We start from the raw sequence: 72,089 nt of genomic DNA, 5'->3' as shown, positions 1-72,089 counted from the left end.
ATTTCGACGATTTTCGTGTGCTATAGAACACCATTTTTTGGGTGATCCGGATTCCTACGTCAAACATGCCAAATTTTTTCGGGTCGTCCAACATGACCTTGTCTGTTCATACGGTTGGCCATCACGGCTTGTCCAACCTATTTGGAGGGTCAAACGAGCCCTGAAGCGAGCATACGCCTCATTTCGACGATTTTCGTGTACTATAGCACACCATGTTTTGGGTGATCCGGATTCCGACGTCAAAAATGCCTAATATTTTTGTGGACGTCCGTCAATACCTTGTCTATGCATACGGTTGGCCATCACGGCTTGTCCGACCCATTTGGAGGGCCAAACGAGCCCCGAAGCGAGCATACGCCTCATTTCGACGATTTTTGTGTGCTATAGCACACCATTTTTTGGGTGATCCAGATTCCAAGGTCAAAAATTCCAAATTTTTTGTGGACGTCCGTCAAGACCTTGTCTATGCATACAGTTGGCCATCACGGCTTGTCCGACCCATTTGGAGGGCCAAACGAGCCCCGAAGCGAGCATACGCCTCATTTCGACGATTTTCATTTGCTATAGCACACCATTTTTTGGGTGATCCGGATTCCTACGTCAAAAATGCCAAATAATTTTCTGGACGTTCGTCAATACCTTGTCTATGAATACAGTTGGCCATCACGGCTTGTCCGACCCATTTGGAGGGTCAAACAAGCCCCGAAGCGAGCATACGCCTCATTTCGACGATTTTTGTGTGCTATAGCACACCATTTTTTGGGTGATCCGGATTCCGATGTCAAAAATGCCAAAAATCTTTGGTCACTTTCATTGTCAAATAGGCTTTTCCTTCGTATACCTTACTTACCTCGACCTAGCGAAGCACAAGACCTTGTCTATGCATACTGTTGGCCATCACTGCTTGTCCGACCCATTTTGAGGGTCAAACGAGCCCCGGAGCGAGCATACGTCTCATTTCGATGATTTTCGTGTGCTATAGAACACCATTTTTTGGGTGATCCGGATTCCTACGTCAAAAATGCCAAATGTTTTCGGGGACGTCCAAAAAGACCTTGTCTATGCATACGGTTGGCCATCACGGCTTGTCCGACCCATTTGGAGGGTCAAACGAGCCTCGAAGCGAGCATACGTCTCATTTCGACGATTTTCGTGTGCTATAGCACACCATTTTTTGGGTTATCCGGATTCCGACGTCAAAAATGCCAAATTTTTTGTGGACATCCGTCAAGACCTTGTCTATGCATACGGTTGGCCATCACGGCTTGTCCAACCCATTTGGAGGGTCAAACGAGCCCCGAAGCGAGCATACGCCTCATTTCGACGATTTTCGTGTGCTATAGCACACCGGTTTTTGGGTGATCCGGATTCCGACGTTAAAAATGCCAAATTTTTTCGTGGACATTCGTCAGAACCTTGTCTATGCATACAGTTGCCCATCACGGCTTGTCCGACCCATTTGGAGGGTCAAACGAGCCCCGAAGCGAGCATACGCCTTATTTCGACGATTTTCGTGTGCTATAGCACACCATTTTTTGGGTGATTCGGATTCCGACGTCAAAAACGCCAAATTTTTTCATGGACTTCCGTAAAGACCTTGTCTATGCATACGGTTGGCCATCACGGCTTGTCCGACCTATTTGGAGGGTCAAACGAGCCCCGAAGCGAGCATACGCCTCATTTCAATGATTTTCGTGTGCTATAGCACACTGCATTTTGGGTGATCCGGAATTCGACGTCAAAAATGCAAAAAATTTTCGTGGATGTCCGTCAAGACCTTGTCTATGCATACGGTTGGCCGTCACGGCTTTTGCGACCCATTTGGAGGGTCAAACGAGCCCCGAAGCAAGCATACGCCTCATTTCGACATTAAAAGTGCCAAATTTTCTCATGGACGTCCGTCAAGACCTTGTCTATGCTTACGGTTAGCCATCATGGCTTGTCCAACCCATTTTGATGGTCAAACGAGCCCCAAAGCGAGCATACGCCTCATTTCGACGATTTACATGTGCTATAACACACCATTTTTTGGGTGATCCGGATTTCGACATCAAAAATGCCAAATTTTCTCGTGGACGTCCATCAAGACCTTGTCTATGCATACGGTTGGCCATCACGGCTTGTCCGACCCATTTGGAGGGTCAAACGAGCCTCGAAGCGAGCATACGCATCATTTCGATGATTTTTGTGTGCTATAGCACACCATTTTTTGGGTGATCCGGATTCCGACATCAAAAATGCCAAATTTTCTCTTGGACGTCCTTTAAGACCTTGTCTATGCATACGGTTGGCACTCACGGCTTGTCCGACCCATTTGGAGGGTCAAACGAGCACCTAAGCGAGCATACGCCTCATTTCGAAAATTTTCGTGTGCTATAGCACACCATTTTTTGGGTGATCCGGATTCCGACGTCAAAAATGCAAAAAATTTTCGTGGACTTCCGTAAAGACCTTGTCTATGCATACGGTTGGCCATCACGGGTTGTCCGACCTATTTGAAGGGTCAAACGAGCCATGAAGCGAGCATACGCCTCATTTCGACGATTTTCGTGTTCTATAGCACACCATTTTTTGGGTGATACGGATTCAGACATCAAAAATGCCAAGTTTTTTCGTGGTCATCCGTCAAGACCTTGTCTATGCATACGGTTGGCCATCATGGCTTGTCCGACCCATTTTGATGGTCAAACGAGCCCCAAAGCGAGCATACGCCTCATTTCGACGATTTTCATGTGCTATAGCATACCATTTTTTGGGTAATCCGGATTCCGATGTGAAAAATGCCAAATTTTTTCGTGGACGTCCGTCAAGACCTTGTTTATGCATATAGTTGGCCATCACGGCTTTTCCGACCTATTTGGAGGGTCAAGCGAGCCCCGAAGCGAGCATACGCCTCATTTCGACAATTTTTGTGTGCTATAGCACGATTTTTTGGGTGATCCGGATTCCGACGTCAAAAATGCCAAATTTTTTTGTGGATGTCCTTCAAGACCTTGTCTATGCATACGGTTGGCCATTACGGCTTGTCCAACCCATTTGGAGGGTCAAACGAGCCCCGAAGCGAGCATACGCCTCATTTCGACGATTTTCGTGTGCTATAGCACACCATTTTTTGGGTGATCCGGATTCCGATGTCAAAAATGCCAAATTTTTTCGTGGACGTCTGTCAAGACCTTGTCTAGGCATACGGTTGGCCATCACAGCTTCGCCGACCCATTTGGAGGGTCAAATGAGCCCCGAAGCGAGCATACGCCTCATTTCGACGATTTTCATGTGCTATAGCACACCATTTTTTGGGTGATCCGGATTCCAATGTCAAAAATGCCAAATTTTTTCGTGGACATCCGTCAAGACCTTGTTTATGCATACAGTTGGCCATCACGGCTTTTCCGACCTATTTGGAGGGTCAAGCGAGCCCCGAAGCGAGCATACGCCTCATTTCGACGATTTTCGTGTGCTATAGCACACGATTTTTTGGGTGATCCGGATTCCGACGTCAAAAATGCCAAATTTTTTTGTGGACGTCCGTCAAGACCTTGTCTATGCATACGGTTGGCCATTACGGCTTGTCCAACCCATTTGGAGGGTCAAACGAGCCCCGAAGCGAGCATACGCCTCATTTCAACGATTTTAATTTGCTATAGCACACCATTTTTTGGGTGATCCGGATTCCGACGTCAAAAATGCCAAATTTTTTTGTGGACGTCCGTCAAGACCTTGTCTATGCATACGGTTGGCCATCACGGCTTGTACGACCCATTTGGAGGGTCAAACGTGCCCCGAAGCGAGCATACGCCTCATTTCGACGATTTTCGTGTGCTATAGCACACCATTTTTTGGGTGATCCGAATTCCGACGTTAAAAATGCCAAATGTTTTCGTGGACGTCTGTCAAGACCTTGTCTATGCATACGGTTGGCCATCGCGGCTTGTCTGACCCATTTGGAGGATCAAACAAGCTCCGAAGCGAGCATACGCCTCATTTCGACGATTTTTGTGTGCTATAGCACACCATTTTTTGGGTCATCCGAATTCCGATTTCAAAAATTCCAAATGTTTTCGTGGACATCTGTCAAGACCTTGTCTATGCATACAGTTGGCCATCACGGCTTTTCCGACCCATTTGGAGGGTCAAACGAGCCCTGAAGCGAGCATATGCCTCATTTCGACGATTTTCGTGTACTATAGCACACCATTTTTTGGGTGATCCGGATTCTGACGTCAAAAATGCCAAATTTTTTTGTGGACGTCCGTCAAGACCTTTTTTATGCTTACGGTTGGCCATCACGGCTTGTACGACCCATTTGGAGGGTCAAACGAGCTCTGAAGCGAGCATACGCCTCATTTCGACGATTTTCGTGTGCTATAGCACACCATTTTTTGGGTGATCCGGACTCCGACATCAAAAATGCCAAATGTTTTCGTGGACGTCTGTCAAGACCTTGTCTATGCATACGGTTGGCCATCGCGTCTTGTCTGACCCATTTGGAGGATCAAACAAGCCCCGAAGCGAGCATACGCCTCATTTCGACGATTTTCGAGTGAAATAGCACACCATTTTTTGGAAGATCCAGATTCCGATGTCAAAAATGCCAAATGTTTTCGTGGACATCCGTAAAGACCTTGTCTATGTATACGGTTGGCCATCACGGCTTTTCCGACCCATTTGGAGGGTCTAACGAGCCCTGAAACGAGCATACGCCTCATTTCGATGATTTTCGTGTGCTATAGCACACCAGTTTTTGGGTGATCCGGATTCCGACGTCAAAAATGCCAAATGTTTTCGTGGATGTCCGTCAAGACCTTGTCTAGACATACGGTTGGCAATCACGGCTTGTCCGACCCATTTGGGGGGTCAAACGAGCCCGAAGCGTGCATACGCCTCATTTCGACGATTTTCGTGTGCTATAGCACACCATTTTTTGGGTGATCCGAATTCCGACGTTAAAAATGCCAAATGTTTTCGTGGACGTCTGTCAAGACCTTGTCTATGCATACGGTTGGCCATCGCGGCTTGTCTGACCCATTTGGAGGATCAAACAAGCTCCGAAGCGAGCATACGCCTCATTTCGACGATTTTTGTGTGCTATAGCACACCATTTTTTGGGTCATCCGAATTCCGATTTCAAAAATTCCAAATGTTTTCGTGGACATCCGTCAAGACCTTGTCTATGCATACAGTTGGCCATCACGGCTTTTCCGACCCATTTGGAGGGTCAAACGAGCCCCGAAGCGAGCATACGCCTTATTTCGACGATTTTCGTGTGCTATAGCACACCATTTTATGGGTGATCCGGATTCCGACGTCAAAAATGCCAAATTTTTTCGTGGACGTCCGTCAAGACGTTGTCTATGCATACGGTTGGCCATAACGGCTTTTCCGACCCATTTGGAGGATCAAACGAGCCCCGAAGCGAGCGTACGCCTCATTTCGACGATTTTCATGTGCTATAGCACACCATTTTTTGGGTGATCCGGATTCCGACATCAAAAATGCAAAAAATTTTCGTGGACGTCCCTCAAGACCTTGTGTATACATACGGTTGGCACTCACGGCTTGTCCGACCAATTTGGAGGGTCAAACGATTCCTAAAGCGAGCATACGCCTCATTTCGATGATTTTCGTGTGCTATAGCACACCATTTTTTGGGTGATCCAGATTCCGACGTCAAAAATGCCAAATTTTTTCGTAAACGTCCATCAAGACTTTTTCTATGCATACGGTTGGCCATCACGGTTTGTCCGACCCATTTGGAGGGTCAAACGAGCCCCGAAGCGAGCATACGCCTCATTTCGATGATTTTCGTGTGCTATAGCACATCATTTTTTGGGTGATCCGGATACCGACGTCAAAAATGCCAAATGTTTTCGTGGACGTCTGTCAAGGCCTTGTCTATGCATACGGTTTGCCATCATGGCTTGTACAACCCATTTGGAGGGTCAAACGATCCCCGAAGCGAGCATACGCCTCATTTAGATGATTTTCGTGTGCTATAGCACACCATTTTTTGGGTGATCCGGATACCGACGTCAAAAATGCCAAATTTTTTCGTGGACGTCCATCAAGACCTTGTCTATGCATACGATTTGACATCACGGCTTGTCCGACCCATTTGGAGGGTAAAACTAGCCCCGAAGCGAGCATACGCCTCATTTCAACGATTTTCGTGTGCTATAGCACACCATTTTTTGGGTGATCTGGATTCCGACGTCAAAAATGCCAAATTTTTTCGTGGACGTCCTTCAAAACCTTGACTATGCATATCGTTGGCCATCATGGCTTGTCCGACTCATTTGGAGGGTCAAACGAGCCCCGAAGCGAGCATACACCTCATTTCGATGATTTTCGTGTGCTATAGCACACCATTTTTTGGTTGATCCGGATTCCGATGTCAAAAATGCCAAATTTTTTCGTGAACGTCTTTCAAGACCTTGTATATGTATACGGTTGGCCATCATATCTTGTCCGACCCATTTGGAGGGTCAAACGAGCCCCTTAGAAAGCATACGCCTCATTTCACCGATTTTTGTGTGCTATAGCACACCATTTTTTGGGTGATCCGGATTCTGACGTCAAAAATGCCAAATTTTTTCGTGGACGTCCGTCAAGACCTTTTCTATTCATACGGTTGGCCATCACAGCTTTTCCGACCCATTTACAGGGTCAAACGAGCCCCGAAGCGAGCATACGCCTCATTTCGATGATTTTCGTGTGCTATAGCACACCATTTTTTGGGTTATCCGGATTCCAACGTCAAAAATGCAAAATTTTTAAGTGGACGTCCGTCAAGACCTTGTCTATGCATACGGTTGGATATCACGGCTTGTCCGACCCATTTGGAAGGTCAAACGAGCCCCGAAGTGGGCATACCCCTCATTTCGACGATTTTCGTGTGCTATAGCACATCATTTTTTGGGTGATCTGGATTCCGACGTCAAAAATGCCAAATTTTTTCGTGGACGTCCGTCAAGACCTTGTTTATGCATACGGTTGGCCATCATGCCTTTTCCGTCCCATTTGTAAGGTCAAACGACCCCCGAAGCGAGCATACCCCTCATTTCGACGATTTTCGTGTGCTACAGCACACCATTATTTGGGTGATCGATATTCCGACGTCAAAAATTCCAAATTTTTTCGTGGAAATCCGTCAAGACCTTGTCTATGCATACGGTTGGCCATCATGGGTTGTCCGACCCATTTGGAGGGTCAAACAATCCTCGAAGCGAGCATACGCCTCATTTCGACGATTTTCTTGTGCTATAGCACACCATTTTTTGGGTGATCCGGATTCCGACGTCAAAAATGCCAAATTTTTTCGTGGACGTCCGTTATGACCTTGTCTATGCATACGGTTGGCCATCACGGCTTGTCCGACAAATTTGGAAGGTCAAACGAGCCCCGAACCGAGCATACCCCTCATTTTGACAATTTTCGTGTGCTATAGCACACCATTTTTTGGGTGATTTGGATTCCGTCGTCAAAAATGCAGAATTTTTTCGTGGACGTCCGTCAAGACCTTGTTTATGCATACGGTTGGCCATCATACCTTTTCCGTCCCATTTGGAAGGTCAAACGACCCCCGAAGCGAGCATACCCCTCATTTCGACGATTTTCGTGTGCTACAGCACACCATTATTTGAGTGATCCATATTCCGCCGTCAAAAATTCCAAATTTTTTCGTGGAAATCCGTCAAGACCTTGTCTATGCATACGGTTGGCCATCATGGGTTGTCCGACCCATTTGGAGGGTCAAACAATCCCCGAAGCGAGCATACGCCTCATTTCGACGATTTTCTTGTGCTATAGCACACCATTTTTTGGGTGATCCGGATTCCGACGTCAAAAATGCCAAATTTTTTCGTGGACGTCCGTTAAGACCTTGTCTATGCATACGGTTGGCCATCACGGCTTGTCCGACACATTTGGAAGGTCAAACGAACCCCGAACCGAGCATACCCCTCATTTTGACAATTTTCGTGTGCTATAGCACACCATTTTTTGGGTGATTTGGATTCCGTCGTCAAAAATGCCAAATTTTTTCGTGGACGTCCGTCAAGACCTTGTCTATGCATACGGTTGGCCATCACGGCTTGTCTATTCCATTTGGAAGGTCAAACGTGCCCCGAAGCGAGCATACCCCTAATTTCGACGATTTTCGTGTGCTATAGCACACCATTTTTTGGGGTGATCCTAATTCTGACGTCCAAATGCCAAATTTTTTCATGGACATCCGTCCAGACCTTGTCTATGCATACGGTTGGCTATCACGGCTTGTATGACCCATTTGGAAGGTCAAACGATCCCTAAAGCGAGCATACCCCTCATTTCGACGATTTTCGTGTGCTATAGCACACCATTCTTTGGGTGATCCGGATTCCGACGTCAAAAATGCCAAATTTTTTTGTGGACGTTCGTCAAGACCTTATCTATGCATACGGTTGGATATCACGGCTTGTCCTACCCATTTGGAAGGTCAAACGAGCCTCGACGCGGGCATACCCCTCATTTCGATGATTTTCGTGTGCTATAGCACACCATTTTTTGTGTGATCTGGATTCCGACGTCAAAAATGCCAAATTTTTTCGTGGACGTCTGTCAAGACCTTGTATATGCATACGGTTGGCCATCATGTCTTTTCCGACCCATTTGGACGGTCAAACGAGCCTCTTAGAAAGTATACGCCTCATTTCACCGATTTTTGTGTGCTATAGCACACCATTTTTTGGGTGATCCGGATTATGACGTCAAAAATGCCAAATTTTTTCGTGGACGTCCGTCAAGACCTTTTCTATTCATACGGTTTGCCATCACAGCTTGTCCGACCCATTTGGAGGGTCAAACGAGCCCTGAAGCGAGCATACGCCTCATTTCGACGATTTTCGTGTGCTATAGCACACCATTTTTTGGGTTATCCGGATTCCAACGTCAAAAATGCAAAATTTTTAAGTGGACGTCCGTCAAGACCTTGTCTATGCATACGGTTGGCCATCATGGGTTGTCCGACCCATTTAAAGGGTCAAACAATCCCCGAAGCGAGCATACGCCTCATTTCGACGATTTTCTTGTTTTAGAGCACACCATTTTTTGGGTGATCCGGATTCCGACGTCAAAAATGCCAAATTTTTTCGTGGACATCCGTTAAGACCTTGTCTATGCATACGGTTGTAAAGCACGGCTTGTCTGACCCATTTGGAAGGTCAAACGAGCCCCGAAGCGAGCATACCCTTCATTTCGACGATTTTGCGTGTGCTATAGCACACCATTTTTTGGGTGATCCGGATTTCGACGTCAAAAATGCCAAATTTTTTTGTGGATGTCCCTCAAGACTTTTTCTATGCATACGGTTGGCCATCACGGCTTGTTTGACCCATTTGGAAGGTCAAGTGAGCCCTAAAGCGAGCATACCCCTCATTTCGATGATTTCGTGTGCTATAGCACACCATTTTTTGGGTGATTTGGATTCCATCGTCAAAAATGCCAAATTTTTTCGTGGACGTCCGTCAAGACCATGTATATGCATACGGTTGGCCATCACGGCTTGTATGTTCCAATTGGAAGGTCAAACGTGCCCCGAAGCGAGCATACCCCTAATTTCGACGATTTTCGTTTGCTATAGCACACTATTTTTTGGGGTGATCCTAATTCTAACGTCAAAAATGCCAAATTTTTTCGTGGACGTCCGTCCAGACCTTGTCTGTGCATACGAGTGGCTATCACGGCTTGTCCGACCCATTTGGAAGGTCAAACGATCCCTCAAGCGAGCATACCCCGCATTTCGATGATTTTCATGTGCTATAGCACACCATTTTTTGGGTGATCCGGATTCCGACGTCAAAAATGCCAAATTTTATGGTGAACGTCCGTCAAGACCTTGTTTATGCATACGGTTGGCCATCCACCTTTTTCGTCCCATTTGGAAGGTCAAACGAGCCCCGAACCGAGCATACCCCTCATTTCGACGATTTTCATGTGCTATAGCACACCATTTTTTGGGTGATTCGGATTTCGTTGTCAAAAATGCCAAATTTTTTCGTGGACATCCGTCAATACCTTGTCTATGCATATGGTTGGCCATCACGGCTTGTCTGCTCAATTTGGAAGGTCAAACGTGCCCTGAAGCGAGCATACCCCTAATTTCGACGATTTTCGTGTGCTATAGCACACCATTTTTTGGGGTGATCCTAATTCTGACGACAAAATGCCAAATTTTTTCGTGGACGTCCGTCTAGACCTTGTCTATGCATACGGTTGGCTATCACGGCTTGTCTGACCCATTTGGAAGGTCAAACGATCCCTGAAGCGAGCATACCCCTCATTTCGACGATTTTTGTGTGCTATAGCACACCATTCTTTGGGTGATCCGGATTCCGACGTCAAAAATGCCAAATTTTTTCGTGGACGTTCGTCAAGACCTTGTCTATTCATACGGTTGGCAAGCACGGCTTGTCTGACCCATTTGGAAGGTAGAACGAGCCCCGAAGCGAGCATACCCTTCATTTCGACGATTTTCATGTGCTATAGCACACCATTTTTTGGGTGATCCGGATTTCGACGTCAAAAATGCCAAATTTTTTTGTGGACGTCCCTCAAGAATTTTTGTATGCATACGGTTGGCCATCACGGCTTGTTCGACCCATTTGGAAGGTCAAGTGAGCCCTGAAGCGAGCATACCCCTCATTTCGACGATTTTCGTGTGCTATAGCACACCATTTTTTGGGTGATCCGGATTTTGACGTCAAAAATGCCAAATTTTTTCGTGGACGTCCGTTAAGACCTTATCTATGCATACAGTTGGCCATCACGGCTTGTCCGACACATTTGGAAGGTCAAACGAGCCCCAAAGCGAGCATACCCCTCATTTCGACGATTTTCGTGTGCTATAGCACACCATTTTTTGGGTGATTCAGATTTCGTCGTTAAAAATGCCAAATTTTTTCATGGACGTCCGTCAAGACCTTGTCTATGCATACGGTTGGCCATCACGGCTTGTCTGTTCCATTTGGAAGGTCAAACGTGCCCCAAAGCGAGCATACCCCTAAATTTGACGATTTTCGTGTGCTATAACACACCATTTTTTGGGGTGATCCTAATTCTGACGTCAAAAATGCCAAAAATTTTCGTGGACGTCCGTCCAGACCTTGTCTGTTCATACGGTTGGCTATCACGGCTTGTCCGACCCATTTGGAAGGTCAAACGATCCCTGAAGCGAGCATACCTCTCATTTCGACGATTTTCATGTGCTATAGCACACCATTTTTTGGGTGATCCGGATTTCGACGTCAAAAATGCCAAATTTTTTTGTGGAAGTCCGTCAAGACCTTGTCTATGCATACAGTTGGATATCACGGCTTGTCCGACCCATTTGGAAGGTCGAACGAGCCCCGACGTGGGCATACCCCTCATTTCGATGATTTTCGTGTGCTATAGCACACCATTTTTTGGGTGATCTGGATTCCGACGTCAAAAATGCCAAAATTTTTCGTGGACGTCTTTCAAGACCTTGTATATGCATACGGTTGGCCATTATGTCTTGTCCGACCCATTTGGAGGGTCAAACGAGCCCCTTAGAAAGTATACGCCTCATTTCACCGATTTTTGTGTGCTATAGCACACCATTTTTTGGGTGATCCGGATTCTGACGTCAAAAATTCCAAATTTTTTCGTGGACGTCCGTCAAGACCTTTTCTATTCATACGGTTGGCCATCACAGCTTGTCCGACCCATTTGGAGGGTCAAACGACCCCCGAAGCGAGCATACCCCTCATTTCGACGATTTTCGTGTGCTACAGCACACCATTTTTTGGGTGATTTGGATTCCATCGTCAAAAATGCCAAATTTTTTCGTGGACGTCTGTCAAGACCATGTATATGCATACGGTTGGCCATCACGGCTTATATGTTCCAATTGGAAGGTTAAACGTGCCCCGAAGCGAGCATACCCCTCATTTCGACGATTTTCGTTTGCTATAGCACACTATTTTTTGGGGTGATCCTAATTCTGACGTCAAAAATGCCAAATTTTTCGTGGACATCCGTCCAGACCTTGTCTGTGCATACGAGTGGCTATCACGGCTTGTCCGACCCATTTGGAAGGTCAAACGATCCCTCAAGCGAGCATACCCCGCATTTCGACGATTTTCATGTGCTATAGCACACCATTTTTTGGGTGATCCGGATTCCGACGTCAAAAATGCCAAATTTTGTTGTGAACATCCGTCAAGACCTTGTTTATGCATACGGTTGGCCATCACGCCTTTTTCGTCCCATTTGGAAGGTCAAACGAGCCCCGAAGCTAGCATACCCCTCATTTCGACGATTTTCGTGTGCTATAGCACACCATTTTTGGGTGATCCGGATTCCGACGTCAAAAATGCCAAATTTTTTTGTGGACGTCCATCAAGACCTTGTCTATGCATGCGGTTGGCCATCACGGCTTATCCGACCTATTTGGAAGGTCAAACGAGCCCCGAAGTGAGCATACCTCTCATTTCGATGATTTTCGTGTGCTATAACAGACCATTTTTTGGGTGATCAGGATTCTGACGTCAATAATGCCAAATTTTTTCGTAGACGTCCGTCAAGACCTTGTTTATGCATACGGTTGGACATCACAGCTTGTCCGACCCATTTGGAAGGTCTAACGAGCCCCGAAGCGAGTGTACCCCTCATTTCGACGATTTTCGTGTGCTATAGCACACCATTTTTTGGGTGATATTGATTCCGACGTCAAAAATGCCAAATTTTTTCGTGGACATCCATCAAGACCTTGTCTATGCATACGGTTGGACATCAGGGCTTCTCCGACCTATTTGGAAGTTCAAACGAGCCCCGAAACGAGCATACCCCTCATTTCGACGATTTTCGTGTGCTATAGCACACCATTTTTTGGGTGATCCAGATTCCGACGTCAAAAATGTCAACTTTTTTCGTGGATGTCCATCAAGACCATGTCTATGCATACGGTTGGCCATCACGGCTTGTCCAAGCCATTTAGAAGGTCAAACGAGCCCCGAAGCGAGCATACCCCTCATTTCGACGATTTTCGTGTGCGCACACCATTTTTTGGGTGATCCGGATTCTGACGTCAAAAATGCTAAATTTTATTGTGCACTTCCATCAAGACCTTGTCTATGCATTCGGTTGGCCATAACGGCCCGTCCGACCCATTTGGAAGGTAAAACGAGCCCCGAAGCGAGCATTCCCCTCATTTCGACGATTTTTGTGTGCTATAGCAAACCAGTTTTTGGGTGATCCGGATTCCAACGTCAAAAAATCCAAATTTTTTTGTGGACGTCTTTCAAGACCTTGTCTATGCATCCGGTTTGCCATCACGGCCCGTCCGACCCATTTGGAAGGTCAAACGAACCTCGGAGCGAGCATACCCCTCATTTCGACGATTTTCGTGTGCTATAGCAAACCATTTTTTGAGTGATCCGGATTCCGACGTCAAAAATGCCAAATGTTTTTGTGGACGTCCGTCAAGACCTTGTTATGCATTTGTTTTGCCATCACGGCCCGTCCTACCCATTATTTAGGTCAAGCGAGCCCCGAAGCGAGCATACCCCTCATTTCGACGATTTTCGTGTGCTATAGCAAACCATTTTTTGGGTGATCCAGATTACGACGTCAAAAATGCCAAATTTTTTTGTGGACGTCCGTCAAGGCCTTGTCAATGCATCCGGTTGGCCATCATGGCCCGGCCGACCAATTTGGAAGGTCAAACCAACCCTCGAAGCGAGCATACCCCTCATTTCGTCGATTTTCGTGTGCTATAGCAAACCATTTTTTGGGTGATCCAGATTCCGACGTCAAGAATGCCAAATTTTTTTGTGGACGTCCGTCAAGACCTTTTCTATGCATTCGATTGGCCATCACGTCCCGTCTGACCCATTTGGAAGGTCAAACGAGCCCCGATGAGAGCATACCCCTCATTTCGACGATTTTCGTGTGCTATAGCAAACCATTTTTTGGGTGATCTGGATTTCGATGAAAAAAATGCCAAATTTTTTCGTGGAGATCCGTCAAGACCTTTTCTATGCAGCCAGTTGGCCCTCACGGCCAGTCCAAACCATTTTGAAGGTCAAACCAACCCCGAAGCGAGCATACCAATCATTTCGACGATTTTCGTATGCTATACGAAACCATTTTTTCGGTGATCCGGATTCCGATGTCAAAAATGCAAAATTTCTTTGTGGACGTCCGTCAAGGCCTTGTCTATGCATCCAGTTGGCCCTCACGGCCAGTCCGACCCATTTTGAAGGTCAAACGAGCCCCAAAGCGATCATACCCCTCATCTCGACGATTTTTGTTTGCTATACCAAACCATTTTTTGGGCGATCCAGATTCCGACGTCAAAAATGCCAAATTTTTTCGTGGACGTCCGTCAAGACCTTGTTTATGCATACGGTTGGCCATCACGCCTTTTCCGTCCCATTTGGAAGGTCAAACGACCCCCGAAGCGAGCATACCCCTTATTTCGACGATTTTCGTGTGCTACAGCAAACCATTTTTTGGGTGATCCATATTCCGACGTCAAAAATTCCAAATTTTTTCGTGGACGTCCTTCAAGACCTTGTCTATGCATACGGTTGGTCATCATGGGTTGTCTGACCCATTTGAAGGGTCAAACAATCCCCGAAGCGAGCATACGCCTCATTTCGACGATTTTCGTGTGCTATAGCACACCATTTTTTGGGTGATCCGGATTCCGACGTCAAAAATGCCAAATTTTTTCGTGGACGTCCGTTAAGACCTTGTCTATGCATACGGTTGGCCATCACGGCTTGTCCGACACATTTGGAAGGTCAAACGAGCCCCGAACCGAGCATACCCCTCATTTCGACGATTTTCGTGTGCCATAGGATGATTCGGATTCCGTCGTCAAAAATGCCAAATTTTTTCGTGGACGTTCGTCAAGACCTTGTCTATGCATACGGTTGGCCATCACGGCTTGTCTATTCTATTTGGAAGGTCAAACGTGCCCCGAAGCGAGCATACCCCTAATTTCGACGATTTTCGTGTGCTATAGCACACCATTTTTTGGGGTGATCCTAATTCTGACGTCACAATGCCAAATTTTTTCGTGGATGTCCGTCCAGACCTTGTCTATGCATACGGTTGGCTATCACGGCTTGTCTGACCCATTTGGAAGGTCAAACGATCCCTGAAGCGAGCATACCCCTCATTTCGATGATTTTCGTGTGCTATAGCACACCATTCTTTGGGTGATCCGGATTCCGACGTCAAAAATGCAAAAAAATTTTGTGGACGTTCGTCAAGACCTTGTCTATTAATATGGTTGGCAATCACGGCTTGTCTGACCCATTTGGAAGGTCGAACGAGCCCCGAAGCGAGCATACCCCTCATTTCGACGATTTTCAAGTGCTATAGCACACCATTTTTTGGGTGATCCGGATTTCGACGTCAAAAATGCAAAATTTTTTTGTGGACGTCCGTCAAGACTTTTACTGTGCATACGGTTGGCCATAACGGCTTGTTCGACCCATTTGGAAGGTCAAGTGAGCCCCGAAGCGAGCATACCCCTCATTTCGACGATTTTTGTGTGCTATAGCACACCATTTTTTGGGTGATCCGGATTTTGAGGTCAAAAATGCCAAATTTTTTCGTGGACGCCCGTTAAGACCTTGTCTATGCATACGGTTGGCCATCACGGCTTGTCCGACACATTTGGAAGGTCAAACGAACCCCGAAGCGAGCATACCCCTCATTTCGATGATTTTCGTGTGCTATACCACACCATTTTTTGGGTGATTCGGATTTCGTCGTCAAAAATGCCAAATTTTTTCGTGGACGTCCGTCAAGACCTTGTCTATGCATACGGTTGGCCATCACAGCTTGTCTGTTCAAATTGGAAGGTCAAACGTGCCCCGAAGCGAGCATACCCCTAATTTCGACGATTTTTGTGTGCTATAGCACACCATTTTTTGGGGTGATCCTAATTCTGACGTCAAAAATGCCAAATTTTTTCGTGGACGTCCGTCCTGACCTTGTCTGTGCATACGGTTGGCTATCACGGCTTGTCCGACCCATTTGGAAGGTCAAACGATCCCTGAAGCGAGCATACCCCTCATTTCGACGATTTTCATGTGCTATAGCACACCATTTTTTGGGTGATCCGGATTCCGACGTCAAAAATGCCAAATTTTGTTGTGAACGTCCGTCAAGACCTTGTCTATGCATACGGTTGGCCATCACGCCTTTTTCGTCCCATTTGGAAGGTCAAACGAGCCCTGAAGCTAGCATAACCCTCATTTCGACGATTTTCGTGTGCTATAGCACACCATTTTTTGGGTGATCCGGATTCCGACGTCAAAAATGCCAAATTTTTTTGTGGACGTCCGTCAAGACCTTGTCTATGCATACGGTTGGCCATCACGGCTTATCCGACCCATTTGGAAGGTCAAACGAGCCCCGAAGTGAGCATACCTCTCATTTCGATGACTTTCGTGTGCTATAGCAGACCATTTTTTGGGTGATCAGGATTCTGACGTCAATAATGCCAAATTTTTTCGTGGACGTCCGTCAAGACCTTATTTATGCATACGGTTGGCCATCACAGCTTGTCCGACCCATTTGGAAGGTCTAACGAGCCCGGAAGCGAGTGTACCCCTCATTTCGACGATTTTCGTGTGCTATAGCACACCAATTTTTGGGTGATCTGGATTCCGACGTCAAAAATGCCAAATTTTTTCGTGGACATCCGTCAAGACCTTGTCTATGCATACGGTTGGACTTCAGGGCTTCTCTAACCTATTTGGAAGGTTAAACGAGCCTCAAAGCGAGCATACCCCTCATTTCGACGATTTTTGTGTGCTATAGCACACCATTTTTTGGGTGATCCGGATTCTGACGTCAAAAATGTCAAATTTTTTCGTGGATGTCCATCAAAACCATGTCTATGTATACGGTAGGCCATCACGGCTTTTCCGAGCCATTTGAAAGGTCAAACGAGCCCGAAGCGAGCATACCCCTCATTTCGACGATTTTCGTGTGCGCACACCATTTTTTGGGTGATCCGGATTCTGACGTCAAAAATGCCAAATTTTTTTGTGGACTTCCGTCAAGACCTTGTCTATGCATCCGGTTGGCCATCACGGCCCGTCCGACCCATTTGGAAGGTCAAACGAGCCCCGAAGCGAGCATTCCCCTCATTTCGGCGATTTTTGTGTGCTATAGCAAACCATTTTTTTGGTGATCCGGATTCCAACGTCGAAAAAGCCAAATTTTTTTGTGGACGTCTGTCAAGACCTTGTCTATGCATCCGGTTTGACATCACGGCCTGTCCGACCCATTTGGAAGGTCTAACGAGCCTCGAAGCGAGCATACCTCTCATTTCGACGATTTTCGTGTGCTATAGCAAACCATTTTTTGCGTGATCCGGATTCCGACGTCAAAAATGCCAAATGTTTTTGTGGACGTCCGTCAAGACCTTGTTATGCATTTGTTTTTCCATCACTCCCCGTCCTACCCATTATTTAGGTCAAGCGAGCCCCGAAGCGAGCATACCCCTCATTTCGACGATTTTCGTGTGCTATAGCAAACCATTTTTTGGGTGATCCGGATTACGACGTCAAAAATGCGAGATTTTTTTGTGGACGTTTGTCAAGACCTTGTATATGCAGCCAAATGGCCCTCACAGTCAGTCCGACCCATTTTGAAGGTCAAACGAGCCCAGAAGCGCGCATACCCCTCATTTCGACAATTTTCATGTGCTATAGCAAACCATTTTTTGGGTGATCCGGATTCCGACATCAAAAAGTCCAAATTTTTTTGTGGACGTCCGTCAAGACCTTATCTATGCAACTTGTTGGCCCTCACAGCCAGTCCGACCCATTTTGAAGGTCAAACGAGCCCCGAAGCGAGCATACCCCTCGTTTCGACGATTTTCGTGTGCTATAGCAATTCATTTTTTGAATGATCCAGATAAAGATGTTAAAAATTCCAAAAATTTTTGTTGACGTCCGTCAATACCTTGGCTATGCATCCAGTTGGCCATCATGGATAATACAACTCATTTTCAAGGTCAAACGAGCCCCGAAAAGAGCATACCCAAATTTAGATGATTTTCGTAAGCAATAGCAAACCATTTTTTAGGTGATTCGTATTCCGACGTCAAAGATGCCAAAAATTTTAGTGGACGTCCATCAGGACCTTGGCTATGCATCCATTTGTCAATCAAGGCCTGTCCAACCCATTTTAAAGGTCAAACGAGCCTCGAAACGCGCATACCCCCCATTTTGATGATTTTCGTGTGCTATACCTAACCATTTTTCGGGTGATCCGGATTCCGATGTCAAAAATGCCAATTTTTTTGTGGATGTCCGTCAAGACCTTATCTTTGCATCCGGTTGGCCCTCACGGCACGTCCTACCCATTTTGAATGTTAAACGATCCCCGAAGCGAGCATACCCCTCATTTCGACGATTTTCGTGTGCTATAGCAAACCATTTTTTGGGTTACCTGGATTCCGACGTCAAAAATAGAAAAAAAATTTGTGGACGTCCGTCAAGACATTGTCTATGCAGCCAGTTTTCCCTCATGGTCAGGCTGACCCATTTTGAAGGTCAAACAAGCCCCGAAGCGAGCATACCCCTCATTTCGACGATTTTCGTGTGCTATGGCAAACCATTTTTTGGGTGATCCGGATTCCAACGTCAAAAATGCCAATTTTTTTGTGGACATCCGTCAAGACCAAATCTATGAATCCAGTTGTCCCTCACGGCTAGTACGACCCATTTTGAAGATCAAACAAGCCCCGAAGCGAGCATACCCCTCATTTCGATGATTTTCGTGTGTTATAGCAAACCATTTTTTGGGTGATCCGGATTCCGACGTAAAAAATGCCATATTTTTAGTGGACGTCCGTGAAGACCTTGTCTATGCATCCGGTTGTCCCTCATGGACAAACCAACTAATTTTCAAGGTCAAACGAGCACCGAAGCGAGCATACCCCAATTCGACGATTTTAGTAAGCAATAGCAAACCATTTTTTAGGTGATTCGGATTCCAAAGTCAAAAATGCCAAAAATTTTAGTGGAAGTCCATCAAGACCTTGACTATGCAGCCAGTTGTCCATCACGGCCAGTCCGACCCATTTTAAAGGTCAAATGAGCCTCGAAGCGTGCATACCCCCCATTTCGACTTTTTTCGTGTGCTATCCCAAAACATTTTTTGGGTGATCTGGATTCCAACGTCAAAAATGCCAAATTTTTTTGTGGACGTCCTTCAAGACTTTTTCTATGCATCTAGTTGGCCCTCACGGCAAGTACGACCCATTTTGAAGGTCAAACGAGCCCCGAAGCGAGCATACCACTCATTTCGACAATTTTCGTGTGCTATAGCAAACCATTTTTTGGGTTATCCGAATTCTTACATCAAAAATGCCAAACTTTTTGTGGACGTCCGTCAAGTTCTTGTCTATGCAGCCAATTGGCCCTCACGACCAGTCCTACCAATTTTGAAGGTCAAACAAGCCCCGAAGCGAGCATACCCCTAATTTCGACTATTTTTGTGTACTATAGCAAACCATTTTTTGGGTAATACAGATTCTGACGTCAAAAATGCCAAATTTTTTTGTGGACATCCTTGAAGACCTTGTCTATGCATCCAGTTTGCCCTCACAGCTAGTCCGACCTATTTTGAAGGTCAGACGAGCCCCAAAGCGAGCATACCCCTCATTTCGATGATTTTTGTGTGCTATAGCAAACTATTTTTAGGTGATCCAGATTCCGACGTCAAAAATGCCAATTATTTTTGTGGACGTCCATCAAGACCTTGTCTATGCAGCCGGTTGTCCCTCACAGCACGTCAGACCCATTTTGAAGGTCAAACGAGCCCCAAAGCGAGCATACCCCTCATTTCGACGATTTTCGTGTGCTATAGCAAACCATTTTTTGGGTTATCAAGATTTCGACGTCAAAAATGCCAAATTTTTTTGTGGATATCCGTCAAGACCTTGTCTATGCAGTCGGTTGGCCCTCACGGCCAGTACGACCAATTTTGAAGGTCAAACATTCCCTGAAGCGAGCATACCCCTCATTTCGAAGATTTTCGTGTGCTTTAACAAACCATTTTTTAGTGATTTGGATAGACGTCAAAAATTCCAAAATATTTTGTTGACGTCCGTCAATACCTTGGATATGCAGCCAGTTGGACATCACGGCCAATCTAACTCATTTTCAAGGTCACACGAGTCTCGAAGCGAGCATACACCAATTTTGATGATTTTCATAAGCAATAGAAAACCAATTTTTAGGTGATCCGGATTCCGACGTCAAAAATGCCAAATTTTTTTGTGGACGTCCGTCAAGTCCTTGGCTATGCATCCAGTTGTCCATCACGTCCAGTCCAACTCATTTTCTAGTTTAAATGAGCCTCGAAGCGAGCATACCCCTCATTTCGACAATTTTCGTGTGCTATAGCAAACCAATTTTTAGGTTATCCGGATTCTGACGTCAATAATGCCAAATTTTTTTGTGGACGTCCTTCAAGACCTTGTCTATGCAGCTGGTTGTCCCTCACGGACAATCCGACCCATTTTGAAGGTCAAACGAGCCCTCGAAGCGAGCATACCCTTTATTTCGACGATTTTCGTGTGCCATAGTAAACCATTTTTTGGGTGATCCAGATTCCGACGTCAAAAATGCCAAATTTATTTGTGGACGTCCATCAAGACCTTGTCTATGCATCCAGGTTGCCATCACATCCAATCCAACTCATTTTCACGGTCAAACGATCTCCGAAGAGAGCATACCCAAATTTCGACGATTTTCGTAAGCAATAGCAAACCATTTTTTAGGTGATCCGGATTCCGACGTCAAAAATACCAAATTGTTTTTAGACGTATGTTTATACCTTCTCTATGCAGGCAGTTTGCTATCACAGCCAATCCAACTCATTTTCAAGGTCAAACGAGCCCCGAAGCGAGCATACCCCAATTTCGACGACTTTTTTAATCAATAGCAAACCATTTTTTAAATGATCCGAATTCCAACGTCAAAAATGCCAAAAAATTTTGTGGACGTCCTTCAAGACCTTGGCTATGGATCCTCGAAGCGTGCATACCTCTCACTTCAACGATTTTCATGTGCTATAGCTAACCATTTTTTGGGTTATCCGGATTCCGACGTCAAAAATGCAAAAAAAATTTGTGGACGTTTGTCAAGACCTTGTCTATGCATCCGGTTGGCCCTCACGGCACATCCGACCCATTTTGAAGGTCAAACGAGCCCCGAACCGAGCATACCTCTCATTTTGACGATTTTCATGTGCTATAGCAAACCATTTTTTGGGTGATCTGGATTCTGACGTCAAAAATGCCAAATGTTTTTTTGTGGACGTCCGTCAAGACCTTGTCTATGCATCAAGTTGGCCCTCACGGCCAGTCTGACCAATTTTGAAGGTCAAACGATCCTACCATTTAGACTATTTTCGTGTGCTATAGCAAACCATTTTTCGGGTGATCCGGATTCCGATGTCCAAATGCTAAAAACTTTTGTGGACCTCCGTCAAGACCTTGGATATGCATCTGGTTGGCCCTCACGGCCAATTCGACCCATTTTCAAGGTCATACGAGCCCCGAAGCGCGCATACCCTCCGTTTTCTATGCATCCGGTTTGACCTCATGGCTAGTTCGACCCATTTTCAAGGTCAAACGAGCTCCGAAGTGCATAGCAAACCATTTCAATGATTTTCGTGGTCTATAGCAAACCATTTTTTGTGTGATCCAAAATAAGATGTCATAAATTCAAAAGTTTTTTGTGGATATCCGACAAGTCCTTGTATATGCATCCGGTTGGACCTCAGGGTCAGTACAACCCATTTTCAAGGTCAAACGAGCCTCGAAAGGTGCATACCCCCCATTTTGACGAGTTTTGTGGGCTATAGAAAACTATTTTTTGGGTGATCCGGACTCCAACATGAAAAATGCCAAAAAATTTGTGGACGTCCGTCAATACCTTTGCTATGTATCCGGCTGTCCATCACGGCCAATCCGACTCATTTTCAAGGTCAAATGAGCCCCGAAGCGCGCGTACCCCCTATTTAGAAGATTTTCGTGTGCTATAGCAAACCATTTTTTGGGTGATCCGGATTCTGACGTCCAAAATGCCAAAAATTTTTGTATACGTCCGTCTAGACCTTTGCTATGCAGCCGGTTGGCCCTCACGGCCAGTCCGACCCAATTTCAAGGTCAAACGAGCTCCATAGCGCGCATACCCCCCATTTAGACGATTTTCGTGTGCTTTAGCAAATAATTTTTTGGGTGATCCGAATTCCGACGTCAAAAATGCCATAATTTTTTTAGATGATCGTTAAAAACTTTTCTACACATACGGTTGTCCCTCACGTCAAAACCGACCCATTTTCAAGGTCAAACGAGTCCTGAAGCGCACATACCCACAACATCGACAATTTTTGGGTGCTATGGAAAACCATTTTTGGGGTGATCTGGATTCCGAAGTCAAAATGCCAAAACAATTTGTGAACGTCCTTCAAGACCTTGGCTATGCAGCAGGTTGGCGCTCACGGCCAGTCCGACCCATTTTCAAGTTCAAACAAGCCCCGAAGTGCGCATACCCCCCATTTTGATGATTTTCGTGTGCTATAGCTAACCATTTTTTGAATGACCCGAAATTCGACGTCAAAAATGCCAATATTTTTGTGGACTCTGTTAAGACCTTGGCTATGCATCCGGTTGTCCTTCACGGTCAGTCCGGCCCATTTTCAAGGTAAAACGATCCTCGAAGCGCGCATACCCCCCATTTATACGATTTTCGTATGCTATAGCAAATAATTTTTTTGGTGATCCACACTCCAACATAAAAAATGCCAAAAAATTTTGTGGACGTCCGTTAAGACCTTGTCCATGTATCCGGTTGTCCCTCACGGCCAGTCCGACCCATTTTCAACGTCAAACGAGCCCCGAAGCATGCATACCTCCAATTTAGACTATTTTTTGTGTGGTATAGCAAACTATTTTTTGGGTGATCTGGATCCCGACGTCAAAAATTCCAACATTTTTTGTGGATGTCCTTCAAGACCATGGCTAGGCAGTCGGTTGTCTCTCACAGTAGTCTGACCCAATTTCAAGGTCAAACGAGCCCCGAAGCGCGAATACCCCCCATTCAGACAATTTTCATGTGAGCAAACCATTTTTTGGGTGATCCGGAATTCCGGCACCAAAAATGCCAAAAAATTTTGTGGACATCCGGTAAGACATTGGCTATGCATCCGGTTGGCCCTCATAGCCAGTCCAACCTTTTTTCAAGGTCAAGCGATCCCCGAAGCACGCATACAGCCCTTTTCCACGATTTTTGTGTGCTATAGCAAACCATTTTTTGGGTAATCCAGATTCAGACGTCAAAATTGCCAAATTTTCCATTTAGACTATTTTCGTATGCTATATAACAAACAATTTTTTGGGTGATCCACACTCCGAAGTCAAAGATGCCAAAAAAATTTGTGGACATCCGTCAAGACCTTGTCTATGCAGCCGGTTGACCCTCACAGCCAGTCCGATCCATTTTCAAAGTCAAACGAGCCCCATAGTGCGCATACCCCCCATTTCGATGATTTTCGTGAGCTATAGCAAACAATTTTTTGTTTGATCCAGATTCCAACGTCAAAAATGAAAATAATTTTTATGGACGTCCGTCAAGACCTTGGATATGCAGACGGTTGGCCCTAACGGCAATTCCGAACAATTTTCAAGGTCAAACGAGCCTTGAAGCGCGCATACCCCCCATTTAGACGATTTTCATGTGCTCTAGCAAACCATCTTTTGGGTGATCTGAATTCTGATGTCAAAAATGCAAAAACTTTTTGTGGAAGTCCTTCAAGACCTTGTATATGCAGCCGGTTATCTATCACGGCCAGTCCGACCCATTTTCAAGGTAAACGAGCCCTGAAGAGCACATACCCCCCCCCCTTTCGATGATTTTCGTGTGCTGTAGCAAAACATTCTATATGTGATCCGCATTCCGAAGTCAAAAATGCCAAAAAAAAATTTGGACGTCCGTTAAGACCTTGGATATGCAGCTGTTTGGTCCTCACAACTAGTACGACCCATTTTAAAGGTCAAACGATCCCCGAAGTGTGCATACTCCCCATTTAGACAATTTTCATGTGCTATAGCGAACTATTTTTTGGGTGATCCGAATTCCGATGTCATTAATGCCAAAAAAATTTTGTGAATGTCCGTCAATACCTATGTTATGCATCCGTTTGGACCTCACGGCCAGTATGACCCATTTTTAAGGTCAAACGAGCCCTGAAGCATGCATACCCCAAATTTTGACGATTTTTGTGTGCTATGGAAAACCATTTTTAGGGTGATCCAGATTCTGACGTCAAAATGCCAAAAAAAATTGTGAACGACCGTCAAGACCTTGGCAATGCAGCAAGTTGGCGCTCTTGGCCAGTACGACCCATTTTCAAGTTCAAACAAGCCCCGAAGCGCACATACCACCCATTTAGACAATTTTCATGTGCTATAGCAAACAATTTTTGGGGTGATCCGAACTCCGACAAGAAACATGCCAAAAAATTTTGTGGACGTCCGTTAAGACCTTGGATATGCAGCCGGTTAACCCACACGGCCAGTCCGGCCAATTTTTAAGGTCAAACGAGCCCCAAAGCGCGCATACACCCAATTTCGACGATTTTCGTGTGCTGTAGCAAACTATTTTTTAAGTGATCCAGATTCCGATGTCAAAAATGCCAAAAAAATTTGTGGAAGTCATTTATGACCTTGTCTATGCATCCGGTTGGACCTCACGGCCATTTCAACCCATTTTCAAGGTCAAACAAGCCCCGAAGCGCGCATACCCTCTCCCCCCCCCCATTTAGATAATTTTCGTGTGTTATAGCAAACCTTTTTTGGGTTATCCATACTCCGACGTCAAAAATGCCAAAAAAAATTATTGTCGTCCGTAAAGACCTTGTCTATGTAGCCGGTTGGACCTCACGGACACTCTGATCCATTTTCAAGGTCAAACAAGCTTTGAAGCGCGTATAACCCCCATTTAGACGATTTTCGTATGCTATAGCAAATCATTTTTTGGGTATCCGAAATCCGACATCAAAAAGGCCAAGAATTTTTGTGGATATCCTTCAATACCTTGTATATGTAGCCAATTGTCCCTCACGGCAAATACGACCCATTTTCAAGGTCAAACTAGCCACGAAGCGCATACCCTCCATCTAGACAGTTTTCGTGTGCTATAGCAAACTATTTTTTGAGTGATACGGATTCCGACTTACAAAATGCCAATAAATTTGTGGAAGACTACCACGACCTTCACTATGATGCCAATTGTTCCTCACCTCCAGTCCGACCCATTTTAAAAATCAAACGATCCCCGAAGTGCTCATACCCTCATTTTTGACAGTTTTCGTGTGCTATAGTGAACCATTTTTTGAGTGTCCAAATTCAGATGTCAAAAATGCCAAAAAAGATTCTAGGCATCCGTCATGACCTTGGCTATGCATTCGGTTGTCCCTCATGGAAAATACGACCCATTTTAAAGGTTAAACGATCCCCAAAGTGTGCATACCCCCCATTTAAACAATTTTTGTGTACTATAGCAAACCATTTTTTGGGTGATCCAGATTCCGACGTCAAAAATGCCAAAACTTTTTGAGGGCGTCCATCCAGACCTTGGATGTGCATCTGGTTGGCCTACACGGCCAATCATACCCATTTTCAAGGTCAAACGAGACACGAAGCGTGCATACACCCCATTTCGACGATTTTCATGTGTTATTCAAAACCATTTTTGGGTGATCCGGATTTCAACGTCAAAAATGCCAAAAAAATTTGTGGATGTTTGATAAGACCTTGGCTATGCAGCCGGTTGACCCTCACAGCCAGTCCGACATATTTTCAAGGTCAGACGAGCCCCGAAGCGCACATACCCACCATTTCAATGATTTCTGTGCGTTGTAACAAACTATTTTTTGGGTGATCCGGATTTCGATGTCAAAAATTTTTGTGGACATTTGGTAAGACCTTGGATATGCATACGGTTGACCCTCACGGCCAGTCCGACAGATTTTCAAGGTCAGACGAGCCCCGAAGCGCACATACCCCCCATTTCAACGATCTTCGTGTGTTGTAGCAAACCTTTTTTGGGTGATCTGGATACCGACGTAAAGTACCAACAAATTCTTTGGACGTCCGTTAAGGCCTTTTCTATGCATCCGGTTGGACCTTATGTCCAGTCAGACCCATTTTAAAGGTCAAACAAGCCCCGAAGCGCGCATACCCCCCCCTATTTAGACGATTTTGTGTGTAATAGCAAACCATTATTTGGGTTATCCGGACACCGACGTCAAAAATTCCAAAAAAATTCATTGACGTCCGTAAAGACCTTCACTTTGAAGTCGGTTGGCTTTCATGGTCAGTCCGACCCATTTTCAAGGTCAAACAAGCCTCAAAGCGCGCGTACCCCCCATTTAGACGATTTTCATGTGCTATAGCAAACCATTTTTGGGTGATCCAGATTCTGATGTAAAAATTGCCAAAAAAATTTGGGGACGTCGGTCAAGACCTTGTCTATGCAACGAGTTGTCCCTCACTGCAAATCCGACCCATTTTTAAGGTCAAATGAGCCCCGAAGCGCGCATACCCCTTATTACGATGATTTTTTGTGTGCCTTAGCAAACCATTCTTTGGGTAATCCGGATTTTGAAGTAAAAATTGCCAATATTTTTGGTGGACATCCTTCAAGACCTTGCCTATGCATCCAGTTGTCCCTCACAGCTATTCTGAACCATTTTCAAGGTCAAACGAGCCCCGAAGTGCGCATACCCCCTATTTAGACGATTTCGTGTGTTATAGCAAACCATTTTTTGAGTGATCTAGATTCCGACATCAAAAATATCAAAAATTTTTGTGGATATCCTTCAATACATGTATATGTAGCCGGTTGACCCTTACAGCCAGTACAATCCATTTTCAAGGTCAAACGATCCCTGAACCGCATACCTCTCATTTAGACAGTTTACGTGTGCTATAGCAAACCATTTTTTAAGTGATCCGGATTTCGACTTAAAAAAAGACAAAAAAATTTGTGGACGTCCACCACAACCTTGGCTCTGCTGAAGATTATCCCTCACGGCCTGTACGACCCATTTTCAAGGTTAACGAGCCCGAAGCGCTCATACCCTCCATTTTGAAAGTTTTCGTGTGCTATTGCAAACTATTTTTTCAGTGATCCAGATTCAGACGTCAAAAATGCCAAAAAAATTTTTGGACATCCGTCATGACCTTGGCTATGCATTCGGTTGTCCTTCATGGCCAATTCGACCCATTTTAAAGGTCAAATAAGCCCCGAAGCTTGCATACCCCCATTTCAACGATATTAGTGTACTATAGCAAATCATTTTTTGGGGATCCAGATTCCAACGTCAAAAATGCCAAAAGTTTTTGTGGGCATCCGTCAAGACCTTGGCTATGCATCCGCTTGGCCTACACGGCCAATAGTACCCATTTTCAAGGAAAAATAAGCCCCCGAAGCTTGCATACCTCCCATTTCGACAATTTTAGTGTGCTATGCCAAACAATTTTTTGGGTGATCCATATTTCGACGTCAAAAATGCCAAAAACTTTTTTGGACGTCCGTCAAGACCTTGGCTATGCAGCCAATTGTCCCTCACGGCCAATTCAACCCATTATAAAGGTCAAACGAGCCCAGAAGTGCGCATACCCCCCATTTTGATAATTTTCGTATGATATAGCAAACCATTTTTTTGGTGATCCGAATTCTGACATCAAAAATGCCAAATAATTTTGTTGACGTCTATCAAGACCTTTTCTATGCATTCTATTCGACCTCAAAGCCAGTACAACCCATTTTCAAGGTCAAACGAGCCCCAAAGTGCGCATACCCCCCATTTCAACAATTTTCGTGTGCTATGGCAAACCATTTTTTGGGTGATCCATATTTCAACGTCAAAAATACTATAATTTTTTGTGTACGTCCATCAAGAACCTTGGTTATGCATCTGGTTGGTCTTCACAGACAATCAGACCCATTTTCAAGGTCAAACGAGCCCCGAAGCGCGCATACCCCCCCCCCCATTTAGATGATTTTTGTGTGCTATAGCAAACCATTTTTTGGGTGATACGGATTTCGATGTAAAAATGCCAAAAAATTTTGGGGACGTTCGTCAAGACCTTGGATATGCAGTCGATTGTCCCTCACTGCAAATCCGACCCATTATTAAGGTCAAACGAGCCCTGAAATGCGCATACCCCTTATTTTGATGATTTTTCATGTGCTATAGCAAACCATTCTTTGGGTAATCTGGATTTTGAAGTCAAAATTGCCAAAATTTTTGGTGGAAGTCCTTCAATACCTTGCCTACGCATCCGGTTGGCCCTCACGGCCATTCTGATCCATTTTCAAGGTCAAACGAGCCCCGAAGCGCACATACCCCCATTTCAATGATTTTCGTGTGCTACAGCAAACAATTTTTTGGGTGATCCGCATTCCGATTTCAAAAATTCCAAAAAACTTTGTGGACGTCCACCTTACCTTGGCTATGCAGCTGGTTTTCCCACACAGCCATTCCAACCCATTTTCAAGGTTAAACAAGCCCCTAAGCGCGTATACCCTCCATTTCGACGATTTTCGTGTGCTATAGCAAACAAGCTTTTTAGTAGTCTGGATTCCAACATTAGAAATGCCAAAAAAATTTGTGGAAGTCCGTCAAGACTTTTGATATGTAGACAATTGGCCATCACGGTCAGTCCGACCCATTTTAAAGGTCAAACAAGCCCTGAAGCGCGCATACCCCCCATTTTAAAGATTTTCGTGTGCTATTGCAAACTATTTTTTGGGTGGTCCAGATTCAACCGTCAAAAAAAATAAAAAAAGTATGAAGTATGTAAAGAACCTTGGCTATGCATCTGGTTGATCCTCATGGCTACTCCGACCCATTTCAAGGGTCAGACGATCCGCGAAGCGTGCATACCTTCCATTTTAACGATTTACGAGTGCTATAGCAAACCATATTTTGGGTAATCCGGATTCCGACATCAAAAATGCCAAAAAATTTTATAGACATCCGTCAAGACCTTGTCTATGCATCTGTCTATCCTGCACTTCAAATCTAAGCCATTTTTAAGGCAAAAGAGCCCCGAAGCGCGCATATCCTCTATTTCAATAATTTTCATATGTCTATAGCAAATAATTTTTTTGGTCATCAAGATTCCGAAGTAAAAATTGACAAAAAATTTTGTGGCAACCGTCAAGATCTTGGCTATGAATCCAGTTGTCCCACACGGACATTCCGACCCATTTTAAAGGTCAAACAAGCCCCGAAGAGCGCGTACCCCCCATTTCTACGATTTTCGTATGCTATAGCAAACCATTTTTTGGGTGATTCAGATTACGACGTCAAAAATGCCAAAAAACTTTGTGGAAGTCTGTTAAGACTTTTTCTATTTAGCCAATTTTTCCTCATTGCCAGTCTGACCCATTTTCAAGGTCAAACAAGCCCCAAAACGCGCATATACCCCATTTCTAAGATTTTTGTGTGCTATAATAACTATTTTTTGGTTGATCCGGATTCCAGCGTCAAAAATGCAATAAAAAAATTGGATGTCATTCAAGACCTTGGGAATTCAGCCAGTTGTCCCTCACGGCTAATCCGACACATTTTAAAGTTCAGACGAGCCCCAAAGCACGCATACCTCCCATTACGATGATTTTCTTGTGCTATAGCAAACCATTTTTTGGGTGATCCGGATTTCGACGTCAAAAATGCCAAAAAATTTTGTGAACGCACGTCAAGACCTTGGATTTACAGTCGGTTGGCCCTCACGGCCAATCCGACCCGTTTTCAAGGTCAATCGAGCCCTGAAGCGCGCATACCCCCCACTTCGATGATTTTTGTGTGCTATAGCAAACTATTTTTTGGTTGATCTGGATTTCAATGTCAAAATCCAAAAAAATTTGTGGACGTCTATCAAGACCTTGTAAATACATCCGATTGGCCCTCACGACCAATCCAACCCATTTTCAAGGTCAAACGAGCCCCGAAGCGCGCATACCCCTCATTTCAACGATTTTCATGTGCTTGAGCAAATCAATTTTTAGGTGATTCGGATTTTGACATCAAAAATGCCAAAAAATTTTGTGGACTTCTTCATAACCTTGGCTATGTATCCGGTTGGCCTTCCCGGCCAATCCGACCCATTTTCAAAGTCAAGCGAGTCCCGAAGTGAGCATACACCCCATTTCGACGCTTTTCGTATGCAATAGCAAACTATTTTTTGAGTGATCCGAATTCTGATGTCAAAATGCCAAAAATTTTGTGTACGTCCGTCGAAAACTTGGCTATGCAAATGGTTTGCCCTCATGTCCAGTCCGACCAATTTTGAAGGTCAAATGAGCCTCGAAGCGCCCATACCCCACACACACATTTCGTGATTTTCGTGTTCTATAGCAAACCATTTTTTAGGTGATCTGGATTTTGACGTCAAAAATACCAAAACAATTTTTGGACTTCCGTCAAGACCATGGCTATGCAGTTTGTTTGCCCTCACAGCCAATCTGTCCCATTTTCAAGGTCAAACGAGCCCCGAAGCGCGCATACCACCCATTTCAACGATTTTTCGTGTCCTATAGCAAATCATGTTTTGGGTTATCCAGATTCCAAAGCCAAAAATGCCAAAATTTATTGTGAACGTCCGTCAAGACCTTGTCTATGTAGCCGCTTGGCACTCCCGGATAATCCGACCCATTTTCAAGATCAAACGATCCCTGAAGCGCGCATCCCCCCATTTTGACAATTTTCATGTGCAATAGCCAACCATTTTTTGGGTGATCATAATTCCGATGTAAAAAATAACAAAAAATGTTGTGGACGTCCGTCAAGACCTTGGCTATGCATCTGGTTGTCCCTCACGGTCACTCCAACCCATTTTCAAGGTCAAACGAGCCCCAAAGAGACCATACCCCACGCCCCTTATTTCGACGATTTTCGTGTGCTATAACAAACCATTTTTTGGGTGATCCAGATTCTATCGTCAAAAAGGCCAATATTTTTTGTGGAAATCCGTCAAGACCTTGGATATGCATTCGGTTGGCCCTCACGGACAATCCAACCCTTTTTCAAGGTCAAACAATCTCCAAAACGCACATACCCCCTATTTCGACGATTTTTGTTTGCTATAGAAAACCATTTTTTGGGTGATTCGCATTCCAACGTCAAAAATGACAAAAAGTTTTGTGTACGTCCTTCAAGACATTGGATATGCAGCTGGTTAGCCCTCACGGCCAATCCAACCCATTTTAAAGGTCAAATGAGCCCCAAAGCGTGCATACCCCCCATTTCGACGATTTTCGTATTCTATAGCAAACCATTTTTTGGGTGATCCGAATTTCAATTCAAAAATACCAAAAAAATTGTGGACGTCTATCACGACCTTTACTTTGCAGCCGGTTTGCCATCACGGCCAATCCGATCCATTTTCAAGGTCAAATGAGCCCCGAAGAGCGCATACCCCCCATTTTGACGATTTTTGTGTGCCATAGAAAACTATTTTTTGGGTGATCCGGATTTTGATTTCAAAAATTCCAAAAATCTTTTGTGGACATCCTTAAAGACTTGGCTATGCATCCGGATGGCCCTCACAACAAGTTCGACACATTTTCGAGGCCAAACGAGCCCCGTAGCGCGCATACCCCTCATTTCAATGATTTTTGTGTGCTATAGCAAACCATTTTTCAGGTGATTCGTATTTTGATGTCAAAAATGCCAAAAATTTTGGTGGACTTCCGTCAAGACCTTGGCTATGCATCCGGTTGGCCCTCAAGACCTATCCACCCCATTTTCAAGGTCAAACGAGCCGCGAATCGTGCATACCCCTAATTTCGATGATTTTCGTGTGCTTGGCTATGTAGCCGATTGGACCTCATGCCCAATCCGACCCATTTTCCAGGTCAAACGAGCCTCGAAGCGCGTAAACCCCCCATTTCAAATATTTTTGTCTGCTATAGCAAACCATTTTTTGGGTGATCAAGATTCTGATATCAAAAATGCCAAAAAAATTTGTAGATGTCCGTCAATACCTTGGTTGTGCAGTCAGTTGTCCCTCACGGCCAGTTCGACCTATTTTCAAGGTCAAACAAGTCCCAAAGCACGCATACCCTCTATTTTGATGGTTTTCGTGTGCTATAGCAAGCTATTTCTTGGGTGATCCGGATTCCGAAGTCAAAAAAGCCAAAAAGAATTGTGGAAGTCCGTCAAAACTATTGCTATGAAGTGGATTGTCCCTCACAGCCAGTCCCACCCATTTTTAAGGTCAAACGAGCCCGAAGCGTTCATACCCCTCATTTCAATGATTTCCAAGTGCTATGCAAACCATTTTTTGGGTGATCCGTATTCCATCGTCAAAAATGCCAAAAAATTTTGTGGACGTCTTTCAAGACCTTGTCTTTGTAGCCAGTATGCCCTCAAGGCTAATCTGACCCATTTTCAAGGTCAAACGAGCCCCGAAGCGCGCATACCCCCTATTTCGATTTCGTGTATATACCAAACTATTTTTTAGGTGATTCGAATTCAATTTTTTGTGAACGTCCGTCAAGACCTTGGTTATGTATCCAATAAGCCCTCACAGCCAATCTGACCCATTTTAAAGGTCAAAAGAGCTTCAAAGCGCGCATATCTCCAATTTCGATGATTTTCGTGTGCCATAGAAAACTATTTTTTGGGTGATCCAGATTTTGATGTCAAAAATTCCAAAATCTTTTGTGGACATACTTAGAGACCTTGACTATGAATCTGGATGGCCCTCACAACCAGTTCGACCCATTTTCGAGGTCAAACGAGCCCCATAGCGCGCATACCCCTCATTTCAATGATTTTTGTGTGCTATAGCAAACCATTTTTTAGGTGATTCGTATTTTGATGTCAAAAATGCCAAAAATTTTGGTGGACTTCCGTCAAGACCTTGGCTATGCATCCGGTTGGCCCTCAAGACCTATCCACCCCATTTTCAAGGTCAAATGAGCCGCAAAGCGTGCATACCCCAATTTCGATTATTTTCGTGTGCTATAGCAAGCCATTTTTTGGGTGATTCTGATTCCGACATCAAAATACCAAAAATTTTTATGGAAGTCCGTCAAAACTTTTACTATGAAGCTGATAGGCCCTCACGGCTAGTCCAACCCATTTTCATGGTCAAACAATCCCCGAAGCGCGCATACCCCCATTTCAACGATTTTCATATGCTATCTAAAACCATTTTTTGGGTGATCCAAATTCCGACGTCAAAAATGCCAAAACAAAAAAATTCAACTTCCATCAAGACCTTGGCTATGAAGCCTGTTTTCCCTCACGGCCAATCCATCCCATTTTCAAGGTCAAACGAGTCTTGGAGCGTGCATACCCTCCATTTCAAAGATTTTCGTGTGCTATAGCAAACCATTTTTTGGGTGATTCTAATTCCAACGTCAAAAATGCAAAAAAAATTGTGAACATCCTTAAGACCTTGTCTATGCAGCCGGTTGTCCCTCACGGCCAATACAATCCATTTTCAAGGTCAAACGAGCCCCGAAGCGCGCATACCCCCATTTTGATGTTTTTTTGTGCTATAGAAAACTATTTTTTGGGTAATCCGGATTCTGACGTCAAAAATGCAAAAAAAAATTATGGACGTCCCTCAAGACCTTTGCTATGCATCAGGTTGTCCCTCACAGTCAGTCCGACCCATTTTTAAGGTCAAACAAGCCCCGAAGTGCGCATACCCCCCCCCCCCATTTTGATGATTTTCTTGTGCTATAGAAAACCATTTCTTCGATGATCTGGATTTTGATGTAAAAAATGCCAAAAAAAATTTTGGATATCCATCAAAACCTTGGATATGAAGCCGGTTGGCCCTCACGGCAATTCCGACCAATTTTCAAGGTCAACCGAGCCCAGCAGTGCACATACCTCCCACTTTGACGATTTTTGAGTGCTATAGCACACCATTTTTTGGTGATCCAGATTCCAATGTCAAAAATGACAAAAAATTTTGTGTACGTACGACTGGACTTTTTCTATGCAGCCGATTGTCCTTTTGTCCAATCCAACCCATTATCAATTACAAATGAGCCCCGGAGCGTATATACCCCCCATTTCGATGATTTTCGTGTGCTATCGCAAACCATCTTTTGGGTGATCCGGATTTTGACTTCAAAAATGCCAAAAAAATTTGAGGACATTTTTCAGGACCTTGGCTATGCAGCCGGTTGGCCCTCACGGCCAATCGACCCATTTTCACGGTCAAACGATCCCTAAAGCGCGCATGCCCCCAATTTCAATGAGTTTTGTGTGCTATAACAAACCATTTTTTGGGTGATCCAGACTCTGACGTTAAAAATGCCAAAAAAAATTTGTGAACGTCCATCAAGACCTTGACTATGCAGCCGGTTGGCTCTTACGGCAAGTATGACACATTTTCAAGGTCAAACGAGCCCCGAAGCACGCATACCCTTCATTTCGACGGTTTTTGTATGCTATAGAAAACCATTTGTGAAAGTTCTTCAAGACCCTGGATATGCATCTGGTTGGCCCTCACGGCCAATTCGACCCATTTTAAATGTCAAACGAGCCCCGAAGCGCGCATACCCCCCATTTCGATAATTTTTGTATCCTATAGCAAACCATATTTTGGGTGTTACGGATTCCAAAGTTAAAAATGCCAAAAAAATTGCGGACGTCCGTCAAGACCTTGGCTATCCAGTCGGTTGTCCATCACGGCCAACCCGGCACAATTTAAAGGTCAACAAGCCCCGATTCTCGCATACCCCCCATTTCGATGATTTTCGTGTGCTATAACAAATCATTTTTTGGGTGATCCAAATTTTGATGTCAAAAATACCAAAATTATGTAGACGTCAAATAAAACCTTGGACATCTGTCAAAAAACCTTGGCTATGCAGCCGATTGGACCTCATGCCCAATCCGACCCATTTTCAAGGTCAAACGAGCCTCGTAGCGCGTATACCCCCCATTTCGACTATTTTTGTGTGCTATAGCAAACCATTTTTTGGGTGCTCCAGATTCCGATGTCAAAAATGCCAAAAAAATTTGTGGATGTCCGTCAATACCTTGGTTGTCCAGTCAGTTGTCCCTCACGGCCAGTCCGAAGCGCATACCCTCTAATTTGATGGTTTTCGTGTGCTATAGCAAACTATTTCTTGGGTGATCCGGATTCCGAAGTCAAAAATTCCAAAAAATTTTGTGGAAGTCTGTCAAGACTATTGCTATGAAGTGGATTGTCCCTCACGGCCAGTGCCACCCATTTTAAAGGTCAAACGAGCCCGAAGCGCGCATACCCCTCATTTCAATGATTTTCAAGTGCTATGCAAACAATTTTTTGGGTGATCCATATTCCATCGTCAAAAATGCCAAAAAAAAATTTGGACGTCTTTCAAGACCTTGTCTATGTAGCAATATGCCCTCAAGGCCAATCTAACCCATTTTCAATGTCAAACGAGCCCCGAAGCGCGCATACCCCCTATTTCGATTTCGTGTGTTATACCAAACTATTTTTTAGGTGATCCGAATTCAATTATTTGTGGACGTCCGTCAAGACCTTGGTTATGTAGCCGGTAATCCCTCACAGCCAATCCGACCCATTTTAAAGGTCAAAAGAGCTCCGAAGCGCGCATATCCCCAATTTCGATGATTTTCGTTTGCTATAGCAAAACCATTTTTTTGTTGATACGGATTCCGACGTCAAAGATGCCAAAATCAATTGTGGACATCCGTCAACACCTTGGTATGCATCCGGATGGCCCTCACGACCAGTTCGACCCATTTTCGAGGTCAAACGAGCCCCGTAGCGCGCATACCCCTCATTTCAATGATTTTTGTGTGCTATAGCAAACCATTTTTTGGGTGATCCAGATCCCGACGTCAAAAATGCCAAAAAAAATTTGTGGACATCCGTCAATACCTTGGTTGTGCAGTCGGTTGTCCCTCACAGCCAGTCTGAACTATTTTCAAGGTCAAACGAGCCCCGAAGCACGCATACCCTCTATTTCAACAATTTTCATGTGCTATAGCAAACTATTTTTTGAGTGATCCGGATTCCAACTTCAAAAATGCCAAAAAATTTTGTGGAAGTCCGTCAAGACCTTGGATATGTATCTGATTGACCTTCATGGCCAATCCAACCCATTTTGAGGGTCAAACGAGCCTCGGAGAAGGCATACCCCCTATTTCAATGATTTTCGTGTGCTATAGCAAACTATTTTTTGGGTGATTTGCATTTCAACGTCAAAAATGCCAAATTTTTTTGTGGACGTGTGTTATGCCACAAAAACTTTTGGCATTTTTGACGTAGGAATCCAGATCACTCAAAAAATGGTTTGGTATAGCGCACGAAAATCGTCAAAATGGGGTAACTTCGGGGCTCGTTTGACCTCTAAAATGGGTTGGACTGACCGTGAGGGCCAACCCGCTATAGCCAAGGTATTGACGGACGTCCACAAAAAATTTAGACATTTTTAACATCGGAATCCGGATCACCCAAAAAAATGTTTGTTATGCACACGAATATCGTCGAAATGGGGGGTATGCGCTTTGGGGCTCGTTTGACCTTGAAAATGGGTCAAATTGGCGGTGAAGGCCAATTGGATGCATAACCAAGGTCTTGACGGACGTCCACAAAAAATTATGGCATTTTTGACGTCAGAATCTGGATCACCCAAAAAATTGTTTGCTATAGCACACGAAAATCGTCGAAATGGGGGGTATGCGCACTTTGGAGCTCGTTTGACCTTGAAAATGGGTCAGATTGGTCGTGAGGTCCAACAAGCTACATATCCAATGTCTTGACGGACGTCCACAAAAAATTTTGGCATTTTTGACGTCGGAATCTGGATCACCCAAAAAATGGTTTGCTATATAGCACACAAAATCATCGAAATGGGGGGTATGCGCGCTTCGTGGCTCGTTTGACCTTGAAAATGGATCGAACTGGCCGTGAGGGCCAATCGTCTGCATAGCCAAGGTCTTGACGGACGTCCATAAAAAAAATGGTATTTTTGACGTTGAAATATGGATCACCCAAAAAATGATTTGTTATAGCATACGAAAATCGTCAAAATGGGGGTGTATGTGTGCTTCGAGGTTCGTTTGACCTTGAAAACGGGTCGTATTGGGTGTGAGGGCCAACCAGCTGCATAGTCAAGGTTTTGAAGGACGTCCATAAAATATTTTGGCTTTTTTGACGTCTGAATCCGGATCACCCAAAAAATGGTTTGTCATAGCACAGGAATATCGTTGAAATATGGGGTATGCACGCTTTGGAGCTCGTTTGACCTTGAAAATGGGTCGGATCTGCACAGCCAAAGTCATGATGGACGTCCACAAAAAAATTTGGCATTATTAACGTCGAAATCCGGATCACCCAAAAAATGATTTGGTATAGCACACGAAAATCATCGAAATGAGGAGTATGCGCACTTTGGAGCTCTTTTGACCTTGAAAATGGATCGGATTGCCCGTAAGGACCAATCGGCTGCATGAAATGAAATATGTTTGATGAAAAAATAAAATTTTCTGAGGACGCACACATGCATTAACCCCGTTAAAATGTTAGTACTTGCTATACTTTATTTGCTGTAAAAGAAATATATCAATGCTAGCCTCTTAATTATATGGGACTAATTATACATAATATAGATCACGACAACCAATTATTCTTTACTAGGACAACATATTAATAGAATTACATAAATATGAGCACACATACAGAGAATATCCTAAGCCATTGTAACGGCCATCTCATCCAAAAGTTTAGTTTAAACTATTAGAGAGCACACACTTTTAATTACTTAATTATATTCTCGTCACACATAACTTGTGTACAAACATTCACATGCATCACACACTATATTACTTAGGAAAAGTTAACCAAAGGAATAAATGACACTGAGATTTCAATGCCAAATTCCAAGCAAATGACTTGCCATGTAGTACGTACTAAGTTGCCACTGTTTGCAGCTTGGGCATGTTTTCTATTTTATTAACTGCTTTAACTCCACAATTAGTATCATTTGGACACGTGGCTACGTTTGTTTTATCAGTAACAACCAGTAAACCTGCAAGCTTCACTATGTCAATAATTTGTTCTTGTGTGAGTTCTGGAAGCTTCTTATTTGCATTCATGTTCTCATCCTTCACAATTACTTCAGTCTTTTGTATCTCTGGAAGTTTCTGTTCCTTTATGATGGACTTCTCCTTTTTGCTGTATATTGCATAGAGTATAATTTGGAGTATTCCAAAGATGAACCCCAAAACATTTGGAGCCTATAAAATATTTTTAAAAAAGGTTAGTACGTAAGAACAGTGATAATATACAAGATATTTTAGTAAACGCATAAATATGTATTCTCTAGTAGAGGTACGCTGAAAAAGTATTGAGAAAAGGTGATTACACATGATCTGAAACACCTGCGGCGTACTGTGAACATGGACCCTATATAGGGTATACAAAGGTCACTGATTAAGGTAAAAAGGTAATAGGTGTTAGTTGCACCGTCTAGTTTCCCTTATCAGTAATATTAGTACTTATTTTTTCCTCTCCTTGCTTTCTTATACTTCTAATTGTTACTTGTTTAGACTATTATACTTATTTATCGGTGTGCGCTACTGGTGTTTTCTACTATATTCTTTTTCCCTTTTTGTTTTATTATGCCCAACCTGGGGTGAATGATATCCGAGAAAAAACTCACTTACTAGAAGAATACACAAAGCTTTTGCTGTGTCAATTAAGTTATATAGGAATTCCTTGAGCCCAAGAGTTAAGAATAACAAGTTTTTCCTTACCCAAAATTGAATACACGCCAAAAATAGTGTATTTTTTATGAATTCGAGACGGGTGCAGCATCAAAAGTGAAGAGTCCGCGCAACTAAAGGTAAAGCTAGCGTAGTCACTATATTTCCCAAATCTTATTCGTAGAATTTTACTGGAAATGTTATTGTTGTTGTATGTAGTGGTGGATTATGCATGTAAGAAAATTGAAGAATTTGTAGGATGAGTGAACTCACAGCAATGTTAATATCCTTTAGTAGAAGACCATAGAAGAACCACATAACAGCACTTAATGTGAGAAAAACTGATAGGAGAAGTGGCATGTATTCCACACTCTTGGTCTTGATGACTTGTCTCTGCATGAAATCAAATAATAACAAAAATACTCACAAACTTAACATATAGAGAAGGACAAAACTCCAATTGAATGAGAAAATTAAAAATTACGCGTAAAAGCTTACCACAATGCCTAAGGGAGCAACAAATACACACAAGGAGAAAATAAGGCAAATCCATCCAACAATTTGTCCACGAACGACTCCTTTGAATAGAAATTCAGTAACTAGCACTATTGCACCAAATCCACCAACCACTGATAACATGAGCATTTTTATAGTATGGACCTGAATGAATAAATAAATTAATTAAATTTTAACGATCAAAGTTATATTTTTCTTTCCTATAAAAAAGGAAGGAAAAAAAAAGGTAAAAATTAAAATACGTACCCTGGCTTTCTTTGGTGCGTAGAAAAGGTAGAAACCAACGTAGATAGTCTCAATGAACATACCAAAGGAGTTAATTGTAATGAGTAGGGGCATGTTGGATTTCAAAAGTGCATAATATATCCAAAGCATCGAACTAAAGAGCGCAACCACGTATGGAATTGATTGATACCCTTCTGTTGATTTCTTCTTGTAAATGCTATAGAACGTGGGTCTACAAGTATGATAAATTTGAATCAGTACGATTACATATAATCCAAATATACTGATTTTTTTTCAAAAAATAATTTAAGTAAATGGAGACTCACATTGGAGAAAGGAACACAATGAACGAGATAATGTTACCTGAAAATTGAATTTACCAAAATAAAATAAGAAATGAGACGATCATGAGTTTATACGTATGTAGTGAGTATCACTTTGTTGATATGCTTACGTTTAGTCAGAAATTTCGTTAAGTGTTTGCTCAACTAATTAATAGAATTAAAAGTAAATGCATGTAGACTTATAATATTGAAGGAGAAAAGGGGTTAATATACCAAGGACACCAAAAGCAAAAGCGTAGTGACCAAAATCAACTGCCATCTCTCTCTCCTTTTGTTTTTCTAGCCAAAGAACAGCAAATTTCTAGCACTGTTTATCACACACAATGCTAGAGTTGCAAATGATGACAATCAAGTTTTCTACTTGGCTGTGAAATGAGAGGTAGGTTTGGCTCACATATTTATACACGCAAGGGTGTGTGAAAAGTAGTTTGCTAGGGTGCATGCAATTATTGAAATTAAAGATCCTTTGTTTTTTCTTTTTCTTTTTGTTGAAGAGAACTACCACATTGGCGTGGGATAAAGATATTCGGAATTCTTATATAGCTCAGGCAATTCTTTTCTTTTTTGAATTAACTTTTGGAGTGTAAATTGGATTCAAAATCTAATTTAATTAATATGGTGTCAGAGTCAAATTCAGTCAACGTGTAACTCTAAATCGATTGAGAAAAGTAGAAAAAACCCCAACCCGGCCCAATCAAGAGGGATTGGAAATACTCCTAATCCATGAATGTGTATTCTCCAATTCAAAAAAGGGTCCGAACTTGGGGTGAGGGTACTTTACGACATTGAAGAGAAACATCATGTCGATGAAGGATGAAATTTCTGAACTTTTTATATGACTTGAACAATCATTGTTATAACTTTTGTGGTGTTACTAGTTTACACTTTTATTATATTTGGACAAATATTTAATCAAAGTGATGTAAAAGCACTCATTATGCTCAAAGTTCAAGGGTCCCATCCATGAGCCTCTTTTTATTATGTCATCCCCCAATCCTTAAGGAGCACTATTACATACAACTCGTGCTTTATTGTTTTTGAGGTTTTATTCTTTTTTCAATTTTGGTACAAATTTAGCCATAAATAAGAAAAGTGAAGAAGATCAGCTTAGAAATGATATTGGGACCAAATAAAGCCAGCAATTTGCATCAATAATAAAGAGGAGATCAATTTGCTGCATGGCTGATGAATGCAGGATATGTTTCGTTTTGCTTTTACTATAGTAGTCTTATCTTGTCCCTTTTGTATTATGTATAATGTATAATGAAATGAAAATATATAGATACAATTTCTACATTTCTTAAATTTTGTAAGAACTTGTGACATGTTTAATTAGTCTAATGTGCTTTTCTTAAATCAATTGGTTGGAGTTGCACAAGAACTTAGCTCATAATTAAATTTATCCATAGTTCTAGGTGTGTCAAAATTAACTCATAAAAATATGACCCATTCAACATATCTAATTTGGACTCATCGATCTAGTAACTTGACCGGACTTCTTGACTCACCTAATTCAGCCCATCTAAAAGTTGAATTGTTTGGCTATGTAGATCAAATTGACTTACGAAAAACTGTGTTAGGCTATTTAAATAATTTTTTTGTTTGATATGTTATATATTGTTATAGCGAGGAAGAAGTTTTTAATAGTTTTGTTTGATAATTAAACAATTTATAAGAAAACAAACAAAGAAAACAATACTTTGTATCATTCATTATTTAGTCTATCTTGACATAATGTCCCAACCTTGATTCACTTTAAGTTTAACATGCTCAAATTAAATTCATACAGTACATTTATCACCCATATATCCACGTATCACGCAAATTATGCTTGTTACTACGATTAAATCAAATATATTTCGTACCATCTTCTCTAATTAATATATTGCTACATATATTTGTGGAACGTATTGTTTAAGCAATATCGCTCTCAAGGGAATAGAAAATTTTAACTCAATGAACCTCATAAATAAACTTTCGATTTTACCATAAATCATAAACTTTAGCAATATCGCTCTCTCATTAATAACTTTATTTAAATTGTGTATATAAATAAACTTTTGATTTTATCAAAAAAAAATTACGTTGAATTAAATTTTAATATGTATATATACATATCATGTATTAAAAAAAATATCGTATATTATATACAATTGCTTGTTTGATTTTGATTTCTTATATAAAAAGTAAAGACACATTATTGCGATTAAATTGGGTCTCAACTTTTATAAAGTAAGATTACAAATTTGAGAGATAGAGATCCCAAGATGCATTTTGATCACATCTCCAAATTGCGTGGAGAACTCTACTTTTAATACTTCCTATATTATTATAAGGTTGTAATTAATGAATTAATGGTTCAAACCCAGGAGCGGCTCAAGCATATTAGTGGCCTAAAACAGAAATCAAACGGGGCCTTCAATTGAATTATTGATAACTTTTATATAATTGATTTCTTCTAGTTTTCAATTGATAATATAACCAATTCTTATTTTAAATTATTTTTCATGAGATATAGTACTCCAAATATGTCAAATTTCTTCCAATAATTTCTTCATTTTCATGAAAATTTTAGTTTTTCTACAAATAGTATTCAATACTTTTTTAAAAAAATAATTACTTATAACTTATTATTATTAAAAATGACGCCCCTTAAATTTGAGGGCCTAACGCGTATTTCTTTTTTTTTTTAACACTGTTCAGCCAAACCTGGTCCAACCCCACCCATTCCATCATTTTCTACAGTTAAAAGCATATTTACCTTTATAAGATAAAGTTTAAGTCATTTTAAATCTTGACGATTGGTATTTTAATATAATGTCGTATGTATATATGTTGGCGTATATACCTGAATAATGAATTCAATAATTAAAAAGTATACCTCTTACATGTCCAAAAATTTTGAAGATGGTTATAACTACAAGTAACGTAGATTTAAATACGACAATCAAATAATATAATATGTGACTCTTCTTCTTTTTATATATTTTTTCTTCAATAATATGGGTTAATTTTAACTGAATCATAAGTTAAAACGAATTGTAGAAGAGTTATTATTTCTGGTCATATAATCATTTCATTTTGTTAAAATAATCGGTTAGAAGGTGTCCCATATTTCTTCAAAATTTTGTTTTAACTTCCACATGTAATTCATATTCTTGGAACATACAGAAATTTTGAATTTTCTCAAATTCACTATGATCTAGACGATAATATATTTATTTCATCGATTCAAATTTACATTATATTGTATACACCATTCCAACTTCCAAAAGAGCAGCATGAGGGATGTCTAGTCCAATTGGAGTCTCTCTGCAATTTCTATCAAGAAAATCATAAGCCATGACAAGAAATTGCTTCAATAAATTCGATCCTTTGCGTATTTTCAAATGTGAATGCCCCAAAAAATAAGCAGTGCCACTTTCCCTTGCATCAACAAGTTCTTCTAGTTCTTTTCTTACTGATGAATTCATCTGAGGACTACTTTCAGGCAACAAAAATCTAACTTTTTTTCTCTTTCTGTGATTAGGATTTTGATTTTCAATATCTGTTACTTGTTGACAACTTTCACCACCAACAATAGGGACTAATGCATTTCCATTTGTCCCTAAAATTATCATCCTTCCCTCTTGCATGATCAACAATTCATCATGTCGTTCCTCTCTAGTGATGAACTCACCTATAGAGCTAATAATCTGATCCTCGAAATCATTAACATCTCTAACATGATCACGATATCCATATCGAACAATGCATCTGTATATCTTGTATTCCTTATGACCGATCCTGCCTATAAGGTATCGTTCATTTTTGGGAATGTATGCCACGGGTAAAGACTTGAAGGAGAGTAAAATCAGCACTTGATGGAATGCAGGGAGGTTGGTGATGAAATGGGAGAAAAAAGATGGGATTCCTGTCACAATGTTTGTATGGATGAATCCAATTCCGGGGACTCTAGACACTCCAAGTCCGGGACTTAGGTCTGTCAGCCAGTCCACAGTCACCCTGTTCTCTACGTCGAATTCATACTTTTTGATAGTACCATAGTGCCAAGAGACCATGATTGTCATGAAAATCAACGAGAGAACAACGATGCACCAAGCTCCCTTGGTAAAGTTCAAGAAGCATGACGATAGATACAATGCTTCAATTGAACCAAAGAATAACAAAAACAGAACAGAGAGAAATGCAACATTCTCCCATTGCAGTGCTATAATTAGTGACATAAGACAAGTAGTCACTAGCATTCCACAAATAACAGCTAAACCTGGAGCAATAAGTTTATGAGATGTTACTACAAAAGTGCATACATTTGTTTGGAGAGTACCAAATTTAGACATTTCTAAGTGCTAATAAAACCAAGAGAAGTGAAGTTGTGATCGATGTATAAAGCAATACCTGTAGCGTTTGCAATAGCTGATACGTCTCGAAAACCTATCAAGATTGACAGGCTAAGGATCATGAGTATCCAATTTGCATCAGGAACATAAACCTGTCCACGGACTTTATCTGATGTATGGATAACTTTGACTCTCGGAAAGCAAGCAAGTGCTTGACATTGGTTTATGATGGAAAAACTTGCAGTTATCGTAGCTTGGCTACCCACGAGGGAAGCAAAAAGGGACAAAATTGTGAAAATATGCTGAAGATGTCCTGAGCAATTGATGACTGATGATTAGAAATTCAAAGGAACAAGCCACTATCATGACATGTAAAAAGTCAATCTATTGAACTTACTATGTGTGACAGATTCACTAAGATGAGCAACATCATCTGAAGAGCCGAGGTGTTGGGAGAAAAATGCTGCTTGGCCAGCATAACACAAGACAAGGGCTGGATATACCAAAAAGATAAAAGTGACCTGCAAAAAAAGCATCCTGTGAAAACTCATAATCTCCATGTTAAATGGCTAACGAATTTCATAATTACCTTAATAGATCTCTTTGAAAAATGACCTAAATCTGCAAACATTGCCTCTGAACCTGAAGCATGTAAAAGTGTTTGATGTATCAGCAAATTTAGGAAGTGCTAGGAGATAACTGATGAATACAAGGCACTTCGACATCAAAATGGAAGTGAAATACGTAATTTCCAGTTAACACAAACTAACCTGCTATACATAAGACAATGTTGCTTAGAAGTTTCAAACTTGTCATATCTATTTTCTTAATGAACCTAAACATGTATGTTGGGGATATCGCCCAGAGGATTTGAGGATGATGAATTATATTGTACAAGCCGAATCCACTTGTAAAAACGAGCCACACGATAACAATTGGAGCAAAGATGACACCGATTCTGTTGGTTCCATATCGTTGCAGCATGAAAAGGCAAACTAAGATGGCACAAGCTACTGGAACTGGTATAACTGAAAGTGTCATTTCACATAATCAAAAATATATTAGTGCTATTTCATTGTCCAAAACAGAAAGGTACAAGTTAGGAAACTTACATCTCTTTAAATACTTGTCAACAGATTGTCTTGCATTTTCTGAAGAGGTAACTGATTAAAAGTTGTATGAAGAAAATCAGCTACAAAGTTGTATAAAATATCTTGTATGTTAAATAATAGTAATACAATTCTTACATCGGGGTGCAAATTTTGACAAGGAACGTCTCAGATTTGACGTTGCTGAATAAACTGAAACAGAAATTAACACTCAAAATCTGATCCTAATCATGTGAAAGTAGGAGGTAATGATCAGCAAAATTTCCAAGTAGTGAGAAGTAAAGACTAACCCGAAAGAGCAGGAGTAAATATTCCATCACAGATTATCAAACAGGAACCAAGCAAAGCCAAAAGTAACAGCAAGTAGTGACTGCTTTTATATCTTCCGATAGCTCTTCTTGCCCTTGACTCCGCCTTCATTTTAGAAGGGGTTCCTTCCTCTAGATGCATAAGCTCCGTAAAACTTGTATCACTCGGGAGCAGACCTACATTGGCACGCCTACAAAGTAGGGAATACAAAGCAAATGTACCACCTACAACAGATTGATCACTGACTATTAGTACGATTTTGAACGTATATATCAATGACAGCTAGAGTTTATTGAAACTTCATACCTTCTCCGTTATCATCAGCCTTGAAGACTATAAAGGCATATTTCAACAAGGGAATGATGGTTAAAGTCCAAAAAACGAAGGAAAAGAGTTCATATATCTGCTGTCCTGATTTGATATGGCAAGGATCAATCGAACCGAATGCATACAAGGGAGTAGTGCTTAACCGACCATACACTACTCCGAGGCTTTGAAACGATAGAACAACCGTGTGCCTCCATGTTTCTTTCTACAAATTCACCATACACATAGGAATAAAACATGAATATGACTTATAACATAGTGCTGAACTATGTTGCTTACTGATGCTGAATAATGTACTATTTTGGAGGATCCAACACGCATCTATCTCATTTTTGAAGAGTCTGAGCAACATAGTTATGCTAAAACATTTTTTATTAGAAAACTTGGTCCTACCCATGGGATGTCACTCACCAAAATTCCCTTACAAAAAATTATATTTATGAAATGTTACTCAATAGTTTAACCCATATATCTATAAAATATAAATAATCAAACTCTCTCCTCTTCCCTTTTTTGCATTAACTAAATTTAAATTGATTAAAAACCTTAATAGTATATATTTATTGTTTTATGTTTTAAATTTTAATTAAATAAAAATAAATATGTAATTACAGCTTTCATAAAATATATTTAAAATATTTTATCTATTCAAATAAAAATACTAATTATAAAACTAACCTTTTAATAATACTTTCCTTTTTCGTAATTGACATTTTAAAAATATTTTTTGAAAAGATTTGTCAAACACAATTTAATCAAATACTTAAAAAGATAATTTTCAAATTTATTGGTCAAACATATTCGGCTTAATTCTCTGAAAAATTATTTTGATAAATATATATCTAAAAATAAGTAATTTTTTAAGTACGGCCTGTCAAATTCAGGGTGAATCTGCCACTACGTGCGGGTCCGAAAAAGGATCTCATTGGGTCAATCGTACATAATATAACTCTGCATTTCCACACTATTATTTTTACAGCTTGAATTGATAACCTCTTTGATCACGAACGACAACAACTTTTACAAATGATTGAAAAATTATTAAAGTGTGTGACACACACTTACCTTAATTGCATAATGAATGGACACAAGGCTTTGTGAAGGATCCATATCTCAGTGAAACATAGCAGAAATGCAAGACATCCTTTGATAAATTCAAGTTAACCACCCCAACTTCAAGTGATAATTAAGAGAGCTACAACATTAAACATTTAAGTTCTTGAGAGGAATCGGTTGATACGAGGGAAACACACGTTAATAGCAAGGTTCAAATATATATATATATATAAATAGACTTTTGAGAGAACAATAAATTAAAAGTATTTTTTATTTACTATAAATGTTACAGAATTAGAACAACTATGTATTAATAATGCATAAGTTATATCTGATTAGCCAGTGGACTGAGTTATATATAAGTGGAACTAAATCAGAATAAACTTTTGTTGTTGCACCAAATGTTTGGTTTTTGTTAGGATAAATAGGAAGAGTTTTTAATTATTCACATGCGATGCTGACTGGTTGACTAATCATATTCCACGTTACTTCTTTTTTCCCTTAATTCTCTTCTTCTTCTTTTTTTTAAATTGGAAATATCATGAAAAAAAAATTATTATCAATATGTATAGTTTAAACACTTTATTTTTATATAATAAATTACTGTTTCTGGCATTTAAACGGTTTCGTCATTGTTTACTCTGATTACACGAAAAAAAATGGATTGATTGTATTTTACATTAATTGTTGCCGAACAAAAATTGGAAACGACAACTACAAAGTGACAATTGAGTAACCAGAATCTCCAATTGGGAAAACCGATTCATTTTTTTATTTTATACTGTTTTTTTCTTCAATTGCTTCAAATAGAGTTCCTATTCTTCCCTACATCTGCAATTTTCTCAAGCATAAAAAGTTCCGTAGGTACTGTGTAAAAGTTTGTTAATTTGCCTTGGTAACTAAAAATGAATGTATAATAAATAGTATATGCTTCAGTGACCCTACACGGGGATTTCTTTTGTTTCTTATTCGGTGTCAACACTTACTTTGGACCTCCTAACTAATAACTAATTCACTAAGCATAAGACCCATCAAAGGGGAAGTTCTCCATAAGATGAGAGGTTTTCTATTTGCATATAGCCTATTTGTTTAGAATAAGTCCTTTCTCAGATGTTGCCACCACCAGCCTTGAGGAAATAATGGATGATCTTGACAAACTATTGGGAGGAGTACTTTTTAATTTGGATAAGTAACTATTGGAATAAATGAATCTTAACAGAAAAGAATTAATTAATGGCAGAGAAACGATGTGAGACATAAAGCTTGTATACATCCTCATTGTTAGATAATGCTGTAAGGGTTGCAATACTACTAATATCCATCCAAAACATTTTGAATTCAAAAAGATAGACCAGACTTGCACAATAGTTACTGGTCCATATCAATCAGCACATGAACATTTGAAGCTGCTAAGCAGATCATGCTCCATCTTTGCTAAACAACCCAACAATCATCTTTGTTCACTTTTGTGTTCCTGTGCGAGTGCACTAGTGTGTGAGAGCATGTTCGAAAGGGCTCTCCCTTTGCACCATTTCAAGAAAAATGTGTATCCAAAGTGGAAAAGGTATTTCTTTTGCACAAAGTAAGGATTACAACCAAGGTAAGGCATCTATGGAAGAGATTCACTCTGAGCAGCATCAAGCAACCAATGGATTTTTACAATGCCTTGTTAATAATATAGCATACAGATACAATTGTACACTTTAAACAATAAATCAGAATAGTATACTGTCTGAGGAAAGAGTTAAGTGTAATAAACTAATATGTTCCGTGTATATATGCACATGAATACATCCTTATACATGTAGATGTCTGCAATAATGGTGTTTGATGTGTTAAGAAACCACCTAACTAAAGGTTAATTTGATGTGACAATAACTTTGAGAAACGAAAAAATCTGTTTTCTCTTATACATTTCCAGCGAGGATCTCAAAAGTATTCTAATTGACCATTTCAGTTTGGTAATTTCATCACCGTAAGCTCTAATTAAGCATTCCCACAAAGAAAAGCTCGTTCTGATGTCTGCCCCAACATTATAACATCACAGAATGATGCGAATATCCAAGTATAGTTGTATTCAGTGAAGTTGGCAGATGAAGTATTGAGAAAAATAGTGCACAAATATGAATAACTTCTCACCTTATTAGGCACTATCTTAAAGCTTCTTTACATTACCTTCTTTGCATTGCAAACTTTCAGCACATCCAATTGTGGTAAACTGGAAGGAAATAGAATATTATGCTGCAATTCTGGGCCTCACTTGCAGAATGATCCTTATGAATAATATGTTTAAAACCCAATCTGCAGGACTAGTTCTTGGTTCTTCCTGTGCATTAATGGAGAAGAACTTTTAGAATAAAGAAAAAAACACAATAATCAGCTTACCTAGATGAAAAGGGAGTACCATTAAAAAGAAAATGCCCCACTCTGTACTCTTGTTTCCATGTTCTTGCACTCACTGTGTCACTCTTCTGAAAAGCAGAAGTGTTGCAAATCTCACTGTCCAGTGGTTTGTTTATGAACTTTTACTTCATTTTCAAGAGGCCTTCTTTTTGTATACCATGCAAATGTTCCACCATAACAAAACTTACTACCAAAACCCTCTACAAGAGCAAGATCCATTCTTGATATGATGAAAGCGACTTGAGTCCCTCAGTATAATTTCATGCTCAATGATTTTGGATATGTATGTCATTGCAGTATGACAATCTCCACAAACTCGCAGGTTCTTGGTTATTCTGATAGGCACTCCAGGAGCTGACGTGAGAATGCCATAAGCAAGGGCCAACTTTTCACTATGTTCAATAAGAAGATCACCTTTCTCCTCATCATCTACATCATGAAGCGCAAAACTTGTCTCCGGAACATAGCCCATTGCTTTGATACGGTGAATTAGGTTTTCGAGGAGATCATATATCTTTTCAGACAATGGATGACATCTGTCCCCGACAAAAAATGTAACAGTCTCCTTCTTTCCTTGAACCCAACTACATCCAGGTCTCTTCCTTATGCCAGAATGTTTCATAAGAGATCTAATCCGAGCCACATCTTTCCAACGTTTGGCATTAGCATATATATTTGAAAGAAGTGTATAAGTCCCATCATTCTCAGTTTCCAATTTTGACAGCTTTGCAGCGGCATGCTCCGCAAGATCCACATTTTTATGGACTCTACAAGCACTAAGCAGTGCAACCCATACTACTGAGGTTGGTTCCATTGGCATGCGTTCAATGAGCTTCATAGCTTCATCCAGTCGACCAGCACGACCCAAAATATCAATCATGCATGCATAGTGTTCAGCCCCAGGAACAACTCCAAAATCCCCCTGCATATGGTTGAAGTAATTCATACCCTCATCAACCATTCCAGAGTGGCTACAAGCATATAGCACAACAAGAAAAGTTACACCATCTATGGGCAGACCTTCTCCTCTCATTACGTTAAACACTTGGAGAGCCTCCTCGCCCCGACCATGCATTCCATAGCCAGTCATCAGGGATGTCCATGAGACAGCATTCCTCTGGCTCATGTTATCGAACACAAGTCTAGCTGCATCAACATCTCCAGATTTGGAGTACATGTCAATGAGACAGTTAGCCACAAAGACTTTTGTAGGTTCACACCCTTGTCGTAACACATATGCATGAATTTGCCTACCAATCCTAAGACTAGACAGACGAGCGCAAGCCACCAGAGCACAAGATATAGTATATGCATTTGGGATTACAGAGTACTCATCCTTCAGCATTGCTGAAAAAAGTTCTAAAGCATCATTTGCATCGCCATGCTGAGCATATCCACCTATCATGACTGTCCATGTGACAACATTCCTACCTCTCCTGTCAATATCATCAAACATGGCCTGAGCAATTTTCATCTCCTTGCACTTTGCATACATGTCAATCAGAGCATTAGTCACCATGAGATCCTCCTCAGTATTGCTGCCTTCCAAACTCAATATTTGTTTAATGGCATAGCAATGAGTTTCCTTCCCTTGACGCAGTGCTCCAATAGCAGCGCAACCTGAAAGCACAGAAACAAGAGTGATCACGTTTGGCTCAGCCCCAGAAAGCCTCATCTCCTTAAAGATATTGAGTGCTTCATAGCCTAAATCCCTCTGTGCATACCCTGAAATCACAGCACTCCATGTTACGACATTCAAATCAATCTTTTCTTCCCTCATTCTCTCAAACAATCCCAAAGCCTCATCAAATCTTCCAATCTGAGAGTACCCAGTGACCAATGCGTTCCAAGAAACCACGTCTTTCACCTCCATTAGCTCAAAAACCTTGTTAGCATCATCCAAACGCTTACATTTTGCATACATATCCACAATTGCATTTCCTACAAAAATGTCCTCATGCAAACATCTCCGTATCGCATAACCCTGAAGTTGTTTTCCACGTTTCCATGCCCCTAAAGAACCACAAGCTGGAAGTACATTAACTAAACTAACAGCATCAGGCCGCAGCTCAAAACTATTCAACGCAACCATCAAATCAAACAACTCCAAAACTTTCTTATCCTCATCCTTCTGTACGTAAGCCGCCACTATTGAATTCCATGAAATAACATCAGCAGTTACTCTCTCAACCGTTTTATCAAACACCTGGCGTGCATGACCTAACAGCCCACATTTCCCATACATAGCAATGAGACCATTACATACAAACACATTGGAATCCAACCCAGATGATAGAATCAAGGAATGAACAGATTCACCGAAAAGGAGGAACCGAAGCTCACCACATGCCTTGAGGATATAAGGGTATGTGTAGCCATCTGGGTTCCAATCAAGTCTCAGCATTTCGCGGAAGAGGACCAGAGCACTCTCGTGATGTCGGAGAAGAACACAGCGTTTGATGAGGTTATTCCAATAGAACACAACCTGAGACGACCATGTAGTGAGGTCTGCTGAGGGTGAAAAGACGCCGGCGACGACAAGTTTTGCCTTGATACAAGACTTGCATTGTTTGAGTAATTGAGTAAAAGAAGAAGGAACTACTGCTCTTAGCAATGGCGTTGATGAAGTGAAGAAAGCGAAGAAGGAACTGGATTTGAAGCAAATGTGAAACAGGGCTGAGTTTGAAAGTTTTGGAGGCAAAGACGAGGGAACAAGCATACTCCCTAACTACCCTTCTATCTACTTCGGAAATTTTTTTTAGAAAAAAAAAAACGACTTCTGTGTATTTAAGCGAGGAAACATATTAAGACACGATTAACATGTTGCACTTTCTTTTAGTACTTCTTTAAGATAAATAAATAAATATATAATAATTAACTTAAAAAATTAGTGGTAAATTTAAATATGATGATCTATATTTGTTTGTTGAATAGTACGAATAATCATTAATTTGGTTGCGAATTGTTATTTTTGTTGCATGGGGTAAATCCTTTAGAATACAAATTCCTGGTTTTCTCTATAATTAAATGAGCAAATTTTAGGTATAGCAAAATATAAAAATTATACTTATATTTTATAATAATAGTTTACATGATTGTGCTTCGTAGCAAAATTTATATTTGCTATGTAGCTATTGAGTTGTATATTTTGATAATCCTATCATGTCTTAATCTGTATATTTCGATAATCTGTATACAAACTAAAATATAATAATTATATATAAACAAAATTACTACATGTATACATAAAGAGATTATAAAAACATATCGTATTATGTAAAACTATGACACATATACAAATAAAAGGTGTTTTACCATCATTATTAGACTCTGGCCCACTTAAAAGGTGAATTTCATAAATTATATACAAACGTGAAATATTTAATTTCAAATTATATACCTTTTGTTTTTTCCTTTTTATTTAAGTTAAAAAGAAAATAATGAAAATCTTCGAATGACCAAAAAACGTTAAAAATTTATTATAAATTACAAATGAAAAAAAATTATGGCTATAATATTTAATACTTATTAATTAAATATTTGCTATTTTATACCATTTTTCTTAAATAGGAGTTAATCAACATGACACCCTCATTATCCTAATAGTCATTACACCTTGGTTATAAGTCTTTAAACACTTAAAACGAAATTGATCAATCACAGTCAATAATCAATATTGTCTTCATTATGGTAAGATTTATGATTTTTCTTTCTTTACTTTATTTGTTTGGATAGCCATATTGAAATGTGTTTAAATACGTAAAATTTTAAAAAATCTATATATTAAAAAATAGAAATCAGAAATGGTTAAGAAAAATAGCCAGAGTGCTGCTCACTCAGAAAGCCTTAAGTATGCGTTGACAATCAATTTTGATCCTCCATGATATAAATTAATTTTTAAGCTTCTTTAATCTCTAACTATTTGAAGTAATTAATTTTATAAAATTGAAATAATTTTTAATTTTTTTTTAAAGGTAATTCTGTCATTTTTATAATTTTGAAGTAATAAATATGTAGTATATTTTTTACAATTATGCATATAATTATGTCAATCTTATGGATATTCAAAAAGTTGTCTTAAAAAAGATTTTAGTTTTACTTAAATATTCTATTAAACTAATTTTATCTAAATTAGTAGTTTATATTTTTAGTCATTATTTTATTAAGTTAAATATTTTATTTCGTTAAAATTAAAAAGCTCCTTAATTAATTTTGAAAATTTGTCATGTAACTCTAATTGAAACTCAATAGGCTATTATGACAATTTTAGCCAATTTCTTCAACCCCTTGCAAGACCAGAAATTGGGCCAGACCCAGCTCACTTTTCCAGCCAACCCAATTCAACAACCTTTGGGCCAATTCCTTTTAGCCCAAAACATTTCCAAAGAAACCCAGCCCATCAACAATACGTACAACAAGATATAATGGCATGACATCCTATATATTAAATTGGGAAAATTGTATATAATAGCAAACTAATAACCTAAAATAAATGGAATAGCTAGGGTTTGATTTAATTGTGCTCCAAAGCAAACGTTAGCTAAAGTTTTTCAGGCGTCTCTCTCCCCAAAGTCTCGCTCGTCACTCTCCATTCTCGCTCGCCTCTCTCGCTTTATACACAGAAGTGTATAAATTCTGTTTCCGTTTTGTATAAAGCGAGACAAAATTGTATATACATATGCAAAAATATATATATCTTCGTGTTATACACTTAATTATACAATTTACAAACATTTTACTTCAAATATTGCAGAGAAAAAGGCCAACAAATTATACGATTGCGAATTATACAATTGGAGTGAGATACAATTTTCTCTAGCTTTATACAACAGAAGTGTATATATTGTGTTTCTGTTTTTGTACAAAGCGAGAGAAAAATATATATCTTCTTGCTATACACTTATAATTATGCAATATACATACATTTTAATTCGATTTAACTGTATGCAAAGCAAATTTTATAAAAGTATTGCAGCCAAATAGGCAGTGAATTATACAATTGTACATTATACAATCGCAGTGAAATAGGATAGCGAATTATACAATTGCAGCGAAATAGGCCAGCGACTTATACAGTTTTATGTTTGCTATGGAGCGCAATTATGCAAATTTTGCTATAGCATACAAATATGAATTTTTTGTTTGCTATATGTGAAAGTTGCCCTATTAAATTAGCAATAAATAACCCACTTTTAATTTTTTTTAGCAATAAAAAGACTTTATTTTATTTATTTAGCATTAAATAGTTATTTTTCTTTTCTTTCAAAATGTATTTTTGTACTCCTTATTTTTCTCAAACACACGTTATCAATAATTATTGCTTTACCATCCCTATTTTAACTCCTTTTTTATTTCGTCAACATTTTTAAAATAGAGTTCTTTCTATTTTTTTACTCCGTTATTTCTTTCCAAAATTCTTTTCACTCGTAATTCTCTCACTAATTTTCAATTCTTCTTTTTAATTTTTTTTTTTTATGACAATCATATATAATAATATGTTTTTTCATGGATACTTCTAAAAATCGTCTTTATATATAATCTTTTTGTTGTCAAATTAATGTTGAATTTCATGCTTTGTAGAATTGAAATTTCTTCAATTTTGTTTTGCGAAAATTTAGGTTATTCAACCATCTTTTTTTTTCTTTCAAAAATCATATTCATATATATATTGCCTCTCCTCTAAATTTTCTCTTGTTCTTTTAATTTTGTCTATGCAAATAAGATATAATTGTACGTTTATCGATTGATCCTTCCAATAATTTCTTTTAATATATAATTATGTAGCATTTCTTGCACCATTAATTTTAAAATTTCGTGATTTGTGGAACTAAAGTTTTAAAAACTTTTTTAGCGAAAATTTAGGTAATAGTTTTTTGAAAATTTTGTTCTCGATTTCAGGGATAAGAAAGATTCTCGTAAGATCTTTGTAGAAAATCAGAATGTCGATTTTGATGAATACAACCCAATCTATACCAATGAATTCCAATCTCAATTTAAATTAAAGTATACAAGTTTATTACGTGAATACAATTCACTGAATCACGATAAATATGAATTAATGTATGTATAGTGCAGTTACTGTATACATACACAAAATCACATGTACAATTAATGAATCAAATTTATATATGTATTATATTAATCTCATTCTTGTATTTATTATAGTAGTATGTATAATTGATGGGTAATATACTTATGTATACAATATAAAGTTTATGTGTACATGCTACGAATAATGTGTACATCAATAAGATTTACACGCCTATTTTATGAATAATTTTTTTTGTATACATATTTTTTTATGTAGAAATTATGTAATCACAACTTTAATTATTGTATAATTTATGCATATGTATTATTAAAGTTTCTAATAAAATGTCATTTAATATTATTTAATTAATTATTATCAATTATGTGATAATTAATATACATTATAGCATTAATAATACATTTTCTTACCTTAAAAGTAGTCACAATATTTTAATAAGTTATTTAAAAAATTTTAAAAAAATCATTCCTTAAAAGTTGGTGTAACCCTTTTTTTAGTGGGTTAATTAATAAATATATATATTCCACTTCTTAAGAGTAGGCAATCATGGAATGTTACGCAACAAAAGTAAATTTATATTATTTAATTACTCATCATAGGTATAATTTGTTAAAATTATCACTCGCGATTAACATTATACATTAATTAGGTGGGCTGATTTCGAGTTTGTATAATTAGTCACATTTATATATGTATAATTCATCAGAATATACAAATACATATATATAATCTACAATTATTTAATCTATATATATATACAATTCACTTCTCTCCCACTCTCTACCCTCTTTTTCCTATCCCAATCTCGCTCGCCTCTCTCCTCTTTCTCCTACTCTCGCTTGTCATATATATATATACATATGTATAATTTACAATTATCTAACCGATATACATATACAATTTACCTTTCTCCCACTATTTCCCCCACTCTCTCGCCTTTTTCCTCTCTCTCCCAGTCTCGTTTGCCTCTCTCCTCCATATAACATGTAGCTACGTATTGTAATTATCAAATTATAGGTATGAAAAGTAATTATTCTATTTTTAAGTGACATAAGTTTTATTTGAAATTTTATCAAATAAACATAAGATCTCTTTTTTTTAAATTTGACTTTAAGCCTTTCATGGAGTCACCCTCAGGACTCACGAACCCCAATTTGCTATTAGTACACATTACTATTCATTAACTTTATCCTTGTAGTTATTAAAGCATGTGATTAGTTAGTATGGTTGCATATCAAATGTTAACTATTTATATTGATAGGCTCTTTCAAATTAACAAAATGTTCGCCATCAATTGTAATATGCTACCTTGATTTTTATTATCTAAAATATATTGATAAATATAGAGATACAAATGATTTAATTTAAAGTTTTAAAATATTAGGTGAATTTAAAATATAATCTTGAAAAAGAGATTTACTTCAGTTTTAGTGTCATGATCGAATAAGGAAATATATAATCTTTAAATTAATTAAAAAGGTCAAATAACGAGTACATTAAAATATCAGTAGCTTTTTTTTAATATCATTTGCATTATCCTTTTATTATATAAGAGACAATTTATGCTGAAGTAAATACATCTCCATTGACGTGTCTGTTTCAGTGTGTCTGAGAAAAAATTTAAAAGTATTTATTTTGTTCTACTTTGATAGTTTTCCCTGAAGTAGGTCCGACTTCAGCTACTTTGAGAACAGTTCATGCTGAAGCATTCACGTCTCTATCGACATGCCTGCTTTAACTTGTTTCTGATTTTTCTTTAAAAAATTATTTTTTTGTTCTACTTGACAGTTTGCGCTGAAGCAGGCATGTCACGCTCCGAGTCTACACCTTGGACGCAATTGACACACAAGGACCATTGATGTTCAACCCTTGGCCTGACTTATTATTTAACTGAAGTCTTTACTCAATTGAAATTGCAATTTAAACCAACCTCAAATCATAATGATATTATAAAATACAATACTCTGTTCAGTGTACTCAAATGAAAATAAATGTTCAACTTATCGTCTTTAACACACATGAACAAAGGAAATGGTAAAAAGACTACTCAACTATAATTTGTCTATGAAGCCTCCAATAACTTTGATGGACGTCGTAACAAGACTCACGACATCCTAACAAAACCAAACTGAAATAAAAAAATGGGGATCCTCCAAAAGTGAGGGGCTCATCAAACCAACTCTAAGACTCGATTAGATCAACGTAGCGCCAGTTGATGATCCTGAATACTTGTATTTGCATCATAATATAATGCAGGTCAAATGGTGTCAGTACATTGAATGTACAAGCATGTAAGGAGAACTGTAAAACATAGATATATAAGCTTGAACTAGAAGGAAATTTAAACAAATGTACCTCATCACTCAATACGATATAAAAGCAATAATAAAGATGCAATGTAAAGAAAGCTTTAAAACAATAGATAATAACTCAGTGCATTTAGAAATACAATAAAAACCCTTTACTCTTATTTAGGATATTTTTGAACTGACAACCAGCACTATGAGCTATGTGATGATACAACGTCTCGCTCATATTGGTGTTCAATACTACTCCCACTAATATAACTCATGCTCATATATTTGAAAACATTTTTTCATCCTCAAACTTTGAGATTATTACTCAAAAGGTTCTCTTAGAAGAGATAGTGTTTAAAACTCATCATGAACTCATTCGGAAATCAAAGGTTTTCCCTCATTTTTAAAAACAAAAATATTTACTCCTGAGAACACTTAATTCTCATATATTCATTTTGAAAAAATGAAACTCAAATATTCAAGTTTTAAAAAGTTTGCAAAAGAATTCTCATATTCATGTGTTATTGACCAAGTTTTCAGTTAAACAGAAACAAAGTTGGAATACGCAATTGTCAACAGTGTTGGAAAGACCATGAATCAGTACTAGTTCTTCGTTCTTTTTATATTACTTGACTCATATTAGTATGATATATATTCGTTTTGTATTAAATATATATTTTATTTAAATTAATTTTATTAATTATATATTTGAAATTCTAAATTTAATTATTATTATTTTGTATGGTTATTTAATTCTGAGAATAAATCTGAAAAGAAAAAACTCTCCTAATTTGCTAAATCAAATAAAAATAGAGGGTAGCACTACAGTAAAAATAACTTTTTAGCGGCATTAATTATTGACACTAATAAAGAGTGCTAAAGCCGGTATTAGTTAAGTGTCATTAGAAACAATGTCGTTAAAGACTTTAGAGATATATACAAAGAGTGACAATTGCCGCTAAAAATATATATTTAATAACAATTAAAAATTAAATGCCGCTAATAATTATTTTTATCATAATATAGTAAAATTAGGACGAAGGAAAAAAAAAGTTTCGAAGCGGAAAGAAAGATTAATTAGTCGTTGGTCAAACGGGTCCGCGCATATCTTTTGGAAATTGGAAAAGTGCAAAGTTTGAGCTACTTAATTTTAGCCATTTAAATATATCACAAGGGAGGCAATTAGCATGTGTTCCTTCGACTAGTAAAGGCCGTCCCTTCTAGATTCCTTTTTACGTAATCAATGACTTTACAATTGGCATAAACTCAAATCAATTCTTTAGTTAGTTCCAAAAAAATTCATAAAGCACAAATATAGAGTACTATTTTTTCATTCAAATTTTAAAAAAATAATAATAATTTGAGTATAAGTAGAAAATAGATTATTAGAAACAAAAATTAGTGTTTTGATACGTGCTCTCTAGAATCTAATAATTTCGTTTGAAAGTCTATTTATATTAAGAAACTCAGTAAATATATATATCTAGAATTTATAAATTCAAAATTTGTAAGAAAAAGCATAAACAACAAATAATATGAAAGGAAATATGTCCTTGGCTTCTATCCATCCCTTTGTGTCCTTTCCTCCTTAAACAGGGCCTCCAAACCAATAAATAAATTGACAATTTTTTTTTAAGAATAAGTAAAGAAGGTCAATGCATAAATAAAATTCAACGCAGACGAAGTAATGGGGCATCTTACCAACAAGGGACAGCCAAGTACGCCACCCTTATTTGATTTTGATTTATAAATTGGTCCAAGTTAAAAGTCACGCTTAAAAAGTAAGCCAATAAAATTGATTAAACAGCTAGCTTTCTCATAACATTGCCATTTTCGACTCTCCTTCTTCCTTGGAGACATTCTTATTCATTTTCCTCTGCCATTTCAAACAATTATCGCGAAAAATGGCGTTTTCTGATAGAAAATCTTTGATCCCTAGTTATCTTTACAGTACAACATCAGCTAATTCTTCAAAGAATCTCAGTAGTGCATTTGACAATCATGACAATATGGATAAGAAGAATTTATTGATTGCAGCACCAAAGGAAGGTTCAGGTTATAAGGTAGAAATGTACTCACCGGCGTTTTACGCAGCAAGCACGATAGGCGGTATTTTGAGCTGTGGTCTTACACACACGGCTGTTACTCCTCTTGATCTTGTCAAGTGCAACATGCAGGTATACATATACTTTAGCAGAGGATACATTTTAATATTTTCTAACTTTTTGAGTATTACTAATTAATATGTCATGTGCATATCAAGTTAAATTGACCTACAAAGTTAGTCTCGATTTATTTTTATTACTGTTGTCGCAACTCTTAAAATTATAATTAAAGATAACGATCATGAAAATGATGATGCTTAGACTTGCTTACAATTGTTCACTTTAGACTGGATTTTGTGTGTTTCTTTTGATCCAACCTTAATCAATCAATCCTCTATTAATTTTTAAAAGTTAGAATCTTTCTTTCATGTCTGTGTTTTTTGTTCTTCCATTCTGTTCTTTCATTTGTTGATCTGAAATTCGGAAGAGAAAATGAAAATGAAAATGAAAATGAAAAGAAACTGTCGAATTTCCAGAACAGATTGGATTAGTGATGGATTGAATGTTTGATCATTATCAGATTGATCCTGCAAAGTTCAAGAGTATTTCCTCTGGTTTCGGAATTTTACTCAAGGAACAAGGAATTAGAGGATTATTTAGGGGTTGGGCACCTACTTTACTTGGTTACAGTGCACAAGGGGCATGCAAATATGGATTCTATGAATATTTCAAGAAGTACTACTCAGATCTTGCTGGCGCGGAAAATGCTGTCAAGTACAAGACTTTGATTTACCTTGCTGGTTCTGCTTCTGCTGAAGTTATTGCTGATGTTGCTCTATGTCCATTTGAGGCTGTCAAAGTTCGTGTTCAAACTCAGCCTGGATTTGCTAGAGGCTTGTCTGATGGACTTCCCAAATTTGTCAAGGCTGAAGGAGCTGCAGGGTAATTCTTAGTTCATGTTGAACAAATTTGTTGTTGTTAATGTGAGGGTTTTTCTTAAATGCTGACGAAAATGTGGAATTTGAATGTTTGTGTTTCAGGCTTTACAAGGGGATTGTACCTCTATGGGGACGACAAATTCCATGTAAGCTTACATATTTCCTCTGATCTTTTTTATCTGGATACTCTGGTTTACTATAAACTTGGAACCTTTCTAATGGTGTCATTCAGTTTCTATAGTTCCTCTGTTTCATTTTACATGACAGTATTTTCGAGTACTAGTAGAATTTGTGCTCATAAACATGTCATGACATTTCTGTGGCTATAAAAGCATGTTATTAACTGTCAAATGAGAAGTTTAACATTGAAGATTTTCCAAATATGTAAAAGTTTCATGCTTTTTTGGAACAAAATACATCGGAGTGTCTTACAAGGAGTATTAACTTTTATTCGTCAAACTGGTTGGGATCTGTTTAAGAACTCTTTCTTGATTGCTCCATTGCTGTGGAACAATGAACACTGGCTAGATTGACTGAGTTTCACTTTGGTTACATTACAGACACCATGATGAAGTTTGCATCATTTGAAACCATAGTGGAACAACTCTACAAACATGCCATTCCAACACCAAAAGACCAATGCAGCAATACTACACAGCTTGGTGTGAGCTTTGCTGGTGGATATTTGGCTGGTATTCTTTGTGCTGTTGTGTCACACCCTGCTGATAACCTAGTTTCTTTCCTCAACAATGCCAAGGGGGCAACTGTTGGCGATGTGAGTAAACATTGAACTGTGTCCTCTGTTCTAATATTCGGGTTTCATTCTTAAGTCTGAACAATGGACTTGTTCATTTTTTGCCCTTTTTGTAGGCTGTGAATAAGCTAGGAGTATGGGGTCTCTGTACTCGTGGTCTTCCCCTTCGTATATTCATGATTGGAACACTTACTGGAGCTCAATGGGGAATCTATGATTCTTTCAAAGTTTTTGTTGGCCTGTGAGCGTCTTCTTCTGTACCTTTTATTTGCTACTGATTTAGAGTGCTTAAAATATCTTGAACTGATGCTTATGTACCTCGCTTTGCAGGCCAACCACCGGTGGTGCTGCTCCTCCGGCCCAGAAGTGAAGAACACATTAACGATTGCACGTAAGAGATAAAAGGGAACTGGAAATTCTTTCAATTCAAAGTTTTGACGGTTTGATATATATGGTAGTATTAGTTTTAGAGGACGTATCATCCTCGGCATTATTTGGTTTCAAGTATTACTTTTAAGGTAAATTCGCGTTTTCTGGATTTACAATAATATGTCAAATTCATAATGAGAGCATGTTGCTTCTCCACTTTATGGTTCTCATGTTATGAGATACTCAATTCAATATAAAATTTGTAAAAAACACCAGCAAATACATGATGACAGTACACAATATTATATCAAAGCTAATAGTACAACTGTTTTTATAGAAACAAGCTACACCTATCAATTTCTGCTACTACATTCTATTGGAAAATACACGTGACTACAGCACTAACAAAATTTAGGTATCATCCTTGCCAGTGTTCAATGGATATATGGTATCGAAGACTATCCTGGCAAAGACATGTCGGACTTCCTGTAGGCTACCTGAAGCTAACAACTCATAGTCGATCTTGCTACCTTGCTTGGCTACAAATCCCTTCTCCCTTCCCATTCTAACGCATTGGCAAACCTTGCACGCCTTTAAATACAGTGCTAATGGAATAAATACCTGCAAAAGGATGAACAAGAGACATATTAACCTGCCTCTTTCTTTAGCACGTGAGAATCAACTTTCTTTTGTCCTATGCCACAGTATGACGATAGAAAAGGAGAATGAAACCAAAGGCCAAATGACCACGAGAGAAAAGAAAAGATTTGTCTGAAGAATAGGAAGAATCGAAAATGAAAGATAAGAGAAATCAGCTTACTAGGTCTGAGTAAGGTGCTTTAGGGTAGTTGGCCATTGCCCGTGAGACGCTATACTCATCTGTCATATTAGTCAGTGCCCTTTGAACTGAAGTTGCCAGTTCCACTACTTCCTCTTTTAAAGCTGCCAAGTCCAGGTCCCGTGACTCCAACTCATGAAAGCTTCCATCATGTTGTGCAGAAATCCGTCTGGCTATACTTAAAGCTTCTGACAAATCACCTCCATTATGAACACCTAGGCTAAATGCAGCAACCACCAAAGGGTCCCTCGGTTGATCTGAGAGTGCTTTATGGAAAGCCAAAATTGTGACCCTAGAACATATAAAATTCAGATAAGCTTGGCTAATTGATCAAACAAGGAAAATAGCTTCCTAGAATTTTAGTGCATTTTGACTTTAAGAAAAGAAATTTGCATCTACATTTTGGGAACAAACTGAGAAAATTGTGTTCTAAAACCTTTTTTAGCATGTTAACAGAAGATAAGTCAGTTACACTTGAGCTAAAACATACGCCCTTCACATTCTTTTAGAATTATTAATTCTTTGGTGCGTAATCATGAATGACAGAATATATGCAACGCATCTAGACTAGGTAGACTTCAATTGCAATAGTGCAGACTGCAGCTCCAATCAATTGAAATTTATAGGTATATAAGATGTCAGCTCCAAACATACTACAGAATCTGTCATTATGAGACCATAAAATTCGCCAAATTTCTCTTGTAATAGAATTGTTCACCTGCATGTTTCCATTTACAACGACATTACTATGCCTTAAACAAAAGTTGGGTGCGGCTATATGAATTTAACCATGTTTCTCCATTTAAATTTATCTCAGGCCAACATATAAAGTACATGAAACATAAAAAACACTAGAAGTTCTCTTTATTTTCTATTGGCATAAGAATCTCTTAAAAGGCCAAAAGACTCCTGGAAAGCAGGACTTAAAGTAAACGTACTAACATAACTAAAACATATTGACAAAAAAATATCTGTACTTGCATGTTTTCACTACTTGCCAATAAGATTATTCACTTGCATTTATCCGACTTAGAGATTTATTGAAAGTATTACACTGGGAACCAGAGGAAAAGTCATTCTATCATATGTGGAACATTTGCACACCTGGACCTGTAATAAGCCCAAGTCAAACTGACTGAGAATGCACAAGAGATATATCTGCTCTTTAGAATCAGCTGAGAACTTGTCAGTACATTTTACCTTCTTTTTTTTTTTTCTAAATAGAGCATTCACTTCTGTCAAAGTTACTTACTACCTAGGGGTACATAGATTCTTTTGAGGCTGTCAACACTCAACAGATTACATACATACAAACATACTTGATTTGTCCTTGACTTTCCCATTTTTATGAGGCATTATCAACAGTCCTCTATACACATATATGTATGAATTTTGCTCTTTGGTTTCCCTTTTCTATCTAGTATCTTCAACAGTTCTTTAACCATCAAAATAGAGGAAAGGTTCTGGTCCCTGATGCAGAAGAATTATCAAGCGGAAGTAGGAATAATACTGCACAATCCAGTGAATATACCATGACATTGAAATTGAAACTGATTCATAGAATGACTTACAAAACCACCTTACTTGCTGAGCCTGTATAGAGAATCTTACCATAAGCTACTGTGGCATGGCCTATCGGGGGCCACTAATTTATCGAGGTTGGAAAATAAAGACTGCAAAGAAAAAGCAGAAACAAGTTAATCATAATAGTTTTGACTTCTCACTCATCAAACCAAAACCAACATAACATAGGTTCAAGAAATGAGATATGCAAAATTGCTGACATGTCAAAACTTGCATATGGAAATAAAGGTGAGAGATTTTTTACGGTGGCAAAATAGTCCAACAAAAAGACGGGGAACCAGAACGAAATCTGCATCTGGATGTTAGTAATTGATTGTTTGCACAAATATGATGTCAGGGGAACCATGATTCTCTTCATTGTGTAGTATATGCCATCTAATGTAAAAGAAGTATAAAATAAGCAGGAGTGCAGGACAACATGTATACTAAGAACGCACATGCACCTCATTTGGTATTATTTTCTTAAGAAACACCAAAACAATGTAATCTTTATGGCACATTTTGTGAAACAACTCAACAACCATGAAAAACTCTATATAAAGTTGTTGCTTCTTCACTCAGTTCTGATCTTAAACTTACTATTTGCATTTACAAGAGCTTTGATAGTCATATGAGATCTACAACCTTATGATTAACCATTAGATCAACACCAAGTCAATAGCAAACCGACAAAAAAACAATAGTTGTTTCTTCTCTATCCTTTTGGCTTTTTTACGAGAATTTGATTAAATTAACAATGAATGAACTTATGGTCCAAAGTCTAATACATCAAGGCATTACCCACATTTAAAGCCACAAATGCAGTAAAATAAATCAGTTATGACTGAACAAAATAATTTATAACCACCATGGTTTCCATCATCTAAAGGCCAATAGGTACTACTTTTTTAAGGGAAGAAAATTTCCGCCCCTATATACCTTACAGAGGGCAGGAGTCTATGGTGGATGCAAACAGAAGAAAACAAACATCTTGCATCAGAGCAAGACTTATACGAAAAAAATTACCAAAAGCAAGTGAGACCTCTTATCACGTCTTCTAAAACCATGACGGACGAAATATGCTGCCTGCAAATTAAGCTATATTAGAAATGTAATTTAAATGACCATAAAGTGAAACAGAATTCAGAATATATTAACCTGAATTGGTAGAAGTATATCCAGAAGACCAAATTTCCACAATAATCTCAGTGAAGCCTCAGCAGAGCCATAGGCCAACATGTAATTCATTTCCATGAGGAGCCTTCCCTGAAAATCCAAAGCCAAGTGAAACATTTGAAATAGTTTTAGTGCTTTCTTGTTACTAAACCAACATATATATACATACACACACACACACATAGAGACAGAGAGAAATAGATGTTCTCCATGTACCCTGTCAAGCTTCAGGACTGAAGATGATAAATTTTTAATAGAAAGAGCTGTCTCCCTTCCAAATCGAAATCCTAGTCTGGCAGCAATTCTAATTGCACGAAGAATTCGAGCTGCAAAGGTAAAAAATATTCATGTTACACAGCAAATATTAGATACAAGATCACAATAGAGCAAAGACGTTGATTTAGAAGAAAAGAAAAAGTGTTGTCAATTCAAGCACTCTTGTGTATAGCTATATAGAGAGAGAACAATTAAACAAAAAGCCAATAGAGGCCCAAATAGAGATAGAGGACATAACTGATTATCATTTGAAGAGTCAAACTTCATTTAAGGAAACAGAAAATGGAAGGGAACTCACCACAATCCTCTACAAATGAGAAACTAGCAGGACCGATTGTTTGTATCTGTAGCACAAGTGATCAAATCAAATATGGTGGAATTGAGAGGATTATGGTAACAAACTAACAATTACACCTCATTAAACATAATATGCACACTTTAGCTTTCCTGATATCATCCACTCCTCCCATGTAATCATAGACGAGTTTTGAATAAGGGTCAAACATCAACCTGAGCAAAACCAAAGAATATTTACAACATGAGTAGACAATAGTAAATTTCAGAAGTTTTTAGATTAACTTTAGAAGCCTACTGAAACATCTCCAACCCATAAACTACTTATAGGAAACCAATTTTTTTTTTTAAAAAAAAATCAGTACAGCACAGAAATCAATGAATATGGTTGGCCAATCTGGGACATTGATAAACACAGTCAAGAAGGAGTTAGGATCAGATATGCAACCCGTTTATTGTAAAATCTCTACGTAAACAATTTGTCCAACGAAAGTGGTCCTTCTCATCACAGTCCACTGGCTTCTCAAAAGATAAACCCAAGTTCCTCACAGGCCTTATTCCTGAGGTGTGAAAGCTTGAAACCTAATCAATAAAAATAAGATGCACCTCATAAGCAAATAATATGAATGTGGAGCACGCAAAATGATCTTTGCACCTATGGTGGGAAAAAGTGATAAAGATCATGGCAAACCTCCACAACTTCATCATCAACATGCACATGGCAGATCGGGAATCGCCTTCCAACTATCTCACAATGTGAAAATGTTCTACACACCTGCAATTACAATAATGATAATAGGCCATTCAGATCACATGTATATTTGTATTCACAATCTTAGTTAGCAAAGAAGAAATTTATGAACACAAAGTACCCAAACCTAGAGAAATACACAAAGGTACAGTCAATTTGGCACACAGAGAAGATCATGAGAAAACATGAATCATGCTATATAATGAAATACTGAACTCAGGGGCGGACCCACGTTGGGTCCAGGGGGTTCACCCGAACCTCCTCGGAAAAAAAATACACGATATATACAAGGTAAATTTTCTGTAGTTTTGTAGATATATATATATATATATATTTTGAGCCCCCTAAAAAACAAATAGAAATAGATGGCGCAGTGGCAAGTCCCCTGAATATTAAGTTGCACGCCCCCAGTTTGAATCCTTGTGACAACATTTATTAATTTTCTTTTTTTAGTTACATTTTACTGTTTTTCAAGCTTTTTTTAGCCTTAATTTTTATTTTAAAGCATGCTAAAAGTGTGGTTTTAAACCCAAAAAAATTCAAGAGTCCCATTTCTAAAAATTTCTTTACACGTTTATACTTTTATTTTTTGAACCCCTGAAAGAAGATCCTGGGTCCGCCACTGGCTGAACTGAGAAATAAAATTAACACTTTCTCTAGCAAGACTTAGAACTCGTCACATTACACCGAAGAGTCGAAGACTAGTGACCTATAAAGGAAAAGATATCTGCTCAACATGCTTCTACTAGATCAACTACAGCTACACAAAGCTTCAGACACTATAATAGCATGTGATGTGTCAATTCCATGCCGAAAGAAAAAGAAAGGTCAGCTAATATTTTTTATTGGTATAAATTCACATAGTGCATAATGGCGCGAGATGTTACAACCCCACTTTAGAATAGAAAAAAGGTTTAGGTAATAAAATTCCTTCAAATTGTCTCTAATTTGTAATATACCTAAGACAAATTTTCCAAAAAAAATTCAACATAGAACCATAAAGGTAAACATCATGTTAAACAAGGCAATGCATCCATACTTGTATGTAAAAATCCCTCCAATTGCTGATCTAAGGTTTCGCTTCAAGTGACAGAAGAAAAGGAATGGTTCCAGAGATAGTGATAAGCAAATTAATTAAATAAACTACATGGCGTGTATCAGAATCATGACTAAGAAGAGAGGATAACACATAATAGGAAGGGACGCTGAAGTTGTTGAGGTAGATTTTTAGCCATTTAACTCCTCCTGTGTTTCTATGAAAAGGTTATTATTTCAACCCTGGAAACTGACGGAAAGCAGTCATGATATCTGCAATGTAACTAATCTACTATGACATCTCATAGAAGATGATCTTCAAACATCATCTAGCATGACCTGAAATATATGCAGAAGACAGACCAGTATACAGTTCGGACCCAAGACTAACCTCTTTAAGTTCAGCTGTAGTTATAATGTCAAAATCTTTTGGTGTTCGTTTTAAAATAAGATCCCGAACACAGCCCCCCACAAGGTAAACTTCAAATCCTACATGATAGATGGAAAGAAATTTCTCAGGGTATCAGAATTCAGAGGACATTGAACTGATGATACAGGAAAAGAGAATACTAACAGCCCGTACAACTAAAGCATTAGATAACAATTTATCATATAAATAGAAAACTTCACCAAAAAATCAATATCTAATAGTTATCCATCATCAGCTGCACGTGATACCACGATAGCTATCCATTAAGTTCAATATATTCAATACTAGCTCTAGATGATTGGGCCAAGAACCATCGTAAGGGAATTGAAAGACCAAGAAGCAATTACATGTATCCAGACATGGAATATTACAATATTTGTTTGTTAAGAAAATGTTACATCAAGTATTTGGTAGCTGTCTTCAGGTAAACATTAGGTCTCAGTATTGCAGTTACTCTCTGCTTTTTATTGCTCCACAGCTGCTCCGGGATTTGTTCATCATGTTATTACTGTAAAGGAGTTTGGAAATTTGGATCTTCAAACAAGTTATTTTGTCTAAAGAATATAGAGACATTTCCTTTGGGGACGAAGACAATATTCCCCATTTTGGAGTGTAGGTAGTGGATTTCTTTTACGGTAAGTGGGGGTTCAACTCCTGCGAAGTTAGGAGCAACCAGTTGGTTGACCCGACCCCGACCTAGCGTCACTCATTCCCTATATCAGAAGGGATGCATAGGCTAGATGTCAGATGATCCATTTCTACACACGGTCAGGGAAGTTTTTAATAAAAAATGGAAATCAATTACATCACATATGACACCTAAAGAAGATCATAAAAAATGAACATTATAAGTAGCCACGTACCAAATGACAGATACCACATACACTGCATTACTCTTAAAAGAAGCATGGACCTTCGGTCTATGTTCCTCAGACTCTCCAAATGTTGCCGCACCCATGTTTGATCCTCATAAAATATACTACTTTATGGAGGATCAAACACACATCTGACAAAATATTGAAGAGTCCGAGCAACATAGCCTCTGGTATGTAACCATAAATAAGGAATAAATAATAACGCCCTTAAGAAACTCTCAGGCAAATCTTAAACTCTCTTCACCACAAAACAATTACATGGGAAAGGAAAGCTAGCTGATGCTGGCAGCAGGCTAATCAAATAGATGTCAGGTACTCATAAAAGAAATTAGTTGTATTATCAAGAATGAAGTTAATGTTCATTTTGCTCTTTGCATTGATGTTGATGGCAGCAAAGGATAAAACAAAGTAACATGAAGACTGGAGACTAGTCTCATTCATTAAGTTTCCCAATAGCTAACAAGGCAAATGATTTCCATTGCTAAAACAAGTACAGCAAACTTCTACAGTTATTACAACTTAATAATCTAAACAAATGTAAGCTAAAACATAAAAGCAGCAAATTATGATCAACTGTGAATTACATTACCTTTACTTTTAAGACCATTAAGAACAACTCTAGTAGGCCTTGCGATCATCGAACTGCTAATTCCTAGTTCCTTGGAATTGAACCTCTTCCATTCAGCTGGTTCTGGAAAGCAACTACGATTTTATCACTTTTTCCCCGCAATAACGGAAAATTTACTAAAACAGAAATTCTCAAAATTCACCAACCTTTGCCACTGTCAATCTCTTCAATAGCTTCAATTGCTGCGGAAAAGCTCATAAATACCTAAAAAACAATTGCAGAGTCTTTCAATTATATTCCAACTCTATAACAGAAATGAATAAATATCCATGTGTCTCTTGATGTACAATAAAAGAACAAAGGAGGCACCTTTCGCATGCTCTGAGACAGAGGAAAATGCGGACGACAGGAAAATGCGAAACCAGTGGAAATGGCCATGTTTCTAAGCTAAGCTTCTGCAACAATGTACACTGGGGTTTTGATAGGGTTTTTGATCAGAGAAGAAGAGGTGAAGACTCTGGACTCGGGTTGTGCTTGGTCCTAATTCAAATAATTGGGCTTTTCTGATATTGGGCCGCGCTAAGATGTCATCGGTCCAATTTAGTTTTTTATGGGCCCTAAATACAATATGGATTGGCACTTTATGGGGCCCAAGTCTCATAGCAGGCCAGCAGGCCCATTAACATTTTTAAAGACAAATATGATGATTTTACTTTTTTAAAAGAATGTAGTATGATTCAACCAATTCCTATGACAAAATTATTCTATAATCACAACTAATGTTATTATATATATTCCTTACATTATATTGCTCCATATAAACCAAGTTAATATCATACCAAATAAAAAAACAGAAATACTAAAAGTACTTTATAAAATGTGAAATAGTTTTTTTGAAAATCATACAATGTAAGTAAAAGTGCTAATATGAGTAAAACATATAATTACTACTAGATATCTATTTTCTACATCACTTTTATCATGTGTCTTTTATCATTTGTCTAGTCATCCATCATGGATTTCAAGATAGTGTATGTAATTGGAGACAACTTTCTTTCAAGTGATACATATCCTTCCATATTTAATCGTCATGATTTCATATCTAAATGTCATTTAATTTCGTCTAGCAATTAATATTGGAAATAACAAAACAAAATTAAGCTAGAAACACTATTCTCTCATTCGACTGAGCACAACTATTATCATTTCTAATCTTATCTATAACGATCCAATATATTCTAATTAACTCTCATATCTTTTCAAGTTAAGTACATAGGAAGAACTCAACCTTATCACGACATCACAATAGTAGCAGAAAAAAGCTTATTTCACATCAACCATCGTCAGCTAGTTATGTTGGGATCCAACCGATAAACAAATGAAGCACGTAACTATTCTTGAGCTTCTAATGGTTATTTCTCATAGCAGAAACCTACAACGTACATTATCGATTTAGACCTCTTAATTTGTCTAATTTATGACAAAAATACTATGTCTCATTGGATGCTTTTTTTTTTTTTTGAAACTTTAGTACTACAAAATCACGTACGGCAATTCTTTTTTGTGTGTTTTCCTTCTACTTTTTATGATATATAGCTGTAGTAATTATCGTTTTTTTTCTTTCACCATAATATTGACGAGACATCTGATATCTGACATAAAATTGACATTTTAGTTATAATATTGTTTGCATGCAATTTCACGCTTTAATTTATTTGCGCGTAAAGGGATAAGTGTATGAAAGTGATTTCTTGCTAATGAGTGTTCAAAACTGGTTTGACCTCTTTAAGAAATTTTATAAGATGTTAAATTGTTTTTCTTTAGCATGGATTTTGTAGAATTAAATATCCTTGTTCTGAAGAGACACAATGTGGAAAATATTCCAATGTAACAGTGAAGTTTTGTTTCTTTTGTTGAAGTTTCTCATGAAATTTAAGAAACTTCCTGAAGTTCCATAGTTTAATTCCACTTGTTTAAGTTATCTTTATCTGTTGTAATAGGTAAAAATATAAAATTCACATTTTATGGAGATTTATATGTTTAATTAAACAACTAGCTTGTCGAAAGTTGGTTATTTATGAGTTTAGATCATATACAAACCTCTTTACTTATTGGGTTTTGGATAACATTATATAGAAAATTATGCGGTTAAGCAAATTTATACTGCTTAATAATCATTATAGTTATAGCTTGCTATAATTATCATCTGCGGCTAACATTATACATTAATTACGTGGGCTGACTTTGAGTTTGTATGATTAGTCACATTTGTATATATAAGTCGCTAGATTATACAAATGTATATGTATAATGTACAATTATCTAATCAATACACATATACAATTCACCTATCTCCCCCTCTTTGCCCTCGCCTCTCTTCTCCCTTTCCTATTCTTG

The 72,089-nt window shown here is 39.0% G+C and overlaps 5 protein-coding genes across 6 annotated transcripts; 1 reads left to right on the top strand and 4 right to left on the bottom strand.

Moving 5' to 3' along the window:
* Positions 1–37,707: 37,707 nt before the first annotated feature.
* LOC101261104 (bidirectional sugar transporter N3) lies at positions 37,708–40,398 on the bottom strand. Its single transcript, XM_004235278.5, has 6 exons — positions 40,104–40,398; positions 39,873–39,909; positions 39,568–39,778; positions 39,304–39,465; positions 39,079–39,198; positions 37,708–38,337 (listed from the first exon to the last, which is right to left on the bottom strand). The coding sequence occupies exons 1-6, from the start codon at positions 40,147–40,149 to the stop codon at positions 38,011–38,013; spliced, it is 903 nt and encodes a 300-aa protein (XP_004235326.1). The 5' UTR covers positions 40,150–40,398; the 3' UTR covers positions 37,708–38,010.
* Positions 40,399–40,933: 535 nt separating this feature from the next.
* Positions 40,934–46,271, bottom strand: HAK10 (potassium transporter HAK10). Its single transcript, XM_019212994.3, has 9 exons — positions 45,955–46,271; positions 45,630–45,872; positions 45,478–45,531; positions 45,343–45,393; positions 45,001–45,258; positions 44,820–44,872; positions 44,628–44,751; positions 44,289–44,543; positions 40,934–44,157 (listed from the first exon to the last, which is right to left on the bottom strand). Exons 2-9 carry the CDS (start codon positions 45,787–45,789, stop codon positions 43,133–43,135), a joined length of 1,980 nt encoding a protein of 659 aa, XP_019068539.1. The 5' UTR covers positions 45,790–45,872; positions 45,955–46,271; the 3' UTR covers positions 40,934–43,132.
* A 2,413-nt stretch (positions 46,272–48,684) lies between these two features.
* On the bottom strand, positions 48,685–52,254 carry LOC101263591 (pentatricopeptide repeat-containing protein At5g16860). The gene is made up of 2 exons (XM_010320026.4): positions 49,436–52,254; positions 48,685–49,357 (listed from the first exon to the last, which is right to left on the bottom strand). The coding sequence occupies exon 1, from the start codon at positions 52,151–52,153 to the stop codon at positions 49,622–49,624; it is 2,532 nt and encodes an 843-aa protein (XP_010318328.1). The 5' UTR covers positions 52,154–52,254; the 3' UTR covers positions 48,685–49,357; positions 49,436–49,621.
* A 7,215-nt stretch (positions 52,255–59,469) lies between these two features.
* LOC101255971 (mitochondrial phosphate carrier protein 3, mitochondrial) lies at positions 59,470–62,198 on the top strand. Its single transcript, XM_004235262.5, has 6 exons — positions 59,470–59,957; positions 60,406–60,767; positions 60,866–60,909; positions 61,324–61,538; positions 61,634–61,758; positions 61,848–62,198. The coding sequence occupies exons 1-6, from the start codon at positions 59,685–59,687 to the stop codon at positions 61,885–61,887; spliced, it is 1,059 nt and encodes a 352-aa protein (XP_004235310.1). The 5' UTR covers positions 59,470–59,684; the 3' UTR covers positions 61,888–62,198.
* Positions 62,167–70,218, bottom strand: LOC101251959 (uncharacterized). Of its 2 annotated transcripts, XM_004235248.5 has the most exons (14): positions 70,062–70,216; positions 69,899–69,956; positions 69,714–69,815; positions 68,211–68,308; positions 66,725–66,808; positions 66,482–66,615; positions 66,177–66,249; positions 66,038–66,083; positions 65,680–65,789; positions 65,446–65,553; positions 65,314–65,373; positions 64,336–64,397; positions 62,707–63,016; positions 62,167–62,507 (listed from the first exon to the last, which is right to left on the bottom strand). In XM_004235248.5, the coding sequence occupies exons 1-14, from the start codon at positions 70,128–70,130 to the stop codon at positions 62,298–62,300; spliced, it is 1,524 nt and encodes a 507-aa protein (XP_004235296.1). In that variant the 5' UTR covers positions 70,131–70,216; the 3' UTR covers positions 62,167–62,297. The 2 variants fall into 2 exon arrangements, with proteins under 2 accessions (XP_004235296.1, XP_025885804.1); XM_026030019.2 differs by lacking the exons at positions 62,167–62,507; positions 62,707–63,016 and adding an exon at positions 63,857–64,194 and having other exon boundaries at positions 70,062–70,218.
* Positions 70,219–72,089: the final 1,871 nt, after the last annotated feature.

This window comes from Solanum lycopersicum, chromosome 3 (assembly GCF_036512215.1).
Source record: "Solanum lycopersicum chromosome 3, SLM_r2.1".
In the NCBI taxonomy this organism is placed as follows: domain Eukaryota; kingdom Viridiplantae; phylum Streptophyta; class Magnoliopsida; order Solanales; family Solanaceae; genus Solanum; species Solanum lycopersicum.
Note: the sequence above shows the minus strand (reverse complement) of the source record. Positions and strands in the feature narration are given on the sequence as shown.

What these genes read in the sequence shown, in the direction of transcription:
- LOC101255971 (XM_004235262.5), top strand. Translation starts at nt 59,685, where the DNA reads ATGGCGTTTTCTGATAGAAAATCTTTGATCCCTAGTTATCTTTACAGT. An exon ending in ATGGGGACGACAAATTCCAT is followed by an intron (nt 60,910 to 61,323) that starts GTAAGCTTACAT and finishes GTTACATTACAG; the next exon opens with ACACCATGATGAAGTTTGCA. An exon ending in TTCAAAGTTTTTGTTGGCCT is followed by an intron (nt 61,759 to 61,847) that starts GTGAGCGTCTTC and finishes CTCGCTTTGCAG; the next exon opens with GCCAACCACCGGTGGTGCTG.
- HAK10 (XM_019212994.3), bottom strand. Translation starts at nt 45,789, where the DNA reads ATGCATCTAGAGGAAGGAACCCCTTCTAAAATGAAGGCGGAGTCAAGG. An exon ending in GTCAAAATTTGCACCCCGAT is followed by an intron (nt 45,394 to 45,477) that starts GTAAGAATTGTA and finishes ACTTTTAATCAG; the next exon opens with TTACCTCTTCAGAAAATGCA. An exon ending in TGACAAGTATTTAAAGAGAT is followed by an intron (nt 45,259 to 45,342) that starts GTAAGTTTCCTA and finishes TGACACTTTCAG; the next exon opens with TTATACCAGTTCCAGTAGCT.
- LOC101261104 (XM_004235278.5), bottom strand. Translation starts at nt 40,149, where the DNA reads ATGGCAGTTGATTTTGGTCACTACGCTTTTGCTTTTGGTGTCCTTG. An exon ending in TTTTGCTTTTGGTGTCCTTG is followed by an intron (nt 39,910 to 40,103) that starts GTATATTAACCC and finishes TTCAATTTTCAG; the next exon opens with GTAACATTATCTCGTTCATT. An exon ending in TAAAGGATATTAACATTGCT is followed by an intron (nt 38,338 to 39,078) that starts GTGAGTTCACTC and finishes AATATTTTATAG; the next exon opens with GCTCCAAATGTTTTGGGGTT.
- LOC101263591 (XM_010320026.4), bottom strand. Translation starts at nt 52,153, where the DNA reads ATGCTTGTTCCCTCGTCTTTGCCTCCAAAACTTTCAAACTCAGCCCTG.
- LOC101251959 (XM_004235248.5), bottom strand. Translation starts at nt 70,130, where the DNA reads ATGGCCATTTCCACTGGTTTCGCATTTTCCTGTCGTCCGCATTTTCCT. An exon ending in AGAGATTGACAGTGGCAAAG is followed by an intron (nt 69,816 to 69,898) that starts GTTGGTGAATTT and finishes GTTGCTTTCCAG; the next exon opens with AACCAGCTGAATGGAAGAGG. An exon ending in CTACAGCTGAACTTAAAGAG is followed by an intron (nt 66,809 to 68,210) that starts GTTAGTCTTGGG and finishes TTGTAATTGCAG; the next exon opens with GTGTGTAGAACATTTTCACA.